Below are 72,089 nucleotides of genomic sequence, written 5' to 3'. Positions count from 1 at the left end.
TAGGAATCAGAACTTCCCTTTGGCCAAGCTTTGGACTTGCTGGGAATGAACGGGAACAGGAAACTGACTGAGCCACCTCAGTGAGTCCTGGAGGTAACTGAAGACCAGACTTCCAGGCGTGAGGACAAAGCTGGAAATCACTGGTAACTATTAGCATTCAAGCGGAAAGAGCCTTGTTGTAATCAAGACCCGAAGACTTATGAAAAACAGAGTCGAGAGACATGAACAGAATCTGGCCATGGAGGAGAAATTTGGGGTATGGAGAGTGAGGACAGTATCTAAGGACAGAAGACAAAAGCTCATCTAAATATCTGTGCAAAAGAGGAATATGAGTGAATGTTCTATTCCTATTTTAAACAGACCTCTGAATGTGAGCAGAAAAAATGGGTAGAGCTTTCCTCCTAAGGGACAGACAGTAGCCGCAGTGGGTATTTCAAACAGAAGGTAAGAGCTCTGAATTCTCACTGTCTTACAGGATTAATTTCCAAACCTGTTTGCTACACCGTATTGGAGGGAGGTCCAGAATGTGTGGTACTGGGCAGAGTCCTCTTTCCTGGCTGCTACTCTTTCCTGCAGCATGAAACCTCTCAAGCACTCCTCTTGCTGGCTTTCCTAGAGATTTCAACCTGACCTGGGAACACATCCATCCCAGTAATGCTCCTCCAGGTGGGCCCAGGGGTTCACACCGAGTCCCACCCACTTTTTTTCCCCAGTCATCTCTTTAGTCTTACAGCTATACTTACAGTAGAAAATACTTATATAAATATATATATATATATAGTGGAAATACTTTTATTTCCTCCTTTCTGAGTGAAAGTACCCACAGTAATTATGAATTGCTCTCCTCCAAAATAATCTTAAATTTACTTTACAACTTCTCTTGGTAAAGGTATATAAGGTATATAAAGTATATACAGGTATGTAAAGTTAAGTACAACAGCAGTATTAACAGAAACAACCTTAGTCTCTAATAGAGCTTCACCGTATGTGAGAATTTAGGTGACTTTTGCCTAGACTTACAATCTCAAATAATAACAGTAACAGACAGTTAGGAGTAGATGCTTTTTAAGAATTTTATATATAATTTCATATTTAATCCCAGAACCTTTCTTAGTACTGTTATTAATTTGCATTTTAAACATAAGGAAATCCAAGTAAGGAGTTTTATGCATCATGTACAAAGTCATGTACCTAAGTAGAGGTAGAGCTGAAATTTGAACCTAGTCCGATGCAGGAGCCCACATTTTTAGCCACTATCTCTGATGGCCATTTATTCCCTAGGTGTCAGCCTCTTAGATCTGATTTTGTGCTCAGTTACTTAGTCGTATCCAGCTCTTTGTGACTGTAGCCCACCAGGTTCTTCTATTCATGGAATTTTTCAGGCAAGAATACTGGGAGCAGGTTGCCATTATGTTAAACCAAATATAATTTGATTTTTCTCTGAGCCTTTGAATACAAAAAACTTCATGTTCATGCAAACTAAATATCTGTCAGAAACATTTTCCAAGAACCATCATATTGCTTTCTTAAGGATATTCTCAAATTCACTCAATGTAATGTCATTATTGGCCCTCACTAAATCTCAATTTGAGTTCCCATTGTAGTAATTACAGTTATATATTTACTCTTCATATGCATATTCTTCAATGGATATCATATCTTGATCATCTTTTTGTTTCAAGTGATTGACACAAACTGAGGTCATAATAGAAAGCAAAAACATTTACAAATAATGGTGATATGAACAGAGGACAAATACAATGGAAAAATTCCAGTGTAGCCTGAGGTCACCAAGGAAAACCCCTTGTTATCAGGGGAGGCGAGAGGTCTGGGGGAAAAGACTTTTGGCTCCTATGCCTGTTTATATTATTTCTAGGGAAAGGCCTTTGTAAATAGCTTGAAGAACCACAGCACTGTCACGGAGTTCATCCTCCTTGGACTGTCTGCCAACCCTCACACCCAGGCTCTGCTCTTTGTGATCTTCCTGGGGATTTACCTTCTGACAATAGTGGGGAACCTGACGATGCTGCTGGTGATCAGGGCTGATTCCCACCTCCACACGCCCATGTACTTCTTCCTGAGCCACCTCTCTTTCGTTGATATCTGCTTCTCTTCAGTCACTGTGCCCAAGATGTTGGAGAACCTCCTGTCTCGAAGGAAAACGGTATCGGTAGAGGGCTGCCTAGCTCAGGTCTTCTTTGTGTTTGTTGCTGCAGGGACCGAAGCCTGTCTGCTCTCAGTGATGGCCTATGACCGCTATGCCGCGATCTGCCACCCTCTGCTCTATGGACAGATCATGAGTAAACAGCTGTACATGCAGCTTGTGTGGGGCTCGTGGGGCCTGGGCTTTCTGGATGCATTCATCAACCTCTTCCTAGCTGTGAACATGATCTTCTGTGAGGCCAAAATCATCCCTCACTACAGCTGTGAAATGCCCTCTCTCCTCTCCCTGTCCTGCTCTGATATCTCCAGAAACCTCATTGCCTTGCTCTGTTCCACGCTGCTGCATGGGCTGGGAACCTTCCTTCTGGTCTCCCTATCCTATGCCCGCATTATCACCGCCATCCTGAACATCAGCTCTACCTCAGGCAGAAGCAAGGCCTTCTCCACCTGATCTTCCCACCTCACTGCAGTGACACTGTACTTTGGCTCAGGTTTGCTCCGCCATCTCATGCCAAATTCAGGATCCCCTGCAGAACTGATCTTCTCTGTGCAATATGCTGTCATCACACCCATGCTGAATCCCCTCGTTTACAGTCTGAAAAACAAGGAGGTGAAGGTGGCTCTGAAAAGAACTTTGGAAAAGTATTTGCAGCATATCAGATGCTGAAATGAAAATATAGGATAGTGAAGAACTGGAATAAATCTGCATAGAAAAGGACATTAGGTGAGTTTGCAGTAGTAAGGAGCACTCTTGAGTACTTACAACGTCAGATGCTACAACCTACATTAGAAATACATGAGAGAATGGCATAAAGTTATAGGAAGGAAAGCTCCCTTTATTTTCTTTTAAAATAATCACCTTAATCTAGAAAATTTTGTTGTGAACAAAATTGATCCATTTTTCTCATTCTGAAACATCTGTTTTAGTAAAATTATTAGTTTCATGAATCTATCATTATTTTTACTAACTCTGGAGAATATGCTAAAAGCCATACGTTTGATAAGAATGTAGGGTCCTGGATCTTTAAGAGAAAAAAGTCATAGGTAAGGGTAGAGGTTGAAAATAAAAGAAGTCCAACTTGGTGGTCATAGAAGAGAGGCATAAAAAGCTAAAAGTTCTGCAGAGAGACAATGAATGCACAGAGATGGAGCTCAGGCCGGATAACATTTCTAAGAACTCACGCATGTGCAGTGAAAAGTGAAAGTCAAAGTCGCTCAGTAGTGTCCGACTCTTTGCAACCCCATGGACTACACAGTTCATGGAATTCTCCAGGCCAGAATACTAGAGTGGGTAGCCTATCCCTTTTCCAGTGGATTTTACTGACCCAGGAATCAAACCAGGGTCTCCTGCATTGCAGGTAGAGTCTTTTCCAACTGAGCTATCAGGAAAGCCCCCATGTATGTGCATTGTGCTGGCCAATCACCAGTGTAAGAGGCTATAAAGAGGCTCTGTGGCTCTAGAAACTTTTTTTCTCACATAGTCATTATTCAGACTTGCATATTCCCCAATTAGCTGATCTCATCAAGATCTTCCCTGTGTAGAGTGTAGGCAATGTGCCTTAGACAAATAATTTGATCTTATCACACGGGAGTCCTGAAACTGTCTTTGTCCCTCACCTCTCAGCTGTCAAACAACTGGTCACTGTGTGGGGGCTGATGGTTTGCTGGTTTTAAGGCACTGCATCAATCTCACATAATTCATTGGTACCTATAAGACATAAGACCTGTAAGACATAAATCAATTCTCATACTGCTTCTGCTTTGTTTAATCTGTATTTTGCAATCATCTAAATAACTGTAAAATGAAAAAGGGCAAAAACTAAGCAAAAGTTTTTTAATTTACTTAATATTAACTTGAACATTTCTCAGGCCTCTTTCATAAACTCAGTTCCAACTGTGTGCTGCTCCAAAGGCTTTTCAAGCTCATCTAGCCATTTATAACTCATAATTGTGGCCTCTTTTCAATTGATTCTCCAGAAAACTCTACATGCATTATCACCTTCCACAGGCAAAATATTCAAGGTCTTATTTGGTTTCTTTAACCTAAGGTGAAGCACCAGCTAAACCTCCAAGGTCCAGCTTCTAGCGGTGAAGGAATTGCACCCTGGGATGAAAGCTAGTTTTATAGTCAGTGTCACAGGATGGCAGTGCTTGAGAGAAAGATACCAACAAACTCAGTCAAATCCTCTGTAGTATAAGTAAAGACAAGAACTTAACTGCAAGAAGACAGCCCTATAAGCCTAGAGGCCCAGCACTGTCCTCTCCTTTGGAGGGGCCATGCCCTTGAACTTCAATGACCATAATGTTACCCTACTGCTTACTAGACTGCCTGATCGGTGAAAGGATTCTGTCTAGGCCGTAAAGAAGCTCTTCTTGACATTCTCTCAGGGTTTTTTTTTACGTCCATCTGGCCTCCAGAAGTTTGAGAAGACTTTGCTCACATATAGTCTTCCCAAGAGGTATAAGCAACTGGTAACAATCCACCATATACCTGAGTGTTTATCATTGAGAGGTTACATTTATGCAGAAATTCTCAGTATTAGTTTACCAGGAACACCATTCCCTTAGTAGGCCTGAAGTTTCTTCCTTCAAAAGGTGACCCAAAAAGGCAATAAATATGCCAGAGAATGAGACTCACAAAGTGACAACTCAAGACAAGTTTTTCAATTTTGCCTTAATTCATTACGTCCTTTGCTTTTTTACTGTTAAAATCTTTGCAATCTATTTTATTCCTTTTATCACTTTATCTTAAAAAAATCAGTCAAAAATATACAAAACACATCTGTACAAGTTAGAATAATTACGAAATGAATGCACATGTACTCACTCCTCAGCTTAAGGAGGTATTCGTTTTACCGTCTCTTCGCCATGCCTCAAAACTGACACTACTCTGAATTTTTAATTATTCCCTTGATTTTCATTATGTAATTTAGTTTTGCCTGTTTCTGAATTTAAATAAATAGAATTAACACACATGTATTTTGGAGACTTGCTTCTTCTCACTCACATGAAGTTATTACCACTCAGAGACTCTGGCTTTGGCACTCACCTGTGATGTGTCTAAAATTACTAACGTAGTCTGCTGCCTGTCTTACTAAAGAGCTCTAAGTTTTGGCAACTTTCTCAGGTTAGGGGCTTAGAGACCAAATGTACCTTCTGATAAGGCCTACACTAGTGTGTAGAAGAACTGAAATGATGACCTGAAAAATTCAGATGGTAAATTCCAACATCCTGGAAATTTTCAGATTCTTTAAAGAATTAATTTAACTCACTATTTCATTTTGATATTATAGTATCAAAATTCAACAGAATTTGAAAAACCCAGAGATTAAAACAGTTCCTTAAAATTGACCAGTTGGTTTTTCTTTGCCTCTGACAATTGGATTTAACACCTGAGGCTAAATGTTGCTATTCTGGTCAGGATGTAGATATTCTGAATGTATGAAGAGATAAGAGGATAGGACGTTGAATGAGTATCTAACAGGAATTTTGTGGGAAAGAGAAGGAAGAACTGAGAAATTCCCTGCAATAGCAGGACTGGAACTTGTTACTGTAGGTTCAAAGATTCAGAGTTTGTGTCATTAGCCAAGGCCAATATTATGAACAAGCCTCAGAGTTCTGGTAGACAGGTCAATACATTGTTGAGAGGCCACCTGCCAGTGAGGTCACAGGGAGGAGCTCAATCTGAGCCACAGAGCAGGGTTAAATCTTGGCACAAAAAAAATGAAATGACTTGGATACTTGGATACTTCCATAGCTGGTGTACTGGTTAAGTGATAGACTCTGAAGTTTTGATTGTAGCTTTCTCTCTTAGAGCTATGTAACCTTGATTTTTAAACCTTTGGTGACCTCATAACATATTTTTACGGGGAATAAATGTGTTAATACTTAGTAAAACATTTAGATGGACTGCAACATTATATAGGTAGTTTTTTACATATTTATTTATTTATGTTTGGCTGTGCTGGGTCTTCACTGTTGCACAGGTTTTCTCTGGTTGTGGTCAGCGGGGGCTACTCTCTAGTTATGGTGTGCAGGTTTCTCGTTGCTGCAGAGCCTTCTCTTCCTGCAGAGCCTGGGCTCTAGAGCACAGGCTCAACAGTTGTGACACAAAGGCTTAGTTGCTCTGGGGCGTGTGGGATCTTCTCCGACCAAGGATTAAATCAGTGTCTCCTGCATTAGGAGGCAGATTCTTTGCCACTGGGCCACCAGGGAAGCCCTGTTTTTTACATTTTTAAATTCCATGTTAGCTCGACAAAGGCATATAGAATTCTCTTACCTGTGTGTGCTTTATATGGTATCTTACACATCAAGAACTCAATAAATAACTTTTGAAATAATCAATACTTAGTGCAATTCATTGCTAAAACAATGACTAGATATCTGGATAAGGGAAGGAGGAAGGAATAAGAGGAGAGATGTATGATAAGTGCCTCAATAGTTTCTTGGTGGTGCTGATAGCTTTTCCAATGCATATAGGTGAAACTCACTAAGTGACATGGAATAAAGTCAGCTAGTGTCAAACCAACAGTGCAAGATTCAGAGAATAAGTCTGGTACATTTCAGATTTAGGAATGACAATGAATTGGGGAAGAAGTGCTTGCAGGGAAGCGGAGAGCCAGCCCAGTAAGATGCATCACCCTGAAGCAGAGGAGCATGGCCAGAGAGAAGGATGAATAAGCAGTCTGCTACCAACTGCTACTTGGGAATGTAGTCAGTAAATTTCTTGTAAAGGAAAATTTAGTGCATCATATAGGTAACAATTCATATAATTTATATATTTCAAGAAGACAGCTGTGGAAAGAATAAGACCTAGTATGAGGAGAAGAAAAAAGGAAGCTGAAGATCAGGGATAAAGATATGAGTGGAAAGGAATGGCTCAATTAAGGTCAAAAGTGTGAAAGGAGGATAAACAGAAAGTACAAAAAAAGGATGTTAGAAATTAATCCAAACAATGGTAATCATAATAGATATAAATGGCTTGATTCTAGATATAAATGGCTTACTTCCACAGTTAAAAAACAAAACTTATAAGCTGTAGAAAAAACATATTGTTCAGAGGAGACACCTCTAAAACATAAAGATAAAGAAAATTCAAAAAAATCAAACAGTGGAAAAAGGCATGAGACAAATATAAACCAAATTATTATATCATAGAAAACAAATATGGCTAAAGAATTATATGAGATAAAATGTGTCACCCGCAATGATAAAAGTTCAAGTGATTGCTTAGAAAATGTAATTTTAAATAGGGTCCAAAATTTTAATCTACAGGGAGAAGGGAATCAAAACTGTAGCTTAAGGTCACTGAGGAAAACCCACTGTTATAGGGCAAGAGGAACAGAAAAAAGTCCTATGTACAGGAAAAGGGCAGGGATATTATTAGTCAGAGGAAAAAAAAGATACCCTATCTATAGAGGACTACTTTCTTACACTATATACAAAAATAAACTCAAAATGGATAAAAGACTTCAAAGCATAAAACTCTTAGAAGAAAACATAGGTTGTAACCTCTTTGACACTGATCTTAGAAGTATTTTTCAGGAACTGTCTCTTTAGGCAAAGAAAACAAAAGTAAAAAATATATGTCAAACTAAAAAGCTTTTTGCACAGTGAAGAAAAAGAGAACAAAGCAAAAAGAGAACCTACTGAATGGGAGAAGAGATTAGAAGATGATATATCCAATAAGGTTTTAATATCTAACATTTATAAAGAACTCATACAATTTAGTATCAAACAACAACAACAGCAAACAATTGAAAAATGGGCAGAAGACCTGAATAGACATTTTTCCAAGGAAGAAATACAAATAAATGGCTTGTCGGCACATGGAAAGATACTCAATGTCACTAACCATCAGGGAAATGCAAATCAAAACCATACAAGCTAATCCCCTCACACCTGTCCGAGTGACTATTATCATAAAGACAAGAAACAAATGTTGGAGAGGATGTGGAGAAAAAGGAATCCTCATGTGCTGTTGGCGGGAATATAAATTGGGACAGTCACTACAAAAAACAGTATGAAGTTTCCTCAAAAACTGAAAAACAAATTCAGCAATTCCACCTCTGAGTATCTATCTGAAGAAAATGAAAACACTAATTCAAAAAGCTATGTATATCCCTGTGTTCACTGCAGTACTGTTTATAATACTTGAAGCAACTTAAGTGTCTGTCAAGAGATGAAAGGATAAAGATAGGTTTTATACACACACACACATATATATACACACAATGGAATAATATCTAGCCATAAAAAAATAAATCTTGTAATCTGTGGCAACATGGTTTGATCTGGAGGATATTATCTAAGTGAAATAAGTCAGTCAGAGAAAAACAAATACCATATGACTTTTTTAATATACGGATGTATGCCGGTGGTAGATTCATGTTGATGTGTGGCAGAACCAATACAATATTGTAAAGTAATTAGTCTCCAATTAAATGAATTTAAATTTTTTAAAAAACAATTGAAGGCAAAAGGAGAAGGGAGCAGCAGAGGATGAGATGGTTAGATAACATCATCAACTCAGTGGACATGAATTAGCTCAAACTCCAGGATATGGTAAAAGACAGGGGAGCCTGGCATGCTGCAGTCCATGGGGTTGCAAAGAGTTGGAGAAGACTTACCGACTGTACCACAATAACAGCATGCTACCATGTTAATGTATGGCAAAAACCACTACAAGATTGTAAAGTAATTAGCCTCCAATTAAAATAAATAAATTAAATTTTTAAATGATCAAAGAAAACAGAAATAGACTAATAAATACAAAGTACCAACTGGTAGTTTCCAGAGTTGGGGGACAGATGGAATAGGTGAGGGGATTAAGAGGTAGAAACTTCCAACTATATGATAATGTGTGTGTGTGTGTGTGTGTGTGTGTGTGTGTATCCAACTCTTTGTGACCCCACAGGCTGTAGACTGCCAGGTTCCTCTGTCTATGGAATTTTCCAGGCAAGAATAATGGAGTAGGTTACCATTTCCTCCTTCAGGGGATCTTCCCCACCAAGGGATTTTTTTTTTTTTACTTTACAATATTGTATTGGTTTTGCCATACATTGACATGAATCTACCACTGGTGTACATGTGTTCCCCATCCTGAACCCCCCTCCCACCTCCCTCCCCATCCCATCCCTCTGGGTCATCCCAGTGCACCAGCCCCGAGCACCCTGTATCATGCATCAAACCTGGACTGGCGATCCGTTTCACATATGATAATTAACATGTTTCAATGCCATTCTCCCAAATCATCCCACCCTTGCCCTCTCCCACAGAGTCCAAAAGACTGTTCTATACATCTGTGTCTCTTTTGCTGTCTCGCACACAGGGTTATCATTACCATCTTTCTAAATTCCATATATATGTGTTAGTATACTGTATTGGTGTTTTCTTTTTCTTTTTTTTCTGGCTTACTTCACTCTTTATAATAGGTTCCAGATTCACCCACCTCATTAGAACTGATTCAAATGTATTCATTTTAATGGCTGAGTAATACTCCATTGTGTATATGTGCCACAGCTTTCTTATCCATTCATCTGCTGATGGACATCTAGGTTGCTTTCATGTCCTGGCTATTATAACTGGGGAACATGTGTCTCTTTCAATTCTGGTTTCCTCGGTGTGTATGCCCAGCAGTGGGATTGCTGGGTCATATTAGTTCAGTCGCTCAGTCATGTCTGACTCTTTGCGACCCCATGAATCGCAGAACGCCAGGCCTCCCTGTCCATCACCATCTCCTGGAGTTCACTCAGACTCACACCCATCAAGTCCATGATGCCATCCAGCCATCTCATCCTCAGACATCCCCTTCTCCTCCTGCCCCCAATCCCTCCCAGCATCACAGTCTTTTCCAATGAGTCAGCTCTTCGCATGAGGTGGCCAAAGTACTGGAGCTTCAGCTTTAGCATCATTCCTTCCAAAGAAATCCCAGGGTTGATCTTCAGAATGGACTGGTTGGATCTCCTTGCAATCCAAGGGACCCTCAAGAGTCTTCTCCAACACCACAGTTCAAAAGCATCAATTCTTCGGTGCTCAGCCTTCTTCACAGTCCAACTCTCACATCCATACATGACCACAGGAAAAACCATAGCTTTGACTAGACGGACCTTAGTCAGCAAAGTAATGTCTCTGCTTTTGAATATACTATCTAGGTTGGTCATAACTTTTCTTCCAAGGAGTAAGCGTCTTTTAATTTCATGGCTGCAGTCACCATCTGCAGTAATTTTGGAGCCCCCCAAAATAAAGTCTGATACTGTTTCCACTGTTTCCCCATCTATTTCCCATGAACTGATGGGGCCAGATGCCATGATCTTTGTTTTTTGAATGTTGAGCTTGAAGCCAACTTTTTCACTCTCCTCTTTCACTTTCTTCAAGAGGCTTTTGAGTTCCTCTTCACTTTCTGCCATAAGGGTGGTGTCATCTGCATATCTGAGGGTATTGATATTTCTCCCAGCAGTCTTGATTCCAGCTTGTGCTTCTTCCAGTCCAGCGTTTCTCATGATGTACTCTGCATATAAGTTACATAAGCAGGGTGACAGTATACAGCCTTGACGTACTCCTTTTCCGATTTGGAACCAGTCTGTTGTTCCATGTCCAGTTCGCACTGTTGCTTCCTGACCTGCATACAGATTTCTCAAGAGGCAGGTCAGGTGGTCTGGTATTCCCATCTCTTTCAGAACTTTCCACAGTTTATTGTGATCCATACAGTCAAAGGCTTTGGCATAGTCAATAAAGCAGAAAGAGATGTTTTTCTGGAACTCTCTTGCCTTTTCCATGATCCAGCGGATGTTGGCAATTTGATCTCTGGTTCCTCTGCCTTTTCTAAAACCAGCCTGAACATCAGGGAGTTCACAGTTCATGTATTGCTGAAGTCTGGGTTGGAGAATTTTGAACATTACTTTACTAGCATGTGAGATGATTGCAATCATGCGGTAGTTTGAGCATTCTTTGGCATTGTCTTTCTTTGGAATTGGAATGAAAACTGACCTTTTCCAGTCCTGTGGCCACTGCTGAGTTTTCCAAACTTGCTGGCATATTGAGTGCAGCACTTTCACATCATCTTTCAGAATTTGAAACAGCTCAACTGGAATTCCATCACCTCCACTAGCTTTGTCTGTAGTGATGCTTTCTAAGGCCCACTTGACTTCACATTCCAGGATGTCTGGCTCTAGATTAGTGATCACATGATCATGATTATCTGGGTCGTGAAGATCTTTTTTGTACAGTTCTTCCGTGTATTCTTGCCACCTCTTCTTAATATCTTCTGCTTCTGTTAGGTCCAGACCACTTCTGTCCTTTATCGAGCCCATCTTTGCATGAAATGTTCCCTTGGTATCTCTAATTTTCTTGAAGAGATCTCTAGTCTTTCCCATTCTGTTGTTTGCCTCGATTTCTTTGCATTGATCGCTGAACAAGGCTTTCTTATGTCTTCTTGCTATTCTTTGGAACTCTGCATTCAGATGCGTATATCTTTCTTTTTCTCCTTTGCTTTTTGCCTCTCTTCTTTTCACAGCTATTTGTAAGGCCTCCCCAGACAGCCATTTTGCTTTTTTGCCTTTCTTTTACATGGGGATGGTCTTGATCCCTGTGTCCTCTATAGCAGTTCTATTTCCAGTTTTTTAAGGAATCTCCACACTGTTCCCCATAGTGGCTGACCCAGGGATTGAAGTTGGGTGTCTTGCATCTCCTGCATTGGCAGGCAGATTCTTTACTGCTAGCACCACCTGGAACAATGTGATATACATACAGGGAATGTAGTCAGTAATATTGTAACAACTTTGTATGGTGACGATTGGTAATTGGCCTTATCCTGGCGATTATTCTTGTCTGGAGAATCCCAGGGATCGGGGAGCCTGGTGGGCTGCCATCTATGGGGTCGCATAGAGTCGGACACGACTGAAGCGACTTAGCAGCAGGAGCAGTGGTGATTATTTCATAATGTATAGAAATATCAAATCACTATGCTGTACACTGAAACAGATATATTATATTGTTAATTATAACAATAAAATAATAAAATAGTATGTGAAATGAGCACAACTGTATGTTAGTTGAGAAATGAAAATCAAAACTACAGTGAGGCAGCACATCATACTAGTCAGAATGGCCATCATTAAGAAGTCCCCAGATAATAAATGCTGGAGAGTGTGGAGAAAAAGAGACCTTCCTACACTGTTGGTGGGAATGTAACTTGGTGCAGCTCCAGTAGCTGGTATGGAGCTTCATCAAAAAACTAAAGATAGAGTTGCCATATCTAGCAATCTTGCTCCTGGGCATATACCCAGACAAAACTATAATTCCAAAAGATACATGCACCCCTATACTCATGGCAGCACTACTCACAGTAGCCAAGACATGGAAACAACCTAAATATCCATTAACCAATGAGTGGATAAAGAAGATGTGGTGCATATTTACAATGGAATACTACTCAGTCAGAAAAAATGATGCAATAATACCATGTTGCTTTCAGCAACATGGATGGACATAGGTATTATCATACTAAGCAAAGTAAGTTAGAAAGAGAAAGATGAATACCATATCATACCACTTATATGTGGAACCTAAAAGGTGACACAAATGAATTTATCTACAAAACAGACTCACAGACATAAAGAAGAGACTGGTGGTTGTAGTCAGGGAGAAAAGGTTGGACTGGAAGTTTGAGACTAGCAGATACAAACTATTAAACAGGCTATGGATAAACAACAGGGTCCTATTTTATAGCACAGAGAACTATATTCAATGCCTTATAATAAACCAAAATGGAAAAGAATATGAAAAAGAATACATATAGATAAAACTGACTCATTTTGCTGTACACCTGAAACTAACACAATATTGTAAATCAATTATACACCAATAAAATGTTTAAAATATAAAACTATATACATAAATAAAGAGTATCATAAAATCTTAATCATTTTATTATGAATGATAAAGGGCAAAATGTAACACGTATCAAATAACATGTTTAAACCACAATACATCTTTACATTAATATTAATTCAGGTATCAAAATATATTTGGTTCTATCAGTAGTAAGGAATGGCATAATCCCAATTGCAAATAAAGGCAAAAACATACATATAAAAACAAATACATACAAAAAATAACCCCCAAATAACAATTGAACTGTTTATTACAGTGTAAAAGCAGGAGAATAATAAATGACGTGAAATGTGTCCTGTCTGCTTGCCCAGTCACCCTCCAGAGCAGGGGCAAAGTCTTCTATCAGAGCTTAGACTTTGCTTTATCACTCACCCCTCCCTTTCTTTTATATGTCCAGCTCCTCTTCAGCCTACAACATTCCTGTGACAGACCTTCAGTTCAACTCCTCCATTTGAGGCCAGTTAATGAAAGGACAAAAACCAGATTTTGAAGCCTGTCGTTTGAATTTTAATCCTAACTCCTCCATTTAATAGCTGTGTGAACTTGGCCTAGATAATTTCACATTCCTCTGCCTCCATTTCCTCACCTGTAAAGGGGACAGTGCAATACTCTAACTCATAGAGTTGTTGTGCAGAAATAGTTAACATGTCAAAAAGAAATAAAACAATATCTGGCTTTTGGATAGTAATTATAAATATGGGTTATTATTTTGTTACTGCCCTGGTCTTATTATCTTCCAAAAATGAAAACATACTAGTTTTTCCTGCATTAATGCATAATCTAATTCATCTTCAATCTGACTAATACTCCCACTCTTCCTTCTTGATAATAAGGCCAACTCCAAAATCCAACTAATATTTTTCAGTTCTGTTCCTTCAAGATGAAAATGCATTTGTCACTGTTTATGTATCATTCAGTCCTTAACACCATCTACTCCACTGGCTTTCTTGGTCCACATTCAAATGTTTTCCTGAAAATCTCTCTGATCATTAACAGAAATGGTCACTAAAATATCCATCTGAGAGATGTTTATGAATTCAGATCATATGCACAAAGAAAAATAACCTGATGGTCAGTTAAAGATCAACACACAGCTTCCTCGGGCATTCGCAAATGTGATATACTGAGAGTAAGTGCGTGAAAGATGTTGTGACCCACCTTGTCTCTTTACAAATCCCGCTAGACAACCAAGAGTTTTCATCAAAGTCAAAGCTTCAACACAGAATTTCCAAAAGTCCACATTAAATAAAACACCCAGAGGCTTTTAGAAATTTCCTTTTGTTTTGTTCATAAGTCTAAAGTTGGGCTTCCAGCTGTGATTCCAGACAATAAATGATACTGACTACTCTGTCTCCTGTGCTTCCAGGCTCAGCAGCCAATTACTGCTGCCTAATTCCAATCCCAAAGAAAGGCAATGCCAAAGAATGCTCAAAATACCACACAATTGCACTCATCTCACACGCTAGTAAAGTAATGCTCAAAATTCTCCAAGCCAGGCTTCAGCAATACGTGAACTGTGAACTTCCTGATGTTCAAGCTGGTTTTAGAAAAGGCAGAGGAACCAGAGATCAAATTGCCAACATCCGCTGGATCATGGAAAAAGCAAGAGAGTTCCAGAAAACATCTATTTCTGCTTTATTGACTATGCCAAAGCCTTTGACTGTATGGATCACAATAAACTGTGGAAAATTCTGAAAGAGATGGGAATACCAGACCACCTGACCTGACTCTTGAGAAATCTGTATGCAGGTCAGGAAGCCACAGTTAGAACTGGACATGGAACAACAGACTGGTTCCAAATAGGAAAAGGAGTACGTCAAGGCTGTATACTGTCACCCTGCTTATGTAACTTATATGCAGAGTACATCATGAGAAACGCTGGACTGGAAGAAGCACAAGCTGGAATCAAGACTGCCGGGAGAAATATCAATACCCTCAGATATGCAGATGACACCACCCTTATGGCAGAAAGTGAAGAGGAACTAAAAAGCCTCTTGATGAAAGTGAAAGAGGAGAGTGAAAAAGTTGGCTTCAAGCTCAACATTCAAAAAACAAAGATCATGGCATCTGGCCCCATCACTTCATGGGAAATAGATGGGGAAACAGTGGAAACAGTATCAGACTTTATTTTGGGGGGCTCCAAAATCACTGCAGATGGTGACTGCAGCCATGAAATTAAAAGACACTTACTCCTTGGAAGAAAAGCTATGACCAACCTAGATAGTATATTCAAAAGCAGAGACATTACTTTGCTGACTAAGGTCCGTCTAGTCAAAGCTATGGTTTTTCCAGTAGTCATGTAAGGATGTGAGAGTTGGACTGTGAAGAAGGCTGAGCACTGAAGAATTGATGCTTTTGAACTGTGGTGTTGGAGAAGACTCTTGAGAGTCCCTTGGACTGCAAGGAGATCCAACCAGTCCATTCTGAAGGAGATCAGCCCTGGGATTTCTTTGGAAGGAATGATGCTAAAGCTGAAGCTCCAGTACTTTGGCCACCTCATGCGAAGAGTTGACTCATTGGAAAAGACTGTGATGCTGGGAGGGATTGGGGGCAGGAGGAGAAGGGGAAGACCAAGGATGAGATGGCTGGATGGCATCACTGACTCGATGGACATGAGTCTGAGTGAACTCCGGGAGTTGGTGATGGACAGGGAGGCCTGGCATGCTGCGATTCATGGGGTCGCAAAGAGTCGGACACGACTGAGTGACTGAACTGAACTGAACTGAATCTATACCTGTCCTTCTAAAGGCTTATATCTGGGAATCACTCACATCATGCATTCTCTAGCACAGAATTTAGAATCAGAGAGGAAACTAAATAGATGTCCAAGTGGCTGGGCTTAAGATCATCAGAGAGAAACTCCTCATAACTTTTGTTAAGGGTTCGAGAGTCCTAGAGGCTAGAAGAAAAGATGCAGGACCAAGGCAGAGCTCACAGGATGCATGTCCTGAAGTTTTAGGAGTAAACATTTGTGAGCTAGCAACAAAAGCAAATGCTCTCAAGTTCCTGCAATTGGATTACAAAAATATTGGTCCCTATGAATACAGAGACCTCTCAGCCTCAGGAAAGATCATCAAAGCAGGGTGTCTTCTGAGTCATAAAAAGCCCAAAGCTTGGTAATGTTTTCCATGATTCTCTGAAGTTTTCCCTCTCTCTCCTGACAATTTCTTTCACTCTCTTCATATGACCTCCTTCTGGTTCTCTGAGATCATTGGGTCTTCTTTCCACCCTAGGTTTTTCTCATAGACTTTGTATCTGTGGAAACCAATCCCCTAAATTTAGACAGACTTTCATCACTTCCTTGCAGTGAGGTATTTGTTTACCTCTCTGAGCAGTTACTTGAGAAACACTCACTGTTCTTGGTGACTTTTGTTGGGGAATGGGATTTCATGCACTTTGGGTTCAATCCTTGCATTAGCCCAGGCTTTAGAATTTGGTAACCCACTAACCACCACCGCTGGGATTATAATGAAAGCTGGGAACAGCAGTGAAGCTAACAGGGGAGAAATGGGGAGAGTATACAGGGATAGATAGTAGGGTTTTAGTCCTTCCTAGGGCCCAATCATATGTACCTAGATGGTTCACATTTCTGCTGTTACTAACATTATCTTCAAAACTGATCACACTAATATAGATATTGAAGCATATGAGAGAGAGGCAGAAGCCAAGAAAAATTTAAGAAACAAATTTAAATTCAGTGATGTTAAAAAAATAAAAAATAAAAAAATAAATTCCGTGATGTTATTGTTCCGTACTTGCCTACTTTTATCCCACTTTCTAGTCCTAGGGCCTCCCAGATACTCATGGAATTTTCCTACTTCTGACTCTCCAAACTGTCCCACTTGGAGTCATGTAGTGCATGCTTTCATGCTCAGTGAATGGAGGAAACACTGAACCTCTCTGTGCCCCTTCTTATTAACCCATCAATCCCCACGCTTGTGACGCTAACCCTTTTGTATTAAATATGTATGTGGCTAGAAAACTGTTAAGAATGTTTTGTTATATGTTCCATTCTCAAGGAATATTTCCCATCTACCTGTCTCCTTGATAAGGATGCAGTAAGGCACATTCCAGGCTACTGAGCTCAAACTCCAACTCCGCCATTTGAAACCTTTGTGATTTTGGCAAATTGCCTAATCACCTTCTGCTTCAGTTCTTCAACTGCTTTTTTAAGTAAAAGGATGAAGGATAAAAACAGCCATGATCGCATATGATTTATGTGAGAAATAAGTAGGTTAATATATGTAAAGTGCTTGGAGCAGTGTTTGACATCTTCATCTCATCAGCACTATCACCATTTTTCATTGAATCTAGAGGTATTAATATTGAGTCTGGTTGGAAATGCCATCCCACATTTAAATACATAATCATTCTAGTGGAATAAATGATAAAACAGAATGACTATTAAAATAGCCCCCAAAATACAACATCTTGTTGATCGGTAAAGTGATACTGGGCAAAAGTGTTCTCATATCACCATTTCTACAAACTGATAAACCCACTTCCCATTAAGAGCAGCATTCTAACTAACTCTCTTTTCTCCCTGTAAAGATAAAGTTCATCTCTTCTATTAATACTACTCTGGATCTGGTCTCACTCACTGAAACTTCAGTGTGAACTGGAAGCACTGTGATCTCTCTGGAAGGGTAAGTGAGCACAAGGAAGCTGAAAGACTGCTGTGGAATAACTGAAGCAATTATCTGCCTAACTCGCACAGAAAATTTCAAACACAGAAATGTTCAGATTCTTGCTGATAGTGGCCTCAATTTCTTTTATTGCTTTGTTTCAGTTATACTAGTATTACTACTAGAGAAACTGTTTCCTTCCAAGAGAATTTGACATGTACAGAGATAAAGGGATTCAAAATTTATCTTGTTCCAGCATGCTGTTTCCTTTCAGTGTTGAATTTTAATAGATATGAACTATATATACCACATAGTGGCATAGTGGGAATACCTGAAATGTAAACTGAACCTAATAAGGTCCCATCATCTAGGAAAACGTATGAGTGTTCAACATTAACAGTGGAGAAATGACCAGAAACAACAAAGACTGAGAAGGTGACTACTCTATAAGATATAACTTGTTGTGAACCCTTTGGGCAAAACCAAGGTCAGAATGTGGTATCAGGGCAAAGTTTGGTAACATAGGGCAGATTTATACCCCAAAAGGACTGGTCAGAAGACTGTATGGTGTAACTAAGCAAGACAAGAGTTTTCATGAATAGGCACAACCTAAATCAATTCAGTTCAGTCGCTCAGTCGTGCCCGACTCTTTGCAACCCCATGGACTGCAGCACTCCAGGCTTCCCTGTCTATCACCAACTCCTGGAGCTTACTCAAACTCATGTCCATCAAGTCAGTGATGCCATCCAACCACCTCATCTTCTGTCATCCCCTTCTCCTTCCACCTTCAATCTTTCCCAGCATCAGGGTCTTTTTCAGTGAGTCAGTTCTTCACATCAGGTGGCCAAAGTATTGAAGTTTCAGCTTTAGCATCAGCCTTTCCAATGAATATTCAGGACTGATTTCTTTAGGATGGAATGGCTGGAGCTCCTTGCTGTCCAAGGGACTCTCAAGAGTCTTCTCCAACATCACAGTTTCAAAAGCATCAATTCTTTGGCCCATAGCTTTCTTTATAGTCCAACTCTCACATCCATACATGACTACTGAAAAACCATAGGTTTGACTAGATGGACCTTTGTTGGCAAAGTAATGTCTCTGCTTTTTAATTCACTGTCTAGGTTGATCATAACTTTTCTTCCAAGGAACAAGTATCTTTTAATTTCATAGTTGCAGTCACCATCTGCAGTGATTTTTGAGCCCTCAAAATAAAGTCAGCCACTGTTTCCATTGTTTCCCCACATATTTGCCATGAAGTGATGGGACCAGATGCCATGATCTTAGTTTCCTAAATGTTGAGTTTTAAGCCAACTTTTTCACTCTCCTCTTTCACTTTCATCAAGAGGCTCTTTAGTTCTTCTTCACTTTCTGCCTTAAGGATGGTGTCATCTGCATATCGGAGGTTGTTGATATTTCTCCCAGCAATCTTGATTCCTGCTTGGGCTTCATCCAGTCCAGCATTTCTCATGATGTCTTCTGCATATAAGTTAAATAAGCAGGGTGACAATATACAGCCTTGATGTACCCCTTTCCCTTATTTACAAAAAGGGATTTACAAAAAGCAAGCTTCTAAAATCTACTAGAAAATATAACAAAGAAATACCAAGACTATTTCATAAAATAGACAACGTAGCAGAAAGGCATTTTGCTATTGAACAAGATGTTAAGATACAAGAGGATAAGGCATGGTTTGAGGAGGTAAAGGGCAGATTTCAGTTAACAACTGAGTCAAAGTGGAGAAAAACAGAATTAAAAATCCAAACCAGCTGGACAATGCAAACCACTAATTAAGTTTTAGGTATATCTGATTTGGTCAAAAAAACAATGACTGCTTGGTGCTGCAGTGACAGATGAAAGTTCTCCCTAAAATTCTGCTGTAAGGCACAAGACTGAGCCTCTAGGATGAAACAGATTTAGGCAAAGAGGCTCCAAAGTACGGGACACAGGTTGATGCCCAGCTTACGTGTATAACAAACCAGTTGTCTTTCCCTTCTCTCTCTTTGCTCTTCCCTCTTAAAAAAAAATTACATATTTATTTTCAGCTGTGCTGGGTCTTTGTTGCTGAGCGCAGGCTTTCTCTAGTTGGGAAAGCGGGGGCTGCTCTTCAATCATTGTGCAGGCTTCTCATTTCAGTGGCTTCTCTTGTTGCAGAGCACAGGTTCTAGGCACTCAGGCTTCAGTAGTTGTGGCGTGTAGGCTTAGATGCCCCACAACACGTGGGATCTTCCCAGACCAGGGATGAAACCCATGCCCCCTGCATTGGCAGGCAGATTTCCAACCACTGGACCAATAGGGAAGTCCCTTTCCCTTTTCTTGATGCTCTTTTTCCCACCCAGTTACCCAGTGCTCTCAAACTCCTCTTCAGAATTCCTCTTCCATAATCTCCTTGAATTTAATAATCAGAACAAATGAGCTAAGCACAAATGAACAGGAGGAAATACCCTCAGATCAGCCAAGACAGAGGAGAAGAAAGATCCTGAATTCACCTCCTATCATGGGCACATCAAAATCACAGCTATCTGCAAACCAACCAACCAACCATGAAAAAGATCAGAACCATCCAGAACAGATCTTCTACAAGTAAAGACTCAAAGAAGGAACCACAGTGAGATGGGTAGAAGGGGTGGACTCACAATATCATCAAATTCCATACCCCTGGGTGGGAGACTCACAAACAAGAGAATAATTACATCTCAGGGATTCTCCCAAAGGGGTGAGAAGTCTAAGTCCCATCTTGGACTCACATACTAGGGGTCCTGCAACAAGAAGACACACCCCCAGAACATTTAGTTTTGAAAGCCAGTGGGGCTTACTTTTGAGAGTCCCAGAGGGCTTGGGAGAAATAGAAACTTCCCACTTAAAGGGCACACCAAAATTTTATATGCTGTGGGACAGAGGCAGTAATTTGATAGGAGCCTGGGTCAAACCTGCCTGCTGATCTGGGACCCCCAGAGACAACTGCAGCTCATCCTGGGAACACAGACACTGACAGCAGCCATTCTTGGAAGCTCCTTCTACCACAGGAAACAAATGCTGCAAATGCCATTCTGGAATCTTCCCTCTAATTTATTAGCTTATAAGCCCCAGGACCCAGCCCTGCCGGGACCCAACTGCCTGTAGGTGCCAATGCTGGTATGCCTCAGGGTAAACAATTAACTGGGCAAGGACACAGCCCCAGCCATCAGCAGACAGGTTGCCTTAAGACCTCCCTGAGCCCACAGCCACCTCTGGACATGCCCTCCCCTTCCCCCCACCAGAGAGCCCAGGACCAGCTCCATCCACAAGTGGGCAGACCAACCTCAGAATCCCCTGGAGCTTGGCCCTGCACTCCAGGAAGCCTGCTTCAGCCTCTGGTCCAGCTTCAGCCACCAGGGGGCAGACACCAGGTGCAAGAAAATCCTAAAACAGCTGGCTCACCAGCACCCCAGACTCTGCCCTGGCACCAGTTGGGCCCTGATTCTACCCACTAACAGGTCAACACAAGCTTCAAGACCCCCCAGACCTGGTATTCAACTGTCTCAGAAACTGGCATCCCTTCCCTGCAACCAGACTCTAGGACCCCACTCCACCCACCAGTAGGCTGGCACTAATCCCAGGGCCTAGCCTCACCCACAAGTGGGCAGGCAACAGCACCAGAATCTTCTGGACTATGATTCCACCCACCATGAGCTAGCACTACTGCAAGGCCCCTGGGGTTCTGCAGGAGGCCACCTCTCGACCCAGTCCCACCAACCAACCAGTAACCAATGGCCTCCATATGATGTAGAGCCTGGCAACAAATTGGACTGGCACCAACCAAACTTACCAAACTGCCCACACAGTCAGCCTGCCACAACAGACGGACCCACATAATTCTCATAGAGGGAATTTCTAAAGGGGAGTGCACTGCTGGGATGCATAGGATATATCCTACAAAAAGCCACTTCTCCAAAGTCGGGAAACATAACTAACCTACCAGATATCTAAAAATACAAACAGCAACTCTAGCAAAACCAGGTGACAGAGGAACGTGATCCAGATGAAGGACCAAGATGAAACCACAGAAGAAGTACTTTGTGAAGTGGAGATGGGCAATCTACCTAGGAAAGAGCTCAGGACAGTGATCATAGAGATGATCAAAAGACTTGGGAGAATAATGATGTACATGGCAAGAAGTTAGAAATTTCTAACAAAAAGATAGAAAACATAAAGGACAACCAAACAGAAGTGAAGAATACAATGTGTGTGCTTAGTCGCTCAGTCGTGTCTGACTCTTTTTGGCCCTATGGACTGAGCCCATCAGGCTCTTCTGTCCATAGGGGTTCTCCAGACAAGAATACCAAAGTGGGTTGCCATTTCCTACTCCAGGTGGACATCATGCTAAGTGACAAAGTGACATAAGTGAGACAGATAAAGTCAAAAATTGTATGATCTCATTTTTATGTGCAAAATTTAAAAGTCAAACCTATACAACCAGAGTACAACTGTGGCTGTTAGGGGATGGAGGATGGGGAAATGAGGAGATTTTGCTCATAGGGTACAAACTTTCACTTTTAAGATGAACAAGTTCTTCAAGGGATCTTATATAAATTACTGTGACTATATTTAAGAATATTGCATTTTATACATAAAATTTTCCTTGAGAGTATATCTGAAAAGAGTTTCCACTTAAAAAAAGATTTTTTTAAAAAAAGAATAGCTATGTGAGGTGATGGATATATTAGTGAATCTGATGGTGGTATTTGATTCACAATACATGTGTACATTAAATCATCACCTTGAACACTTTAAAAAATTCAACTTGTACAACCTAAATATATACAATTTTCATTTATGAATCATATCTCAGTAAAGCTGGGTGGGGGACAATTTACCCACAAAATAAAATATCTTCTTTCTTTTTTTATTTCTTTTTGTTTGTTTTTGTTTGTTTTCTGTTTTTTAACATAAATTTATTTATTTTAATTAGAGGCTAATTACTTTACAATATTGTATTGGTTTTGCCATACATCAGCATGAATCCGTCATGGGTATACATGCATTCCCCATGCTGAACCCCCCTCCCACCTCCCTCCCTATACCGTCTCTCTGGGTCATCCCAATGCACCAGCCCCAAGCATCTGTATCCTACATCGAACCTGGACTGGCAATTTGTTTCTTATATATTACACATGCTTCAATGCCATTCTCCCAAATCATCCCACCCTCACCCTCTCCCACAGAATCCAAAAGACTGTTCTATACATCTGTGTCTCTTTTGCTGTCTTGCATACAGGGTTATCATTACCATCTTTCTAAATTCCATATATATGCATTAGTATACTGTATTGGTGTTTTTCTTTCTGGCTTACTTCACTCTATAATAGGCTCCAGTTTCATTCATCTCATTAGAACTGATTCTAATGTATTCTTTTTAATGGCTGAATAATATTCCATCGTGTATATGTACCACAGCTTTCTTATCCATTCGTCTGCTGATGGACATCTAGGTTGCTTCCATGTCCTGGCTATTATAAACAGTGCTGCAATGAACATTGGGGTACACGTGTCTCTTTCAATTCTGATTTCCTCAGTGTGTATGCCCAGCAGTGGGATTGCTGGGTCATAAGGCAGTTCTATTTCCAATTTTTTAAGGAATCTCCACACTGTTCTCCATAGTGGCTGTACTAGTTTGCATTCCCACCAACAGTGTAAGAGGGTTCCCTTTTCTCCACACCCTCTCCAGCATTTATTGCTTGTAGACTTTTGGATCGCAGCCATTCTTGACTGGCATGAAATGGTACTTCATTGTGGTTTTGATTTGTATTTCTCTGATAATGAGTGATGTTGAGCATCTTTTCAGTTTGTTAGCCATCTGTATGTCTTCTTTAGAGAAATGTCTGTTTAGTTCTTTGGCCCATTTTTTGATTGGGTCGTTTATTTTTCTGGAATTGAGCCAGAAAATATATTAATCTACATATATATAAATATATTAAGACTTCACACAACTCAGTAGCAAAAATAATCTGATTTTTTTTTAAACGGCAGAGAATCTGAAAAGGTATTTTTTTTCCCAAAAAGACTTACGGATATGCTAGCAGGTATTGACTGATACACGAAAAGATTCTAAAATCACTAGTCATTCAGGAAATGCAAATCTAAACTACAATGAGAAATCACCTCACACCTGTTAAAATGGCTATCAAAAAGTCAAGAAATAACAAGTGTTGGTGAGGATATGGAGAAAAGGAAAACCTCCTGCATTGTTGGGGGGAAAGTAAATCACTGCATCAAGTATCAAAAATATTGGATTGGCCAAAAAGTTCATTCAAGTATTCTTTTTTCTGTAAGATATGAAAACCTCAAACAAACTTTTTGGCCAACCCAATAGTATGGAAGTTTCCCCAAAAAACTCAAAAATAGAACTATCATATGATACAGCAACTCTACTTCTGGGTAAAAACAACAAAAGTGTCCATCAAGGAATAAACAGTTAAAGAAGATGTGATACATGTATACAGTTGACCCTTGAACAAGGCAGGATTGTTCAAGTATAACTTAAACCAACACCACAGTGAAAAATTCAAGTATAACTTTACAGTCTGCCTTCTCTATCCTCAGATTCACCCAGCTGCAGATTGTGTTGTACTGTAGTAAGCATTTAGTGAAAAAGAATCCATATTAAGTGAACCCATGCAGTTCAAACCCATGTCGTTCAAGGGTAAACTGTGTGTCTTGATATTAATAGATACAGATGGATGTAGATATAGACAGATACTGTGGCCAACTTGGATCCACTTGCCCAACGTGCGGCAAAGCCAATCCACTGGGTTGTGGTGAAGGAAAGTACAGTGTTTATTTCAGGGCTGAGCAATAAAAATAAGTGCCTAATGCTCAAAAGACTCAAACTCAATGGCTTTCATGGAAGGGTTTTTAATGGCAACATTAGAGGTAAAAGTTGTGCAGTACATGATCAGCTTATGGACATCCTTCTGATTAGTTGACGATGAGGTAACAGGATAATATTTTGGGAATCTCAATCACCAACCTTATGATTCCAACAGGTCTGGGTCTATGTGCTGGGGATCAGCATACAATTAACTTCTTCCAACTGGTGGAGGTTTTAGCATCTGATAAACTCAAGGACATGACTCAGAATATTATCTATAGCACTTGAGGAACAATTAAGGGTCCATGACATTGTTCCATGGCTAAAACTTTTATTCTTTTGCCTTGCTTGTTTTCCTTTGCTTCTGCATTTTCTTACTTCTCTGAATAAATTTGCTCTTTGGAACTCAGGGATGGCTTAGGAGGCTAAAGCTATTCTACAAATAAGAGGCAGGGAACATGGAGGGGTGTCTCTCCCGGAGAAGGCCCCACACGGATTCATGCTGATGTATGGCAAAACCAATACAGTATTGTACATTTTCAAGAAAAACAAATATTACATGGTATCATTTATATGTGGAATTTAAAAGTCAAACTCATAAAAATAGAGAGTAGAATGGTAGTTAACAGAAGCTGAGGAATAGTGGGGAATAGCGGAATATGTGAGATATTGTCTAACAGTACAAACTTGTAACTAGTAGATAAATAAGCTCAGGAAATCTAATGTACTTTATAGAGATTATAAACAACAGTACTATATTATAAATATTAAGCTTGCAAAGGGACTAGATCTTAATTGTTCACACACACAAAAAAAAATACTTACCTGACTTGACAGATGTGTTAGCTAATGCTACAGTGGCAATCATATTGATACATATATACTTGTATCAAATCAACAGAGTGTATAGCTTAAACTTACACAATGTTACATATCAATTATATCTCGATTTCATTTTTTAAATAAAAATAAAGCAAAAATTTCACATAAACTGAGTTGATTTTCATTACACTCCAACAACTCATTCCCAGAGATAAGGATGCCTTCCACAAGGTGATTGTGCTGATTTGTATACAGCTTTTCACAGCACTGTTATATAAAATAACCTTTTGTAGATGCATTCACAGAGAAGGCAATGGCACCCCACTCCAGTACTCTTGCCTGGAAAATCCCATGGATGGAGGGGCCTGGTAGGCTGCAGTCCATGAGGTCGCTAAGAATCGGACACAACTGAGCGACTTCACTTTTCACTTTCATCCATTGGAGTAGGAAATGGCAACCCACTCCAGCATTCTTGCCTGGGGAATCCCAGGGACGGGGGAGCCTGGTGGGCTGCCGTCTATGGGGTCGCACAGAGTTGGACACGACTGAAGAAACTTAGCAGCAGCAGCAGCAAATGCATTCAATTCAATTTGGGTAGTGTTATTGCTGTTAGTGATTTTTTTTACATGGATTTAGTAGCCAAATTGTTCATCCCAGGTGTGTTTAAGCCAGTCCAGTTTCGATGCATAAGACAGGGTGCTCAGGGCCAGTGCACTGGGACAACCCTGAGGGCTGGGATGGGGAGGGAGGTGGGAGGGGGTTCAGGATGGGGGACACATGTACACCCATGGCTGATTCATCTGAATGTATGGCAAAGCCCACTAAGTATTGTAAAGTAATTAGCCTCCAATTAGAATAAATAAATTCATATACACAAAAAAACTACAGTTCCTTGTGAATATGGGAAAGTGAGCTGTCAGGTGAATTACATCTTGCTAAACACCTTCCTTGATAATTTCCTAATAAAGTGTCGCTCCAGTAAGTGGCCAATAGGCGAAGACTTCTCAGCTTGCCTACTTCTCTTTTGTTAGCCACACCTCAAGACATGCGGGATCTTAGTTCCCCTGAACCCAAACCCTCTGCAGGGGAAGCACAGAGTCTTAACTGCTGGACTGCTAGGTAAGCTCCTCAGCTTGCCTGCTTTGAAAACCCACACTATTCCAGGGTTTACAGTAAGAACTTCAATCCTAAAGTTCTATAGCTTATATTTGTGAGATTCCCCTAGGAGCCCGACAGCCTTCACTCTTCTAAGTTCAAATTTTGGCTTCAGATTTGACCTCAGGGACTACAGCTCTCTTGCACTGCTAAGTTTCATCGGCTCCACCAGCTTCTCTGGCTTCCCTTCAGCTAGATTACATCTGAAAATCACTTGCTTCGCTGATATTCTTTGCCTGGTATATAGACTCACGAAGAGTGTTAAATGAAGAATAGCTTCTGTGAATTGGCTTGGGATGACATGAGAGAAATTTCTCCTGTGCTCCTGTCAGAATTTGAAAGTGGCAGGACCAAGGTAGCTTTCAGCTTCATCTGAGTTAGTCAGTTTTCTCTCCCTTGTGATATTTGTAAATAGAAAACCTTAACATGTACACTTCATGGAATTCACCTATAGAATTATTGATTTCCCTGTGAGTAGTGGTCACCTGACCAAAGATGACTTCTTATATCACAGTGAGACTAGAGTCAAAAGATGAGCTTTATGCCACAAAAACCCAGACCTCTACGATTTCTCTAAAATTTTCCTTCATTCCCACCTGGGACTTCCAGGTTCTGTTTTCTTTTCCTTCTCCAGCCTTCTGCACCTGGCTTTCTCAAGCACTTTATCTTAAGTTCTCTCATCATCTTTTCCTTGTGCTGCAGTCTGAGTTTCATACACTAAGAAGTTTATGGGTGTCTCTCTCCTTTGAAGCTCTTAGCATCTACTAAATAAATCCTATCTATGCTTTTTAGAGTTAAGCACAAACTGGTTGTGTGATCTGCATTAATCTGAGGAGCTTAAAGCAAGAGCCTGAACATCCCCATTCTGGGGAGGAATAGGGAAAAGCGTAATATAGTTGATAAACTTTAGTAACCTGACATCCTCCTCCTTCTTACAGACTCTAAATACATGTGCTAAAAATAGTTCACCTTTCTGCTATTATTAAGCACCTTGCTGCTGCTGCTGCTGCTAAGTCACTTCAGTCGTATTCGACTCTGTGCGACCCCATAGACGACAGCCCACCAGGCTCCCCCGTCCCTGGGATTCTCCAGGCAAGAACACTGGAGTGCATTGCCATTGCCTTCTCCGATTAAGCACCTTAGTCATCAACAATATTCTGGTCATCAACAAAATTCATGGTTAAAGGAGACCAGGAAGAGCAGGATCCGGTGAAGATTATAAGGAGAATATTAAGGTACGCAAAGTCTGTCTTCCATGAATACAAACCACATGTCCTGCATCCCTTCTCTCATTTTCCCCTTCTGTCCTTTACAAGGTGTGCTTGGGATACCCATATTCTGTATACTCTTCTGAGTTTCTTATATTTCCAATAATTGTTACCCAGACCATTTCTGCCTTCCAACACTATACTTGTCTCTATTGTCATTCTATTTTCATTAACCTGTCCATCGAGTCATTAATGTAATTAGTGGATATTTTGTGTGTGATTACACTTAGTAGCCTGGAGAAGGAAGTGACAGCCCACTCCAGTGTTCTTGCCTGGAGAATTGCATGGACAGAGGAGCTTGGTGGGCTGCAGTCCATGGGGTCACAAAGAGTCAAACACAACTGAGCAACTTTCACATATACTTAGTAGATAAATCTGGAGACTGTTTTCTTAGAATATCTTTTTGGGAATGATGTAAAATAATTGGATATAAATGAATTAATAATTTATAATGGCATTTATGTTCTTTTGCTTTCGGAATTTGTTGAATTTTAAATTCAGGCAAATGTTAATTTAAGTAAAATGAATTCACAGTAGTGTAAACACAAGTAAAAAATAATAGGGTAGAAAGTGATAATTATTTTTTATTATTCTTCAGTGATCCAGAAATGCAATACCTTGCTCTTCTTCTCTTGAAGATAATATCTGACATGAACATTTATAAGATATTAAGAGCTGACCTATTTTAAGAAGTGCGCACACACAGTTACCCAGCAACTTGGTAAATAGTACATTACTATTAAGAGGATCACCTTGAGCTTTATGTTCTTATCTTCCCCTCTTCTCGATGTAAGCATCAAAACTTCTCTCTACCTTTTTCTGAATTTCAAAATAAGCATTCAACTTTAATGTGAATTGAAGCCACTGTGTTCCTTTTCAAGGTAAGTGATAAGAATTTGAAATTAGTATATAACCTTCACTGCAAGGTTGAAATGAAGTTTTGTCTTTGCTTGCTCACAGTCAGAGGATCTATGCTGGGAGTCAGAGGGAGAAAAATCATAGAATCCAACAACTTGGGCTTCCACCTACCTTGCTGATGGGCTTTGTGAGATGTTAACAGAGGACAGAGGTTTTCAAATATCGGATCTCTCACTGTTTCTCCAAAGTCCTTTGGGTATCCTAGAGTTTTCTCAGGCTGAGTGCTGGAAACAAAACTTGGATAGTAACTAGGTCTACACTGAGAGTAAATATGGGAAAACTGGAGAATAAATATGGAGCAAATGTGGCCAAACTGTGTCTGACCAAAATTAGACAGTAAATTACAAATTTTGAGAAATTTTCCAGTTAAAGTGACTGGACTGGATTGACTACTTTGCTACTGAAGAACACAAAGAATTGTTTATTTCTGTAAGATTTTACAAACTCAAAGACAGGAAAAATTGACTTTTCCATTTGGTTATCATTCCATTATTCATCTTTACTGAAGAGTAAATATTAATTTAGCTCACCATGTTGGACTACAACTTACCCACCAGATAGAATCAAGAGGTAATTTCAATATGGGTTCTGATAAGGGGTGAAAGTATAAGAACTTGTCTAAACAGAAATAGGAAAATAAAGGAAAGTTAGGGAAAGCAGGGCATTGGCTAGCCCAGCAAGAATTGAATCTATTCTGGTAAATTCTTTGGGCAAGAACAACTGAAACATTGGTGAGATTATTCCCCAGGTGAAAGCTTGGGGAATTCATAGTTGATTCCCAGTTCTAGTTGACAGATCAAGATTTCAGCAAGGAGTTATCATACCAGGAAAGAGCACTCATGAAAGAATAGAGTCTGAGATTTCACGTTGGCTACAAAAAAATGCAAGAACTCAACCCTGGGTTCTGGAAAAATGTAACTGGAAAAACAGGACAAGTAAGTGTATTTACACAATTCAGCAAAGGTTAAGCAAGGTCTTTTTGCCCAATCTATTGTAAGTAAGGCTGAAGTGAAGTCACTCAGTCATGCCCGACTCTTTGCGACCCCATGGACAGTGGCCTGCACCAAGCTCCTCCATCCATGGGATTTTCCAGGCAAGAGTACTGGAGTGGGTTGCCATTTACAAAAAAAGTCTGTAATACTTTGAAGAATTAGATAAATGACAGAATTGATGAAGTAATACATAACTGAATGAAACAGATGAATACATTGCTGAATTGACAGGTTGGAAAATGGAGTGGACAAATGAAATATTAAGTGACTAAACGAATTAGTAACTGATCAATAAATTATCTGATGGATAGATGAATAATTGTCATGTTTTTAAGCAACCTTCTGAATGTGGCCCAAAATGAGCTAGTAGGTACTCCTCGGAGGGAATGAATCTTTAGGTGCCAGTTAGTACAATAGAAAGTAAGTCCTCTGCAATCACAAAACCCCATAGAGCCTTCCTTTTCTTTACAACTTCCCAGTCATTCTCAAGTTGTTTATTTCTGAAACCAGAGATCAAACAGGTATTTGGTAGGGCAGGGAGGAGGCGGTATTCCTCAAACAAACCACACACAATATGTTCTAAACTAGTTTCATTATTCCTATATTCAACAAATATTGAGGACCCATCATATGCCTCTCATTCTGCTATAGTTCAAGATTTAAGATAATAAAGATGATTGAATACCAAATCTGTTCTCGATAAGCAAGCAATATGCTTGGAGAAAAAGGAAATAGTATTCACACATTCTGCTGAAAACCAGAGCAATAGATATCCAAATGAAAGTTGAAAGAGTTTACAGAATAAGGAGTAAAAGAGAACAGAGAGTGGAGATAAGTAAACAGGTTTAAGAAAATGGATATCAGCTGGTCAGAACATAAAAATCAAAGATAATGATAGCTTCATAGACCTGGGATGAATGTAAATCTTACCCACTCACTTACTCGCTCGATAGCAGCAAGTTACTGCAACAGTTTCAGATTGAATGTCCTCCTTCTAAAATTTGAGATAATTCAGCACTTATAGTTTTGTTGTGATCTTCCAGTAGAGGGAAAGCTAAATGTTTGATAATACCTAGACATAACTGACAGCAAAAAAAAAAAAGGCAGGTATCATTCTTTTCTATAATCTGTGCAGTAAGAGAAGGAAGACATATATAATGGAGGAGGTAGAAATTATAGTGAATATTCAAGAGCAGTGGGATTTGGGTCGAAATTTGAAGAGAAAAAATTTCAACAGAGTATCAGTTGAAGGCAGAGAATAGAAGAGTAATGAGGTCACCAGAACAAATAGGATCTGACAATTGGTGCCCTGATTCTGCAACTGGAGGCACACCAGAACCACGTGAGTTTACTGGATTTGACCAGTAGTGTTACAGAATAGGGCTTCCCTGGTAGCTCAGATGTTAAAGCGTCTGCCTGCAATGCAGGAGACCAGGGCTCGATCCCTGAGTTGGGAAGATCCCCTGGAGAAGGAAATGGCAACCCACTCCAGTACTGTTGCCTGGAAAATCCCATGGATGGAGGAGCCTAGTAGGCTACAGTACATGGGGTCACAAAGAGTCGGACATGACTGAGCAACTTCACTTCACTTGAGGTTACAGAATAAAAGCAAGGGATGGTAGGGAATTTCCTAGTGGTCCAGTGGTTAGGACTCTGCGTTTTCACTGCAGAGGGTGTGGGTTCAATCCCTGGTCAAGGAACTAAGATCCTGCAAGCCATGCAGTACAGCTGGAAAACAACAACAACAAAAAAATCACAAGGGATAGTTCAAGATGAAACCAGTTAGTCATAGACTAGACTGAAAAATTAAATAAAGTTCTCCAGAGCTATTTTGGGAGAGGAGCCACAAAGGGAAAGAGCATAGACAGATGGGACTGGCTCATGGTTCCAGGAGTTAAACAGCTGGCAATTGAGTCAAAGAAGAATTTGGGGAAAGGAGAAAGACTTTTTTTTAACTCCTTGTAAAAGATGAGCAGGCTGAAGAGAGACATATGTGTGCATGGAATGAAATAAGAACACTAAGATGGCATGAAGAGGAGGTGAATACTTCACACTTCTTTCTGCTTTCATTCCAGTGGAACACCTTCTCTCATGGCTCTAGGAAACCATAGCACCATTACAGAATTCATCCTCCTTGGACTATCTGCCGACCCCTGCATCCAAGTTATGTTCTTTGTACTTTTCCTGTGGATTTACCTCCTAACCCTGATAGGGAATCTGATGATGATGACTGTCATCAGGATGGAATCTCACCTCCATTCACCATGTACTTCTTCCTCAGTCACCTCTCTTTCCTGGATCTTTGTTTAACTTCATTCACTGTGCCCAAGATGCTGGAGAATCTCCCGTCTCACAGAAATCAGTATCAGTAGAAGGTTGCCTTGCCCAGGCTTTTTCTGTGTTTTCCATTGCAGGGATGGAAGCCTTCACACTCTCTGCCATGGCTTATGACCACCACACTGCCATCTGTCACCCTTTGCTCTATGGCCAGCTGATGAGTAAACAGCTCTGTGGGGGTCTAGTATGGCTCTCCTGGGGACTGGGCTTTCTGGATGCTCTCATTAACACCCTCATGACTTTGAGCTTGGACTTCTGAGGGGCACATGTCATGCCTCACTTCAGCTGTGAGCTGCCATCTCTGTTCTTTCTCTCTTGCTCTGATATCTCCATCAACTTTTCAGTCCTGGGCTTCTCCACCATTGTGCATGCTCCTGGAACTTTACTCCTGGTCTTCTTCCCAAAAGCCCGCATTGTCTCCACCATCCTGAATATCAGCTCCACTGCAGGCAGAAGTAAGGCCTTCTCTGCCTGTCCTTCCCACCTCACCGCAGTGAGCTTCTTCTATGGATCTGCTTTTCTTCGCTATCTCATGCCAACCTTAAGTTCCCTGCTGGAGTTGATTTTTTCCCTGCAGTACAGTGTGGTCACTCCCCTAGTGAATCCCCTTGTCTATAGCCTGAAGAACAAGGAAGTAAAAGAAGCTCTGAAAAGAATGTGGCAAAAAGGTTTACAGCATTTCAGACAGCAGAGAACAGGTAGGAATGACTGGGAAATGCAAAAGCATCCATCAGATGTTTGAATAACAAGTTGAGGATAACTTTCGTTAGTTCATAACAGAGGTGACAAAATATCTTACAAGAACCTGTTTCATTTGAGATTATTGAGAAAATCCAATAGCTACTTGCTGTTTTTGTTCAGTCAATTTGCTCAGGGACAAAGCAATGCATCAGTTAGTTATATCAATCCAGGAGATTGAGATAATTTGGTACAGATTCTTTTTTTATTTATGAAACATTCCCATTGATATTAGCACTGAGAAAATTGTCTAGAACCTGAATTCTTATCTGAATCTGACATTTATAGGGGGAGTTTTGCTAGAAGTAAAAGAGGCAAGGTCACTGATAATAAAGAGTCATAAATTTCAGACGGGGCTGGGATTGAGCTTAAATTGGAGAGGGATTTGGAGAAAATATAGCAGCCAGGAGTTACTGAGAGAGGGAGTATGCTATTAAAGCAAAGCAGACGTTACCCATTCTCTGTACCTTTCCTGGCACCTTTGACTGGTGGCAAAAGGGAGGGAATCCACTCCGAGGGTGGCTCAGCCCTGCTGTTTCACTGGGGGCACCACTGTTGGGTGCTGAGGAAGTCCTGAGGCCAGGTGGCAGGCCATGAGCATGGAAAAGTGCCGCCGATGCTGGGAGCACTGAAGGGACACCGCCTTTCCTCCATCAGAACCATATTAGCTGTCTCTTTTAGTTTCCACCCATACTTCTCACTGCCTGAGGCTAATCAGAAGCCAGCAGTAATAGAAATGTCCTTGGGAAATGTCCTCTGTAGTGGTCTAGTCCTGGTAATATAAAACCAAGTATACAAGACAAGCGTGGGATTGAGAGCCAACAGAAAGCTACCTAGTGTACCAAATAATCATGTAAATATGATCCCTTTCAGGCGAGAGAGAGAGAGAGAACATGCGCAAAAGAGAATGAGAGGGAAGACAGGTTGACCAGATGAGAGAACATGAGCCAGAAAGGAGAATGGCAATAATAAGGGGAAATTAAAGAAAGAGAAGTCCTCAGTAAGGGTCAGAGGAATGAGGAAGAGGGACACTCATGAGAGACAGGGATTGGAAACCCAGGTCTGCACACGCACTGGCACGCTTATGTGGCCTGAGGGATTTACTGCACGAATAAACAAAGAGGACATTCCTCCTCTGTGCTCAAGCAAAATATGGTCTGAAGGGGTCAGTGGTTCTTTCTTCCAACTCTGGAATCCCAAGAAACTTTCAAGGAACCTTGAAGAACTGGCTTGTTTTGGTGGCCTCCTCCTTTCTTTTTTGTTGCCCTACCATCCCATGATATCTCTGTTTCCACCTAGCCTCTCAAAAGATCTCACCAAGATTTGGGAAATGACCCAAATTCACATAAATCCTTTTTTCTAAAGAAGATGTAGATCGAAAATTTTTGTTTCTAATCTAGAAAGACAGTCATTGGGAAAAAGAAAACTCTGCATTTATAAAATTTCAAAGTTTCACATATGTTTCAGACTTTTCCTACAGTTATGCCATATTGCATGTGTAGTTTTCCTCTGTTATCTTTCATGATGATTTCAGGGATTTTAAGTTTTCCTTCTCAATTTACCTTTTAAAGGAATTATTTTAGGAAAGATTTATTACATGTTACATAGTTATACATTATTCACCAAAGTTTTATATTTTAAAGATTCTTATTTTTACTATTTCTCTTTTTCATACAATTTTATATAAGAAGAATTTATGAAACAAGTTAGCATCTGCTAGTTTTTGTTCCCATTTCTCATCATAAGAATGAAAACATGAAATAGATGCTGTGAAATAGTTTCTATTTTATTCATCATTAAATATTTCCAAAAATATCTGAAGCCAGAGTTTTTTTCTTTCCTTCCTTCTATCATCTACCTTTCTTTTCTTCCTTATTTCGTGTTTTTCTTTTTTTCCCTTTCTTTAAAACCCCAGTAGCTAGACTTATCATGGTGATCATTTTGAAATGTACAGAAATATCAGCTTACTGTGTTGTATACCAGGAAAGAATATAGTGTTGTAGGTCAATTATACTTCAAAAACAAACATACAAATGAACTCATAGAAAAAGAAATCAGATGTGTGGTTACCAGAAGTGGGGATAAGGAAAGGGGGAACTGGATGAAGGTGGTCAAAAGTACAAACTTCCAGTTAACAGATATGTGAGTAATAGAGATGTAATGTACACCATGGTTAATATAATTAACACTGTGGCACATTATGTATGAAAGTTGTTAGAGTAAATTCTAAGAGTTCTCATCACAAGGAAAATTTTTTGTCCATTTTTATTGTTGTATCTATATGAGATGATGGATGTTCACTAAACTTATTGTGGTAATCATTTCATGACATATGTAAGTCAAATCATAATGCCGTACTCAAACTTATACAGTGCTGCAGGTCAATTATATCTCAATAAAACTGTAATTTTAAAAAAGAAACAAAGGAAGGAGAAAGAAAGAAGAGACAAAACCAAAAAAGAAGAAATAAGAGCAAAAGCAAAGGACCTTGCCTCACAGAATTTAAGAAATAATAACCCTTTTTGGATGGTATGTAATGATTGGTTGACACATGTACATCTTTTACTTTATTTTGTTTATTTTACTATTAGTTTTCTTTTTATTAAAATGGTATTATAAACCCTCCATGATCCCACAATTTATACAACTAACTAAAATATTGTGAATAACATGCATTTATCAATGACTTCTCCCCATCTCATTGACATATTTCACATGTCTTGTTTTAACATCACAAAATAAAGACCAATTTTATTATATTAGTGTAATTATGGTTTTCCTATTTTTAACTATTTACATATTAACCATTTCTTCTTGAAACTCAAATATCTTTGGGGGATTGTTTGCCTTCTCCCTCAAGTACACTCTACATTAAGCAGATACCAGTAAAGCAATTATCCTTCAATTAAAAATAAATAAATAAAATATATATATATATGCTATAATAAGGAAACAAAACAAAAAGCAGACACCAGACACTCACTCAAAAAGCAGATACTCATCTCAAAATATGTGAGACTGACAACAGACTTCTTCACAGAGATTCTCCATATTCCCCTCCAGTCTCAGTACATTACATACAATCTCCTGGAGTCACAAAGAAACTTTCTTCAAAAGTATAGGATGCACACAAGGGTCAGACCTCCACTTCCTGTGGTGTCTTCTAAAGCTATGTTCATATTCTTACCTCAAGAAATCTAAAAGCCTACCCCATGTTTCAATACCCATTCACCTCCCCAACTCAATAAGTAGCCACCATTCTTTTCTGTTGTTGGATGACTCATCTTGATAAATCAGAGATAACCTAAAACAGGGAATCTCCCCCACATACATCTACCTCCCAGATAAGTGAAGGGTAAGAAAAGAGGATGAGAATGTAAAGAGAGGTAAAGTCACTAGAAACATGTAGTTGCTTTCTCTGCTTGGGCATCAATCATGTAAATAGATGATAGGTTTTTAAATCCATAACTTTTCTCATTCATATATTATTTTTGTCTTGTTTTTAGCAAAAGAAGTAAGCAAATTAATATCTACTGAGCTGTTACTAAGAGTCAGGTATGATACATGAAATTTTATATACTTCATACCTACATGATAATCACTCCTCTACAATTTTGATAATTTCATTTTCTTGCAACTTATCAGTTTTATAAAAGTATTTAATATTATTGTTTCTCTGATTATACAACAATGCACTTTATTTCTGAAAAATATAAAAACATTTTAAAAGGATAAAAAATCAAAGTTACCCATAATCCTATAGTGTTTTCTGTGGCTCCAAGAAGGCACAAAATAAAAATACTCTCCTCCTTGGCTACATATAGAAATATTTGCAGATATGTATGCAAACACCATTTACTACACAAATGATTTTTTTTATTGCTGTTCTGTCAACTCAAAGGGCCTGAAAGTAACAATACATTACATAGTTAGCAAGGAGCATAACTCAGTGCCCAGTGCTTGTTTCTAATACCTTTCCACACTGGCAGCCCACTCCAGTGTTCTTGCCTGGAGAATTCCATGGACCGAGGAGCCTGGCAGGCTACGGTCTATGGGGTCACAAGAGTCGGACACGACTGAGTGACTACGCACACAGCACCCTACAATAAAAGGAAACAGAGCTACATGAGAACTGACTGATTCCAAGCCAGGGGCAGAGAAATTACAATATGAACCTGAAGCATCTTGTGTGACAGAAAGCAAGAAAGTACTTTTTTCAAAGCTGATAATAATGGAGTTACATAAGAGAGACACGGAAGCCAAAATTATTTATAATTGCCAAGATATGAAAGCAACATAAACATCCAACAACAGATGAATGGATAAAGAAGATGTAGTATATATATATATATATATATATATATATATGCAATGGAATACTACTCTACCATAAAAAAGAATGGAATTTTGCCATTTGCAGCAACACAGATGGACTTGGAGGGCATTATGCTAAGCTAAATAGATCAGACAGACATTTACATATGGAATCTAAAAAATACTAGTGAATACAACAAAAAAGAAGCAGACTCACCGATATAGAGAACAAACCTGCAGTTACCAATTCAGGGGAGGGGAGAGGCAGTGAGGAGTTGGGGTGGGAGAACACAAACCACTGAGTGTAAGATAGGCTCAAGGATGTACGGTACAACACAAGGAATATAGCTTATATTTTGTAATAACTATAAATGGAAAGTAAACTTTAACACTGTATAAAATTTAGAAAAAAAATTTAAAGAAAATCTATTGTCTTTCCCACACTAAAAATGAACTATCACAAAGAGAGATTAAAAAACAATTCCATCAAAAGATTATAATACTTACAGTAAATCTCACTGAGAGGTAAAAGACTTATACTCTCAAAACTATACAATATTGATGAAATAAATTGAAGATGACACAAATGAAAAGTTGCATCCATGCACTGTAAGAATTAATATTGTTAAGATGAGTATAATAATCAAGCAATGTACAGATTCAGCGCAATCCCTATCAAATACCAATGGCACTTTTCTGGAACTAGAACAAATAATTCTAAAATTTGTATGGAGATACAGAATACCCCAAAATCAAAGCAATATGAGAGAGAAAAACAAAGCTGGATGTATTACACTTCCTGATTTCAGCCTGTACTATAAAGCTACATTAATCAAAACAGAACAGTATTGGCATAAAAATAGATACATGTATCAACAGAACAGAATTGCTGTTGTTCAGTCACTAAGTCATGTCTGGCTCTTTGTGAACCCATGCACTGCATCATGCCAAGCTTCCCTGAACAGAATAGATAACCTAGAAATGGTGCTTTCATGGTCAGATAAATGGAAACCCACTCCAGTATTCTTGCCTGGGAAATTTCATGGACAAAGGAGCCTGACAGGCTACAGTTCATGGGGTCACAAGAGTTGCACACGATTTAGCAACTAAACCAACTAAGCAAAGCTACCAAAAGGAGGCAAAAACATACATGAGGGAAGGAAACCTCTTCAATAAATAGTGTTGAGAAAACTGGACAGTTCAGTTCAGTCGCTCAGTCGTGTCTGACTCTTTGCAACCCCATGAACTGCAGCACGCCGGGCCTTGCTGTCCATCACCAACTCCCAGAGTCCACCCAAACCCATATACATTGAGTCAGTGATACCATCCAGCCATCTCATCCTCTATCGTCCCCTTCTCCTCCTGCCCTCAGTCTTTCACAGCATTAGGGTCTTTTCAAATGAGTCAGCTCTTCACATCAGGCGGCCAAAGTGTTAGAGTTTCAGCTTCAGCATCATTCCTTCCAATGAACAAACACCCAGGACTGATATCCTTTAAGATGGACTCGTTGGATCTCCTTGTAGTCCAAGGGACTCTTAAGAGTCTTCTCCAACACCACAGTTCAAAAGTATCAACTCTTTGGCACTCAGCTTTCTTTATAGTCCAACTCTCACATTCATACATGACCACTGGAAAAACCATAGCCTTGACTAGATGGACCTTTGTTGACAAAGTAATGTCTCTGCTTTTTAATATGCTGTCTGGGTTGGTCATAACTTTCCTTCCAAGAAGTAAGCATCTTTTAATTTCATGGCTGCAATCACCATCTGCGGTGATTTTGGAGCCCCAAAAAGTAAAGTCAGCAACTGTTTCCACTGTTTCCCCATCTATTTTCCATGAAGTGATGGAACCAGATGCCATGATCTAAGTTTTCTGAATGTTGAGCTTTAAGCCACCTTTTTCACTCTCTTCTTTCACTTGTATGCAAAAGAGTCAAACTCGAATACTTCTTCATATAATACACAAAACAAACTCAAAATGAGTTAAAAACTAAAATGTAAGACCAAAAACCATAAACTCCCAGAAAAAAAAATAGACAGCTAGGCAGTAGATACTTTGATATCAGTCTAAACAATATTTTTTTTGATCCATATCCTCAGGCAAGGTTTAAAAGCAAAAATAAACACATGAGACTATATCAAACTAAAAAAAGCTTTTGAACAGCAAGCGATATCATCAACAAAATGAAAAATCAGCCTACTGAATTAGAGAAAAGTGAAAGGAAAAGTCACTCAGTCGTGTCCAACTCTTTGCAACTCCATGGACTGTATTCTCTGAGCCAGAATACTGGAGTGGATAGCCTTTCCCTTCTCCAGGGGTCTTCCCAACCCAGGGGTCAAACCCAGGTCTCCCACACTGCAGGCAGATTCTTTACCAGCTGAGCCACAAGAGAATGTGAGAGAAGATATTTGCAAATGATAGCTCTGATAAGGAGTTGATATCTAAAATATACAAAGGACTCATACAAGTCAACTTCAGAAAATAAAACACTCTCATTATAAAATGGGCTGAGGACGTGAATGGAAATTTTTCCAAAGAACACATACAGATGGCCAAGAGATAAATGAGAACATGTTCAACATCACTAATCACCAGGGAAATGCAAACCAAAACCACAATGAGATATCACTTCACACCTGTCAAAATAGCTATTATCAAAAAGCAACAAATATTAGGCACTAGCAATAACATGGAGATAAAGGGAACTCTCATGCACTGTTAGTGGGAATATAAATTGGTATAGCCACTGTGGAAAACAGTATAAAGATTCCTCCAAAGTTAAAAATAAGAATACCATATAATTCAGCAATTCCACTTCTGGGTATTTTTCTGAAGAAATCAAAAACCCTAATTCAAAAGGATATATGCACCCTTATGTTCATTGCAGCACTATTTATAACAGCCAAGATATGGAAGCAACCTAAGTGTCTATGTATAGATAAATGGATAAAGAAGATAAATAGATTCCACTTAAATTGGAATATTGTGTGTGTGTAATTAAAGGTACTCATGAAAGAATTTGAGGAAGATGCAAATAAATGATCAGACATCCCATGTTCATGGATTAGAAAAAACTAATATAGTTAAATGTCCATACTACCCAAAGACATCTACACTTTTGGTCTCTATCCAAATTCCAAAGGCATCTTTCAAAAGAATAGACTTCTTATGGTAAAATTAATATGGAACTATAAAAGATCCTAAGTAGTCAAAGCAATCATGAGAAAGAAAAATAGTTGACAGCATCACATTTCCTGATTTCAAGCTATAGTACACAGTTATAGTAATCAAAAGAGTATCATATTGGCATAAACATAGACACATAGACCAATGGAACAGAATGAAGAGTCAAGAAATAAATTTACACATACAGAGCCAGTTAATCTTTTACAAGGGTCCCAAGAAAACACAATAGGGAAAGGACAGTCTCTTTAATAAATGGTGCTGGAAAAACTAGATATCAAAATCTCTGGACCCTTGTCTTACACCACTCACAAAAACTAACTCAAAAGTGGATTATGGACTTCAGTTCTTTTATTTGGTCTTGGCAATGATTTTTGAGTATGACATCTAAACCACAAACAATATAAGCAAAAATAAACAAATGTGACTACATCAAACTTCAAAGGTTTTGCATGTCAAAGAAAACAATCAACAAAAAAGAAAAGGAAACCCTCAGAATTGAAGAATATATCTGAAAAACATATGGCTGATATTTAAAATATGTAAGTCACTTATCCAGCTCAATAACAAAATATATAATAATAATAATCCAATTCTTAAAATGGACAAAGTACCTGAGCAGACATCTTTCCAAAGAAGACATCCAAATAGCCAACCAGGACATGAAAAGATATTCAACATCACTAATCATCAGGAAAATGCAAATCAAAATCATGAGAGATACAAGCCTTCACCTATATGATTAATTAGCTCTGGGGATCTGATACACAGCATGGTAACTATAGTTAGTACTTGAAAATGCTGAGAGTAGACCTTAAGCATTTTCACCACACATATACAAAAATGCAAAAAAGGATAACTATGTGAAGTAATGGATGTGCAATTAACCTGATTGTGGTAACCATTTCATAAAGCATTCATATGTCAAATCACATTATATACTTTAAATATATAAAACGTTTAAAATTATCATTCAATAAAGCTGAAAAGGAAGGGAGGGGGGAGGGAAGGATGGAGAAAGGGAGGAAAAGAAAAACCACCAAACACACAAGGGTTCTCACCCAAGAATTTCCAAAAAAATTCAAAGTCAAGACAAAAGGCCAATATCTGAGGGAATCTCCTGTGGTTCTTACAAAGTGTAACTTCGCTAATTAATTCACATAATTTGGGCCTCAGGCTCTAACTCTAGGGAATAAAGGGCATTAGTCCAACTTTCTCTTCGTTCTCCAGCTCAGTCCACCAATAAACTAACTGCTTGAGCTGTACCTGCTTTTCTGAGAGGTTAAAGCTGAGATTCACTCTCTTGCCTGTTAGGTAGGTCAACAATATTTATAATCACAGAGGAAACTAAATGAAATACCCTGTAGCTGGGCCTGAGACCATCTGAGAGTGATCTCTCACCAAATTCTACTTACTGAGGACTCGAGAATCTTTTCACTGTGGCCAATGGAGAAGCTGAGGACAAAGACTTCAGGACCGTCCAGATCTAGAATATTCTGTCTTCCTGTCCTCACTGTGACTCTCAACTGGAAAAATAAGAGTTGTTGTTTTCCTAGAGTTATTTTTACGAAAGTATTGGTTCTTACAACCCCGGTTAAGTTCTACTACCAGGAAATGGCAATGTTACAAAACATCTTCTGTGCCAGGACAATACAGGAGTGGGGTAATATTTTCTATGAGTTTTCTGAAAGTGTTCCCCAAATGTGTTCCAGGCACTTTACAGTTTTATTAACATCTCTTTGACAGACCTTCTCTGTCTGTCCTTTACACATTCTCACTTTACTTTCCACATAATAGAGAGTAAACCTTTGCATTTCAAAACTCCCTAAACTGTATATTTCTTCTTATGTTCTGGTGGGCTTTTGTTCTCAAGTTCTCTGACTAGATGATGAGGAGGTCTATATTTACTCAGTGAATAACATTAATCATTGGGAAAGAGGACTCCTTGAATTTTGACAGAAAATACTTGTACCCTAAAGTATGCCTCCTTTTCCCATGTCCTTAATTCTATAATGTGCACAGAATTCATTTTCCTGTTATTATTACCCAGTCCCAATCTAATCTCTCATCCCTGCTAAACTAACTGAAGTACAGCACGAGACGTATTTATAAGAATTCATGCTGGTCCCCAGGTTCCTCCTGTAAGAACTAAACCATTTCAGCTTCCTCTCCTCACTTAACTGTCCATTAATTCATTTAGTATCTCAGCATTTTCTGAATAAGTATACCAAGACAACTATCAGACATCTATTGAACTGTCTCATAGTCTGATTATTGAGCCTTAACTACTTGTCACATTGGAAAGCACTGATGGTCTCATTAGACCTAAAGTTTTGATACTTGACAACTGTCTCAATGTGCTAGCCTTTCCAAAATTGCTTGATTTTACTTTAGACACATATGTACTCCATTAAAAGCAATCTCTGATGTTGAAACTTCATAGAAAGGAAGATGGTGCTTTTTTGATGATGATACTTGAATTCAGGTTTATTATTTCACTTTATACAGTCTTGTAGCTCAGCTGGTAAAGAATCCGCCTGCAATACAGGAGACCCCAGTTCCATTCCTTGGTCAGGAAGATTCCCTGGAGAAGAGATAGGCTACCCACTCCAGTATTCTTGGGCTTCTCTAGTGGCTCAACTGGTAGAGAATCTGCCCACAATGCCAGAGACTTGGGTTCAATCCCTGAGTTGGGAAGATCCCTTGGAGAAGGGAACAGCTACCCACTCCAGTATTCTGGACTGGAGAACTTCATGGACTCTATATCCATGGGGTTGCAAAGAGTCGGACACGACTGAGAGACTTTCACTTTCATTTCACTTTCCTTAAGATGGTTTCTGGGGGAAAAGAAAAGTATGGGATGATGTATTTCTGCTTTCATTTTGAGTGTTCAAGGAAAATTGGTAAGATAAACAGTTTGGGGGGATCCCTTGGGCTTCTCTTTTCTAGCTTTGCCTTCTCAGAATTATCTTATGACCTCCCTACTCTCACACCCATTTTTAGATCTGGAACTACTCACTCAAACTTTGGGCTGAATTGAATTCACTGTGTTTCTTCTTGGAGGTAAGTGAGAAGATCTTGATATTAATAATTTGCCATTTCTTTAAAAATTAACATGTAGATGTTGTCCTTCCTTAAAAGAAGATTAGTAAAGAGTTTTGTGCTTGGGGCTTGGAGTGAGATAAGTCATGAATTTACATAGTGTAGCTGTCTCACTGATAAACTGTGGTACTTCCATTTTAGGATAGAAGTTCTCAGGTTTGGGATCCATAATCAAAACTTCTCTAAAATTCTCTGAAGATTCTAGAGTGTTCTCAAGCTAGGACTTGGTCCTTATGGTCAGATCTATATTACAGAGTAAATAGGGAAGAACTGGACCAGCTTCTATGATGAATTTTTATACTTAATCCCAAATTCTTAAATTTTCACATTCTTGAAAAGGATGACTTTTGTTCACTGTATTATTTCATTTGTACAAAATCCAGAGAAGTTCTTTACTTTCAAAAGTATTTTTATAGACTCAGATAAAACTGACTTTTACAGGTTCTTCATTAATGAATTGTCATTATTTTGAGTCAACTCCTTGGACAACAGATCACAGACTGGACAAAACTCATAGGTGATTCAGATATACATATTCTAAATAAGGGTCCAGAGTTTGGGAGTTATATGAGTCCTTGATAGGCACAGGGATAGGGTAGTATGCAATAGCAAGTTCAAGGACTGGGAAATTTACCTTCTGAGCAGGGTCATACCTTTTATTGCAAGTCACAAAAGATACCAAAATTAGATTTGTCTGGTAGACAACCAAAGCTAGAGATCCCAGGAATGATTCAGAGTTCAAGAGGTAGATTAGAGTTACTCTAATAGACAGCAAAGCAGGCATGAGAGACCCAGTAAAGACTGAATCTGAACATACAACTACATATCAGGGTTCTATCTGATGATGAGAAAAAAGGCTAGAAGGATTGATCACCTTGAATAATGGAGAATAGTCTCTCAGGTAGGTGCATTCATACAGCAATTTAACAAGATTTACAAAAAAAAAAAAAAAAAAAAAACCACCAACAACAAAGAAAATGGTAATAGGATGGTATATATTGGCTATTACCTTAAATGTAAATAGATTAAATGCACCAAGAAAAAGACACAGACTGACTGGGTGAATACAAAGACAAACATACATGCAGACTTGTCTTCAACTGCATGTATAACACAGTACCTTAGAGTGAACAGACTCAAAACTACTTATTAAATAACTGATGAATGCAGGGCTTCCCTGATAGTTCAGTTAATAAAGAATCCATCTTCAATGCAGGACACCCTGGTTTAATTCCTGGGTTGGGAAGATCCACTGGAGAAGGGAACAGCTACCCACTTCAGTTCTGGCCTGGAGAATTCCATGGACTATATAGTCTATGGGGTTGCAAAGAGTCGGACCCGACTGAGCGACTTTCACTTTTGATGGATGGATGGATAGATAAATGGATGTTGCATGTTAAGCACAGTGTAACGTGATCCCTCTGAAGCAGGGATCTGTAGGTGTTGATTTCAGAAAGAGCTAAGCTCTCTGTCAGTCTACTATAGCAAAAGGAGATAAGCAATCTACCTCCTCCCTTTCTCCCCTAATTTCAGGCTCCCTTTACTCCCTTAACTCATTTCACAGGTGAGAAAATTTAAGCCCCAATATTATCTAACTTGCCTAGATCCCCACACTGATTAGTTCTTTGAACTACAACTTGAACATCTGGGCTTGGAAATAATCACCAAGAGTTTTTGCTACATAATCTGTCCAGTTTTCTTAATTTTTGTCTTTATTTAACAATAATTGATTGCAGGTACATTACATTTTGATCTGTCTGTGTGTGACTATAGGCATAGAAACTAACAGCCCAATTCCTGCCCTGTCATTGTAGAAACTGCACTCTGATTGTAGAGACAAAAATGACACACATATCACTAAGTGATTAAGATTTTAATACAGATGATGAAAAAACTTACAGTGTGTTGATGAATTGTTACATATCAAAGGGAAACAGACAAGGTTTTAAGTCCCTGGACTAGAAAGAGGTAAATTAGAATCTTGAATTTGCTTATTTATCTTTATTTTCCTCATTTGAAAAACTGGGGTTAATAATTATTTCCACAGAGGTTTAAATGAGAAATGAGCAGGAACTGATCAAAGAAGAACTCATGGAACAAGTGCACCACAAAATATATCAGCTTGAACCAAGTCAGAGAAAAAAAGCAAGGTTCACAGGGTGATCAGAAACAAGCAAAGCTATCTGACCTCAGCAGTGGGGCATCAAGAGAATCCATAGGTCATTAATACTTTGAAACGCAACTAAAGAGTTTGGCCTGTTCTCTAAGTAAGTGGTATAGAAGAAAAGCCTTTGCTTAACAACCAAATGAAGCAGATTTAAATCCTTGCTGTTGAAAGAACTAATAAGTGTAGGGATCTAGACAAGTTAGATAATATTGGGGCTTAAATTTTCTCACCTGTGAGATGAGTTCAATCTCTTCTCTCACCATCCATCATATACACACAAACATAATACATACACACAAACACACATCCCACAGTAGAAAAAATAGGAAAGTCATTTGTATAAGATAAACTGCTACCCAAACACAACATGCTATTAATACCATTAATCAGTTAATAAGTCAGTTTTAAATGGACAGTAAAGACCAGGTAATAAAGGTGACTGGAGATCTGCACCTCTCCTGGATGTTTGTTGGAATCCCTAAAAGATGATGAGGAAAGCTGTGGAATACAAGGGCTCAGATGAAGAAGATGGTATAATATAGTCATAAACGCAGTTCTCTGGTAGGCCTGTAGAGTGGATGATATCCTCACATTTCATCCTATTGGGAAAAATCTCGTGGGGCAGGTTCAGAGCTCACAGATAGCCCAGCAGAAAGCCAGGGAAAACAACTCCATGGAACCACTGAAGGCAGATATGAGGGCTATGAAAATGAAGATCAGACAGAGAGGAAGGAACATACAGTTGCCTCTTGAACATCACAGGAGTTAGGGGCAGCAACCACCCTCACACCTTCCCACAAGCTGAAAATCTGAGTACTGTGATCTCTGCCTCAAAAATCAATGACATTGAGCTAGGTCAAAGATATCTCTTGGTAAATGTCACATTGCACTTGAAAATAAGTGCATTATTTTTAAATATCTTTTGATACTGATCTCTAACCTAATTCTATGGTGATAAGAGAATAGACTCTATGATTTCAATACCTTTAGATCATCAAATGTTTGCACCTAAAGTTTTGTCCCTGGATATGTTCCAGTGTCTCCTAGTTTGTAGTCTATGAGAACTTGAATAGAATTTGTATCCTACTGTTGTGTGAAAATTATGGGCTTCACTGGTGGCTCAGACAGTAAAGAATCTGCCTACAATTCAGAAGACCTGGGTTTGATCCCCTGGTTGGGGAAAATCGTATAAATCTTAATTATGTTGAATTGGTTCACAGTGCTTTTCAGGTCTACTATATCCTTCTTCTTCTCTGTATATTCATTGTATTGAGTTTTGAGTTTGATATTGAAACTCCAACTAAAAATCTTATCTATTTTTTTAATTGTAATATATAGTGAAACTATATGTAGCTTTGTTCAGTATTTTCCAAGTCTCCTGTAATTGTGTTATCATGTTTTCATAATTTAAAAAATGACATTGATAAATGGCATACAATGACAGGAAGCTAAAACAGTTAAATTAGAACCAAGACTAGCTCTTTTGATTCCACATATTGTGATCTCTAATCTAACATAAATCTTTTCTTCATTCTTAAAGATCTGTAAAATGAAAACATAAGTACTATATTTATTTAAAAATATAAGTGGACTGCCATGATTCATACCCATGTTGTTCAAGGATTGACTCTGTAAGGAAAGAGAACAGAACAATGCCTTCTGGAAATTGCTGTAGAAAGAAGAAATTTCAGTCCTCTTCCTAATTTTTCTCTAAAGAACAGTGACCATAAATGGCAACAGGGAATCACAGCAGCATCAAGGAGTTCATCCTCCTCAGGCTGTCTGCCGACACCCACATCCAGGCTCTGCTCTTTGTCCTGTTCCTGATGATTTACCTTCTGACTCTTCTGGGGAACCTGCTGATAATACTTGTGTCCCATACAGATTCTACACTCCATACACCCATGTACTTCTTCTTGAGCCATCTCTCCTTCCAAGACCTCTTCTATTCTTCAGTCACTGTACCCAAGATGCTTGAGAACCTCCTGTCTCAGAGGAAAGTCATCTCAGTAGAGGGATGCATGGCTCAGATCTTCTTTGTGTTTGCCACCACTGGGATTGAGGCTTGCCTGCTCTCAGTGATGGCCTACGACCGCTATGCTGCCATCTGCCACCCTCTGCTCTATAGACAGGTGATGAGGAAACAGCTGTGTGTGAGGTTGGTGTGGGGCTCCTGGGTCGTGGCCTTTCTGGATGCACTCATCAACATTCTCCTGGCTTTGGATTTGGACTTCTGTGAGGTTCAAACCATCCGCCACTACGCCTGTGAGTTGCCTTCCCTCTTTTCCCTCTCCTGCTCTGATGTCTCCACCAATGCTGCAATGCTGCTCTCCTCTGTCCTCCTGCATGCCATTGGGACCTGCCTCCTGATCTTCTTCTCTTACACCCGCATTTTCTCCACCATCCTGAGCATCAGCTCCACCACAGGCAGAAGCAAGGCCTTCTCCACCTGCTCCTCCCACCTCACTGCAGTGAGCCTGTTCTATGGCTCAGCCATTCTTCGTTATCTCATGCCAACCTCAGGTTCGCCTCTGGAGTTGATCCTCTCCATACAGTACAGTGTAATCACCCCCCTGGTGAATCCTCTCATCTACAGCTTGAGGAACAAAGAGGTGAAAGCAGCTCTGAGAAGAACGATTCTAAAATATTTACAATGTCTCAGACAGCATGGAAGAGACAGACCGTGAAAGGAATGCAGAAGAGAACTGCAAGAAATCTAAAGATTGACATTAAGAAGTTCCCAATTTCCTATTGTCACACGTAGCACTGTGCATTGCTGATTCTCCCTTCTTACAATTATCAAGGTAAAGTGTAGGAGTTATTTTCCTTGCCATGGCTCAGAATCAATCCTACTCAAAGACAGAACATATGACTGAGGAAAACCTCAGTTTCCTAGATTTAGTTAATGACATGTCACATTATGAGTCACATTTTTGAAAATCACTCATATTAGGATAAACTCTGAAATATTTTTTGTTCTTAATTTTGTGTTTGAATTGATGTGTCTGGTTGGGGGAGAGTTTTTTTTCTAGGAATAAAAAATCCTGAAACTCTGAAAAAGGAAAAACAAAGACTTGGGCTTTATGGGGTAGAGCACAAGCCCGTTATGGGGCAGTGCCTCCAAAGACAGGCATAGGTAAATAAATATGATCAACAGACAGGAGTTGCAGTTTGCCAGGTGTATGCTCGGTGCATGCTCATTCAGTCACGTCCCATTCTCTGCAACCCTATGAACTATAGCCCACGAGGTTCCTTTGTCCATGGGATTTTCCAGGCAAGAATACTGGAGTGGGTTGCCATTTCCTCCTCCAAAGCATCTTCCAGACCTAAGGATCAAACCCCAGTCTCCTGTGTCACCTGAACTGCAGGCAGATTCTTTACCGCTGAGCCACCAGGGAAGGTATACTTGTTCTCTGTTGCAGCCATAATAAATTATCACAAATTTATCAAATTAAAATAACACCCATTAATACTGTACAGTTCTCTAGGTCAAAAACATCAGTGGATTCCACTGGGTTCTCTGTTTAGCATCTTACAAGGCTGAAATTAAGGTGTTGGCTGGGCTGGGCTTTTACCTAGAAGCTCCAGGGAAGAATCTGCTTCCAAGTTCATTCAGGTACTTGGCAGAATTCAGTTCCTTGAAACTGTAGGTTTGGTTTGAGGTCGCCAAATCCTCGCTGCCTGTGGGATGAGAATTGCTTTCAATTTCAGAAGTCTCTTCAATTTTTAAGTGGCAATCTCCATTTTCGAAACAGCCAGCATATATGGAGTACTTCTCATGTGATGAACCACTCTCCTTTCCTCTCTTCTACACCTGGAGATAATACTCTGCTTCAAAGGGGCTCCTGGGATGAGATTAGGACCACCTGTATAATCTTGTATTTTAGTTTTCTCATATTTTAAGATCAACTAATCTGGGACTTTAATTACATCTACAAAATCTCTTTGAAGCAGTTTCTAAATTAGTGTTTGATAACCAGAGAATGAGAACTTTGAGGGGCTATCTTTAGAATTCTTCCTTTCACACTAGTACATTTATAAATATGATAATTCTACTACAAAAATACAGCACAAAAGGGATTAAAGTTGTAGTGATGTGGAGAGAAGGAATGATGAGAGATGTGGAAAGGGAAAGGGTTCAGTAAGAACAAATAGTGTTAAAAAACATCAGAGAAGGAATCAGTCTAGAGAGGGAGATGATTAAACAACTGTCAAAAGCAGAACTTCTGTCTGTCCCAGAATAAGTATGGATCTAAGAAATTCATTGCATCAATGCTTGGGACTGATAATGAAGAAAAACTTTTGTTCTGGACTTTACAATGAAGCAAAATACAGAAACACGCTCCTACACAAAGCCTGTGGTAACTTCTTTCAAATTAGGGTGGGAGGGCTTAAGAGCATCAGAAATCCTTTTAGTCTTTCTCTTTCTCCATGTCTCCCACTTTGTGTCTCTGTACCCACCCAGGACCCTCAATTTACCTTTGTAACACAGAAGAAAGTTTGTATTCCATTACAAGTTAATCATTAAAGGGATGTTGCCTATAAGCTTAATTATACATAATAATCCATCTCTAGGAACCCTACCTCCCAGGTAATGAAGAGCATTAAGCTAAAATACCTTGTTTAAAACTATACAAGCAACTTATGCAGCTCAGTTCCAGAAAAATAAACGACCCAATCAAAAAATGGGCCAAAGAACTAAATAGACATTTCTCCAAAGAAGACATACAGATGGCTAACAAACACATGAAAAGATGCTCAACATCACTCATTATCAGAAAAACGCAAATCAAGACCACAATGAGGTACCATTTCACACCAGTCAGAATGGCTGCTATCCAAAAGTCTACAAGCAATAAATGCTGGAGAGGGTGTGGAGAAAAGGGAACCCTCTTACACTGTTGGTGGGAATGCAAACTAGTACAGCCACTATGGAGAACAGTGTAGAGATTCCTTAAAAAACTGGAAATAGAACTGCCTTATGACCCAGCAATCCCACTGCTGGGCATACACACTGAGGAAACCAGAATTGAAAGAGACACATGTACCCCAATGTTCATCGCAGCACTGTTTATAATAGCCAGGACATGGAAGCAACCTAGATGTCCATTAGCAGATGAATGGATAAGAAAGCTGTGGTACATATACACAATGGAGTATTACTCAGCCATTAAAAAGAATACGTTTGAATCAGTTCTAATGAGGTGGATGAAACTGGAGCCAATTATACAGAGTGAAGTAAGCCAGAAAGAAAAACACCAATACAGTATACTAACACATATATATGGAATTTAGAAAGATGGTAATGATAACCCTGTATGCAAGACAGCAAAAGAGACACAGATGTAAAGAACAGAATTTTTGACTCTGTGGGAGAGGGCGAGGGTGGGATGATTTGGGAGAATGGCATTGAAACATGTATACTATCATGTAAGAAATGAATCGCTAGTCTAGGTTTGATACAGGATACAGGATGCTTGGGGCTGGTGCACTGGGATGACCCAGAGAGATGATATGGGGAGGGTGGTGGGAGGGGGGTTCAGGGTTGGGAACTCATGTACACCTGTGGTGGATTCATGTCAATGTATGGCAAAACCAATACAGAATTGTAAAGTAAAAAAAATAATAAAATAAAATAAAATACCTTTGTTTAGCTCACAGGAAATATCCTGACCAGACCCATCTGTCAATGACTGCAGGGAAGAAGAAATTAACACATCCACTCAGGAAGCTGACTGGAACAAGGAAATATTTGACTTGACTCCCTCTCCTTGTGGTATAAATGAAGCCTGAATTCTTTTAATAACTCAGGGAAGATGGTTCTTTGGGACACAAGCCCACCATCTTCTTGGTCTGCTGGCTTTTCAAATAAAGTTGTTATTCCTTGTCTCAGCAATTCATCTCTCAATTTATTGGCCTGTCATGTGGCAAGGAGTGTGAGCTCAGACTCAGTAACAAATTCTGCAGAAGTCCTTCAACTTTTCACCTAAAAGATATTTGCCTAAAAGCCATTTTGCCAATTATCAACTCTTCTTGCAAAACACTTTTTATACAATTACCAAACTTTAGTTTTTCACACAAAGTAAATATGTTTCAGCCCACTTTAACATTTTGTTTCACTTTCAATCTATGTCCCTGTTTTGCTTCTTTGGGGGACTTTGGCTAATTCATCTTACTTGTATTGGCATATTTTAACAAGTTTCATCAAACATGTAATATTCATTGTGATTCACTAAATGTTTTTGAAGACCCTTATGTTTTGCTATTTTTAACATTTTACTTTATATGAAACAAAATGCCTACTCAATTTTTGTTGCTATGTCTTCACTAAATTTTTCCCATTAATTTAGAGTAAGAATAAAAATATGTCATGGATGTTTTAAAACATTTAAAATTTGATACACTTTATCTTTTACTCAAATTATAAATGATTAATGAATTATATTTTATTAATTAACACTAGCTGGGAGGGATTGGGGGCAGGAGGAGAAGGGGACGACCGAGGATGAGATGGCTGGCTGGCATCACTGACTAGATGGACATGAGTCTGAGTGAACTCCAGGAGTTGGTGATGGACAGGGAGGCCTGGTGTGCTGTGATTCATGGGGTCACAAAGAGTCAGACATGACTGAGCGACTGAACTGAACTGAAATGAATTAACACTAATTGACATTTTCTGTGTAAATATTTAAATAATAAAATATTAAAATAGATCACCTACCTAACTAAAACTGTAACACAGAAATAATATATTTCTATCCTTCTAAATGTGTTCTACAGAAAAACGTTTTTGTAGGCATTCTTTGATACATTTATTATTAACTCTATCATTTTACCAAGAATGATATCATAAACACTTTCCATTGCTTTCAATCTTCAAAAACCTAATTTTCAATTATTATCCAGTGTCATTAAGTATGGACTTTCCAGATGGTGCAGTGGTAAAGAATCCGCCTGCCAATGCAGGAGACACGGGTTTGATCCCTGAGTCAGGAAGATCTCCTGGAGTAGGAAATGGCAACCCACTCCAGTATTCTTGCCTGGAAAATCCCATGGACAGGGGAGCCTGATAGGCTACAGTCCATAGGGTTGCAAACCAGTCAGACACAACTGAGCATCCACACGTGCATCATTAAGTATACCCCCAACTCTAATGTAAAAACTCCACTATATTAGACATGTTTTCAGCCTTTTACCACAGTACCAGCTTCTCTATTTCTTATGTTGCTGCAAATTGTATCGAGGGCAGAGTTTTGCTGTGGTAAACAATACTGCATTAACCAATTTCGAGCATGAACTTTTCTCTCATGCTTATTTCTCTCTCTTATTTCTCAGAGTCCAAATAATTGGGTCCAAGGTTATTAACACGTTTAGAGTTCTTGATACTGCTCAATTTAAATAAGACAAGACTAAAACCCTCTGAGTAGTAAATCCAGCATATTCATGAATTTTGTTCTCAACTACAGCAAGTGACAGAAGAAAGGGATTCCAATTATCCTATTCTGCCTTAAGGAATGAATATCAAAGCCTCTTAACTTTCAGAAGCAGAATGTCACTCTAAATTTTATTTCCAAGGCAACATACCATGAAATAAGACAGTCTATTGAAATTATTGCCTTTTGGAGATTAAAGGTTACATTCATGCATCAAAGCAGCAGTGTCTCAAGTTCTGCAGCCTTACAATGACACATTTCACATAGAATAGTATTTGCTTTTCTGTAACTAAAAGGTAAGAACCATGATCTGCTTTTCATTTTACTGAGATTTCTCTGACAAGCATCTAGAGGGCCTGGAGTTTTTAAAGGCAAGTGTTGAAATCACTTTACTTAAAGGTAAAAATGGGATTACTTACAGAATGAATATGAGTCACACAATATTACAGTAGTGTCACTTGAAGGTAATACCTCTTATATTTGAATCTGCATATATTTCCTATATCTTGCACACATAATTTCCTTTTTCATTATGCACTAGCATTTAAAATCTGGGTTAGAGAGTTTGTAATTCACCTTTGTAGGTTACAAATTATACAACATTTAAAAACCAGTATTGCTAAATATGAAATGAATTTCTAAAATTACTTCAGTTCAGTTCAGTCGCTTAGTCATGTCCGACTCTTTGTGACCCCATGGACTCCAGCACGCCAGGCCACCCTGTCCATCACCAACTCCCAGAGTTCACTCAAACTCATGTCCATTGAGTTGGTGATGCCATTCAACCATCACATCCTCTGTCATCCCCTTCACCTCCCACCTTCAATCTTTCCCAGCATAGGGGTCTTTTCAAATGAGTCAGTTCTTCACATCAGGTGGCCAAAGTATTGGAGTTTCAGCTTCAGCATCAGTCCTTCCAATGAATATTTAGGACTGATTTCCTCTAGGATGGACTGGCTGGATCTCCTTGCAGTGCAATGGACTCTCAAGAGTCTTCTCCAACACCACAGTTCAAAAGCATCAATTCTTTGGCGCTCAGCTTTCTTCATAGTTCAACTCTCACATCCATACATGACTACTGGAAAACCCATAGCTTTGACTAGATGGGCCTTCACTGGCAAAGTAATGCCTCTGCTTTTTAATATGCTGTCTAGGTTGGTCATAACTTTTCTTCCAAGCACCAAGCATCTTTTCATTTCATGGCTGCAATCACCATCTGCAGTGATTTTGGAGCCCCCCAAAATAAAGTCTCTCATTGTTTCCACTGTTTCCCCATCTATTTGCCATGAAATGATGGGACCAGATACCATGATCTTAGTTTTCTGAATGCTGAGTTTTAAGCCAGCCTTTTCTCTCTCCTCTTTCACTTTCATCAAGAGGCTCTTTAGTTCTTTTTCGCTTTCTTCCATAAGAGTGGTGTCATCTGCATATTATTGATACAGGAGGTTATTGATATTTCTCCCAGCAATCTTGATTCCAGCTTGTGCTTCATCCAGCCCAGCTATTCTCATGATGTACTCTGCATAGAAGTTAAATAAGCAGGGTGACAATATACAGCCTTGATGTACTCCTTTCCTAATTTGGAACCAGTTTGTTGTTCCATGTCCAGTTCTAACTGTGGCTTCCTGACCTGCATACAGATTTCTCAGGAGGCAGGTCAGGTAGTCTGGGATTCCCATCTCTTTAAGAATTTTCTACAGTTTGTTGTGATCCACACAGTCAAAGGCTTTGCCATAGTCAATAAAGCAGAAGTAGATGTTTTTCTGGAACTCTCTTGCTTTTTCGATGAAACAAAGGGCGTTGGCAATTTGATCTCTGGTTCCTCTGCCTTTTCTAAATCCAGCTTGAACATCTGGAAGGTCACGGTTCACATACTGTTGAAACCTGGCTTGGAGAATTTTGAGCATTACTTTACTAGCATGTGAGATGAGTGCAGTTGTGCGGTAGTTTGAGCATTCTTTGACATTGCCTTTCTTTGGGATTGGAATGAAAACTGACGTGGCCACTGCTGAGTTTTCCAAATTTGCTGGCATATTGAGTGCAGCACTTTCACAGCATCATCTTTTAAAATTTGAAAGAGCTCAACTTAATGTATGCCAAAACCAATACAGAATTGTAAAGTAAAAATAAATAAATTAATTAATTAATTTTAAAAAAAAGAAAAAAAATGAAAGAGCTCAACTGGAATTCCATCACCTCCACTAGCTTTGTTTGTAGTGATGCTTTCTAAGGCCCACTTGACTTCACATTCCGGGATGTCTGGCTCTAAGTGAGTGATCATACCACCGTGATTATCTGGGTCATGAAGATCTTTTTTGTATAGTTCTTCTGAGTATTCTTGCCACCTCTTCTTAATATCTTCTGCTTCTGTTAGGTGCATACCATTTCTGTCCTTTATTGTGCCCATCTTTACATGAAATGTTCCCTTAATATCTCTAATTTTCTTGAGGAGATCTCTAGTGTGCTCTATTTTTTCAGTATACTACCACTGGTCAACTTCTTTTTGGATGTGCTTTATCATGGAGGACAAGTGATTTGTCAGGAAAATAGATTGAGTACCCTTGTTGCTTATATCCCTACTCCTCCTTGGTTAGCCAATGTAAAATCTAGAGCCATGTGAATCAATAGGACTATATTTCTAATGACCAATCAGCACTAACAGATTATAAAGAATTAAGGCAACTACTGATTTGTTCTAAAGAGTTAACCAAGTCTTTCAGCTAATAGGACTGCAACTTCATTTCATGGAAATTTTACCCAAATCATGGTGCTTCATTCATGCCAGGGATAGTGGAACCTATCCTTCTGTGAAGGTTAGTAAATCATGGTTTACAGTCTCCCATACCACAAAAGCCACACCAACCGTGTGATGACTTTAGGTATGCATTGGTTCCACAAGTGAAAAAGGTGCCTCCATAATTTATCATACCTTCTTCCTCAAAGATGCAAGTTTCACCTAGATATACAGTGGTAGAAAATCATACCTGATTCTATGGTTTAGGTGGCTGAAAAAGGTGACTGACTCTCCTCTTTATTTGCATGTTCCAGGCTATGGGTTACACAAGCAAGATAGGGATGAAGATCTACAGCCTTTTAAGCAGCCATGGAGGTAAGACCAAAGATAGTCTGAGTGGAAAAGGGCCCTTCACATTCTGCAAAGTTTCTGAAATAGGGCTTGATTTTGGAGAACATTGACAGGTGTAAGGGCAAATACAACTTAAAAATAAGAGGCTTCTTTTTCCCTGTGAAAATATAGGAGACTTCTCCTCCCACCCTCTTCTTAGAGCATTTACTATGGAAATTTTTAAGTTCCTTCTCTGACTCTCATGTCAATGTATGGCAAAACCAATACAGAATTGTAAAGTAAAATTTAAAAAAAAGAAAAAAAATAAAATAAAATGTACACAAATCTTTTTAAAAGTTAAATAAGCTTCTTACCAGCTTTATGATGGAGGAATGTGTTTCTCAAGGACCGGAAAGCCATCTCTCTGAACTACAGTCATCAAGGAAGCAAGTGAATGCAATATGTGCCTCCCTACAAAACTGCCTTATAGATGTGAGTTTATTTTTCTTTTAGATAAAGCCAATTAGCAAACAGAGATGGCCACCTCAATTACCACATGAATCTGAGATGAACTATGAGTAGCAAATGATGCTTTAAATTCTCTTACTTGGTGACTAGTTATCATTTATCTCAAGAACAAGAATGTAACAAATCATATCTGCTCAGCTATATAAATAAATGAGACTTTCTATATGATCTCCTAGCAGATTTTCTTTGATGCACGTTACAATCTGGATTAGTAATTATTCAACAATAAAAGTATTTTCTCTCTCTTCTACTTTTGTGGAGAAGTTTTCTGGACTGGGAGATTTTGTTTTTAATTACATTTCTCCAATATAGGCAAATGAGTTGCCACAGTAAATGGTCAGTTGACCAACACGTAAATGTGCTCAAGTATTAGAAATAGTCTTGCCTGAATTACTGTCCAAAATAACAGTATTTTATAAGAGCCTCAACAGAAGGTCACATAGGAACATTAGGTGTTCATGACTATTTCTTATCTTGCAGTTCACAAAACCACAATGAAAGTCAATATGTTATCAGAACTTTGAGGATACACACTCAGATAAAGCAGATCACTACCTCAAGCATAAAATGCAAAGGAGAGTGTTTCTTTACCTTTTCTGAAAATAATCTTCACATCCAAAATCATTTTCTCTATAGTCCATATTCCTCTAGGACATCAAATCTGTATTCAGTAAAATCTGTGTATGTGTGTATATAGAATATATATTTTAGTGAGCTCTAAATCTGTTTTCAATGTTATAACTGTTCAAAATAATAACTGTGCCAAATAATATATTTTAATGACAATTATATTTGTTTTAAAGCTTAGCCTTTTAAAAGAATTTTGTCTAGTACACTGTAAGACAATATTTATAACATGTTGATTTATAACTAGGTGAGAATGTAGCAATTATAACAAAGGGATTGTGTTGTGACTCAGTTCTTTATTGTCTCTGTCTCTTTTGAATTCTGGTCTTTAGAATTTCTGAAGATTAAAAGAAGAAAGATTACTAGATAATTCCCTAAATACTGTATGACTCCATGCATTCTGAAGTCAATTAGTATATTTACACTTATTAGGAGACAAACTACCTTTTTTCTTTACCCTTTTAATTTCATTACTAGGACTGCTGTAACAAGAGGCAGATTAACAAGAGACAAGCATACAGATTTATTTAATTTTTACGTGACATGGGAGCCTCATAAGGAAATGAAGACATGAAGAAACAGATAAACCTAAGTGATTTTTTCAGCTATTTTAAAATATAATTGACATACAACACTGTGCAGATATAAAGTGTAAAGTGTATTGATTTGATACACATATATTGTTCTATGATTACTGCCATAGTGTTAGCTAACACCTCCAGTAATGGAGAGATTTGATTAAGGGTACAGACCTGATTGTATATATGGAAAGACTGAAAAGTCCTGGAAAGATGTCATAGGACAAAGGTGAGCTAAGTGTAGTAAACTGAAGTGGAAGAATGTGATTAGTAAGGCCAGTTCATTCAGGTTCCTCTGTGTCTCTTCATCTTTGGAGGTAAGGATGACCTGTTCCTCCAGGTTGGGTAGGGCACCTCTCATATGAGGGCTTTATGATCTGCTTCAGAGAAAATCAGAAAGTCTCTCCTGCACAAGCCATTTCTCAAATTCTTTTAGCATGAATATTCAGTATGGCAGGTGCTGTTTTGGGACAAAGTTCTCATCCTAGGCCGTAACTTCAACACAGAAGCTCCAAAAGGCCATACTTAATAGAATCACCTGAGGCCCTTACAAATTTCAACTTGTCTAGTTAATGAGTTTCAAATTGGGCAGGCTATGACTTCAGGGAATAACAGGCATTAGCCTAAGTTCTACACCTGAAACTAAGTCAATTATACTTATATTTTTTAAAAAATAAAAGATATTGGTTCCTCCATCTGGGATTCCAGGCTTAGCCAGCCAACTACTGATTGCCTAATCTGTATGTACCCTTCTGAAGGATTATATGTACCCTTCTGAAGGATTATATGTGAGTCACTCATATCACAAATTCTCGTATGATTGCATTTAGACTCAGAGAGGAAACTAAATAAAGAGAAGTCTAAATGGTTGAACCTGAGTCCCCTGGAGAGACGCTCTTTACACATCTTCTGTTGAGGATTTGATAGTCTTCACATGTAATTTGTAGGAGAGAAAGCCAGGACAAATTCAGAGCTCAGAAGATAACGTGAAGCCTCTGCCTTTAAGAAGATACTCTGCGGTACTAGTTTTCTGCTGTCAGTATGATTTCTAACCAGAAAGAAAAAAGGATGTCTTGCTTTTTCTACAAGTAGGCTACAGAAACACTGATTCCCATAGGCATAGAGACCATCACAGTGCAGATGAGAGCCCACCATGAAAAGACCAGAGCGGCAGGAAATCTGAGTCAAAAAAGCCCGGAACTCAGTAATGTCCGCTACGGTTGCTCTCAAGGTTTTCTTCTCTTTCCTAGTCCCTGTCTTCCCCTCAGCTAATCCACCCTTCTCTTCCTCTCTTCTCATCAACTTTCTATCTGCTGGAGATTAAGCTCCCTGACCTAGGACCACATTTTCCATACACTGAGGCCTTTGTGCTTGGTTACTCTGAGCAGACACTTGGGAAGAATCTCTAACCTCAGTTAGTTATGCTGACTTTGGGATCAGGCACATCTTACATCTTGGGTTCAAGCTCCACACTGGCCTGGGCTTCAGCAGTGCAATGAAACCTGGGACCAGCAGGTGGAAGTGTAATGGTCAAGGTCGATGGGGAAAGTATACCCACCCAGAGTAGATAGCTGATGGTCGAGAGTACACCAGAGCAGATCAGAGTACACCAAAGAACATACTAAACAGCTGCTGCTGCTAAGTCACTTCAGTTGTGTCCGACTCTGTGCGACCCCAGAGACGGCAGCCCACCAGGCTCCCCCATCCCAGGGATTCTCCAGGCAAGAACACTGGAGTGGGTCGCCGTGTCCTTCTCCAATGCATGAAAGTGAAAAGTGAAAGTGAAGTCGCTCACTCGTGTCCGACTGTTCGCGACCCCATGGACTGCAGCCTACCAGGCTCCCCCGTCCATGGGATTTTCCAGGCAAGAGTACTGGAGTGGGGTGCCATTGCCTTCTCCTACTAAACAGCAGATAATGGTAACTCAGATGAAACCCTCTTCTTCTAGGATGTCACACCACACATACTACAAAAAGGTCAGTTTGTTCCTATTAATAATTCCCCTTGACCCCAACAAATACTGATGGTGTGAAGCACACAGATAGAGAGGGGTAGAAGTCTAAACAGGTTTGAGGGAAAATATCTGAATTCAAAAAGTTCCAAGTTTCCTCCAACTTTCACCATTCCCCTGTCCAGGAGACTGTCTAGACACCAATGGTCTTTGTGACACTTTTTACTGAGTATTCAATTCCTACTCCACCCCATCTGCATTTGGTCATGAAGAATACTCCCACATTCAGTGAAGAGAGGAAATATTGAGCCTCTCTCCATATCATTTTCAATATTCAATCAATCCCAGTATTTATGCAATTAACCAACATTTAAAAAACTTAAATACATGTAAGGGCAATAAGAGTTTAGGTATCCCATGTTATATGTTACAGACCTCCTTCTCCAAGGAATGACATAGACACCTATTTCCTTACAAAGAATATGACAAAGCTGGACACATGTCAAGTTCCTGAGCCCAAATTGCAACCCTATGTCTTACAACTCTATGACCTTAAGAATGTTTTGTAAGTTTTCTGTGTCTCATCCATAAAAAGGTCTGTGTCAGGACTGTTTCATAAACAGATAGAATCACATCACCCAGCTGACCTCCTGCCCTACTGCTACGTCACACAGACCCACCTTCCAGGACCCAAGTTTTTCAGATCTGGACCCTCAGATAATCTTCTGCAGAATCTGGCATGTTCTTTGGTGTAGAGTTAGAAACACAAATGAACACTGTGGTCAGGTGTACTTTAAAAAGTCAGTCTAGAATGATACAAGCAATTATCCACTTAATTCATCCAAAAAATTCCAAACACTTGGAGACATTTTCAAATTCTAGAAGATAATGATAGAAATTATTGCCATTTGTTGTGATTGTTATTTTGCTAGTGAAGACAGTAGAGGACGTACTCACTTTGACAGGATTTAAACTCAGATGAGAGAGTCTCCTTAAAATAGATTTTTTTGGCAAGTTGCTCTCATTGTTCACTGAATCAGTTAATTCAGGTCATTCTGAACTGCAAATTCAGCTACTGGACAGACAGATACAATCTGGATCTAAGTTCTGCTATGACTCATAGTCATAAGGATTTAAGAAAGAATGAATAAATAAACTGAATAAATTAATGTTCAGAAAAAAATGAATGACCAAGTGAATGTTATAGGCTTTAACAGCCTTTCCAGTATGGTCTGAAATGGGCCAGTAGGCATCAGATATGTTAAGTACACTACTGGTTACACAAAACTGAGACAATCTGTACACACACATGCAAACGAATACATACACATATATCATTCTTGGGTTCCCAATTTGTTGTCTTCTTAGTACTGAATCCTTGTCAAGCTTATGATTCTGCAATCTTTCCCAAAGAAATTAGCTAAACAGTCTATCCAATTCACTTCATTTTTTTATTCAACATATTTGCTATGGAAGACCAACCATATGTGCTTTTCACTGGACCAAGAGTTATGGCATGGAGATACAAAGTAATATACAGCATAATCACTCTCTTCAAGGCACTGTAGTATTATTGTTTGAGAAGGAAAAAGAAAAGAAAGAAATGTGCCGTATACATTTTAACAATTCACTGCCAAAATAAGACAGTGATTCAGCAAAGGCATAAAATAAAGGGAGTTGCTTACAGCGGGTGAGCTAATGAATTAGCACACAATGGAAGTATATCTGTTGAGGTCCTCCCAGAACAGATACTTTGGTAGTAGTAGTATTACATGAGAGTAGGGGAGAGGGAGAGGCGCCTGTGAAAGACAAAGAGGAAGAAAATAGAATTGGGCTGGAAAAGCCTTCAGACCAGATATGACACTGCTAACAGGAAAGAGGGAAGGAGAGCAGAATCATCTAAGGAGAGTTTCAGACAAGGACAGACCTGACAAGGATTATCCAACCCTTGGATGGATTGGGAGCTCTGGGGCAATGACTGACCCTCAGACAAGGCAAAAATGGTCAAAATGTGGTATCTAAGGTATGCTCGGTCATTGACTGCCTGGGAAGTTTGGCCTCCGCTAAAGCTGCAGTTGTTTTTCAAAGCATCAACTGGATGCTGTCAGCAAGCTCATCATTTCCAGCTGAATGTTGAGTTCTTTCTCCCAACTGGAGCACTTCAATGGCTGCCTCATGAGGAGAATCAGCATATTTAAGAAAAACATAAGAAAATGGAAGGCAGAAGTGCCAGATGAGAATAATAATGAAGACATAGGTTAAATCCTGGTGTAGTCACTTATTCACTCTGGTAAGACAAGATATTCACATACTTCTCATTCTACATTAGAAAAATTCGGTTATAATAATCTACCCAGAATGTTTTATGAAATTAAATGAGAAAATTACAATTTGAAGTGAAATACAACACATAACCTTTTGTTATATTCAAGTATACAACATAATGATTTGATACTTGTATATATTGCAAAATGATCACCAAATGAAAGCCAAGCCTTAAGTGAAAGTTGCTGCATGGTAGAAAGACCTGAGGTCTCCAGACATAGGGAACAGACTTGTGGACACAGTCGGGGAAGGAGAGGGTAGGACAAATTGAGAGAGTAGCATTAACACATATACACAACCATGTATAAAATAGACAGCTAGTGGGAAGCTGCTGTATAACACAGGGAGCTCAGCTCAGGGTTCTGTGATGATGGAGTGAGAGAGGGAGGCTCGAGAGGGAGGGGAAATATATAGTTATGACTGTTCTGCAATGTTGTATGGCAGAAAACAACACAATATTGTAAAACAGTTATCCGCTAATTAAAAATTTTACAATATAAATGTGAAGAATAAAAGAAATATGGATTTTCTATCCCATAAATTAGCAAATAAAAATAGATAAATCATGACCATACCAAAAAAAAAGACCCAGTGTCTTGAGGTTTTATAGAATTGAGGTATACAGATTGGGGACTTGGATGAGTTATATAATTTATGATAGTCAAATTTCTAATTCACAGAAGGTACTCAGCAATATCCTCCTTATCCTTTCTTCACATATCCAAAATTCAGACACACTCACACACACACTCACACACATGCACACAGAGTCACACTCTGTCATCTTTTAATCTTGTCCCAGAGAGTCAAATTGACAATAGGTGTTAATGCATAGTGTCAATAAAAAAAAGCTAAAGAAAGATAAAATGATATTATTAGGAAGTTATGGATTCTAAAAGGGTTTTGGAGTGGAAGATTGGAAAATGGGAGAGAAGACAAAGGCTGAAACAGCTTCCCAGCAACTCTGCCATGATTTACAAAACATGCACAGAGTACCGCTGATAAAGCAGTGCCAGCTGAAGGAGACAGAACAAATTCAGAGTCTGCACAAATTAGCAAATTTCTTCAGTGTCTTTAAAACAGAATGTCACCTATGGAAAAATAATTGTTTGAAACAACACTAGAAGGGGAAGCAAACATTATAGACATTTGATAAGGACATACGTGAAATCTAAATAATCAGGTGTAAGTACATAAAAGTGGATCCCTTTCTCCATAGTTGGGTGTAGTAAAGAGAAGTTTCAGGTACATTGCTATATTTTTTCCTAGGAAAAACTCTTTCTAAATGGCCTTGAGGAACCACAGCACCATCACTGAGTTCATCCTCCTTGGGCTGTGTGCTGATCCCAAAGTCCAGATACTGCTCTTTGTGCTTTTCATGGGGATTTACCTCCTAACCATGATGGGGAACCTGATACTGCTGCTGGTGACCAGAGCTGATTCCCATCTCCACACACCTATGTACTTCTTTCTGCATCACCTCTCTTTCCTGGATCTTTGCTTCTCTTCAGTCACAGTTCCCAAGCTCCTGGAGAACCTCCTGTCTAAAAAGAAAAGTATTTCAAAGGAGGGCTGCCTGACTCAAGCCTTCTTTGTGTTTGACATTGGAGGGACAGAAATCTTCTTGCTCTCAGTGATGGCCTATGATCGCTATGCTGCCATCTGCTACCCTCTGCTCTACAGTCAGGTGATGAGCGGCCAGCTCTGTGTGAGGCTGGTATGGGCTTCATGGGGCCTGGGTTTTCTGGATGCAGTTTTCAACATCCCCCTGGCTATGAACTTGAACTTCTGTGAGAACCATATCATCCCCCACTATACCTGTGAACTGCCTTCTCTCTTCCCTTTGTCCTGCTCTGATATTTCCACCAATGTCACTGTCCTGGCAGGCTCCACACTGCTACATGGCTTTGGTACCTTCTTCCTGATCTTCTTCTCCTACACACGCATTGTCTCCACCATCCTGAGCATCAGCTCCACCACAGGCAGGAGCAAAGCCTTCTGCACCTGCTCCTCCCACCTCACTGCAGTGAGCTTCTTCTATGTCTCAGCTTTCCTCCGTTATCTCATGCCAACCTCAGGGTCACCTCTGGAGCTAACCTTCTCCATACAGTATGGTATAGTTACTCCACTAGCAAATCCCCTCATCTATAGCCTCAAAAACAAAGAAGTAAAGACAGCTCTGAAAAGAACGCTGGGGAAATGTTTGTAATGGTAGAGGTAGCAAGCTGTAAGGAAAAGAGAAATCAGGGTCATTTGTAGAGATGTGGATGGACCTAGAGACTGTCATACAGAGTGAAATAAGTTAAAAAGAGAAAAACAAATACCAAACTACTGTTGTTCAGTCACCCAGTCATGTCCAACTCTTCGTGACCCCATGGACTGTAGTACACCAGGCCTCCCTGTCCTTCACCATCCCCTGGAGTTTGCCCAAGTTCATGTTCATTGCATCAGTGCTGCTTTCCAGCCATCTCATCCTCTGACACCTGCTTCTCCTTCTGCCCTCAGTCTTTCCCAGCATCAGGGACTTTTCCAATGAGTTCTCTGGTCACACCAGATAACCAAAATACTGGAGCTTCAACTTCAGCATCAGTCCTTCCAGTGAATATTCAGGGTTGATTTCCCTTAAGATTGACTGATTTGATCTCCTTGCTGTCCAACAGACTTTCAGGAGTCTTCTCCAGCACCAGAGTTTGAAGGCATCAATTCTTTGGCATTCTGCCTTCTTTACCGTCCAGTCTCACAACCATATGGGACCACTGCGAAGACCGTAGCTTTGACGATATGGACCTTATTGGCAGAGTATGCCTCTGCTTTTCAGCACATTGTCTAGGTTTGTCATCACTTTTCTGTCAAGAAGCACTCACCTTCTGATTTCATGGCTGGAGTCATGGATGGAGTCGTCACCATCCACAGTGATTTTGGAACCCAAGAGGAGGAAATCTGTCACAACTTCCACCTTTTCCTCTTCCATTTGCCATGCAACAATGATCTTGGGTTTTTTAATACTTAGTCTTAAGCCGGCTCTTTTTACTCTCCTCTTCCACAATATCATATATTAATGAATATGTGGAATTGAGACACAGACGTAGAGCACAAACAAATGCATACCAAGGGGGAAACTGGGGGTTGTGATGCATTGGGAAATTGGGATTGACCCATATACACTATTGATCAGTTCAGTTCAGCCGCTCAGTCATGTCTGACTCTTTCCGACCCCATGGACTGCAGCATGCCAGGCCTCCCAGTCCATCAACTCAAACTCATACCCATTGAATTGGTGATGCCACCCAACCATCTCATCCTCTATTATCCTCTTCTTCTACTGCCCTCAATCTTTATCAGCATCAGAGTCTTTTCAAATGAGTCAGTTCTTCACATCAGGTGGCCAAAGTATTGGAGTTTCAGCTTCAGCATCAGTCCTTCCAATGAATATTCAGGACTGATTTCCTTTAGGATGGACTGGTTGGATCTCCTTGCAGTCCAAGGGACTCTCAAGAGTCTTCTCCAACACCACAGTTCAAAAGCATCAGTTCTTTGGCCCTCAGCTTTCTTTATAGTCCAACTCTCACATCCATACATGACTACTGGAAAACCATAGCCTTGACTAGACGAACCTTTGTTGGCAAAGTAATGTCTCTGCTTTTAAATATGCTATCTAGATTAATCATAGCTTTTCTTCCAAGGAGTAAGTGTCTTTTAATTTCATGGCTGCAGTCACCATCTGCAGTGATTTTGAAGCCCCAAAATATAAAGTCTGTCACTGTTTCCATTGTTTCCCCAACTATTTGCCATGAAATGATGGAACCAGATGCGATGATCTTAGCTTTCTGAATGTTGAGCTTTAAGCCAGCCTTTTCACTCTCCTCTTTCACTTTCATCAAGAGGCTCTTTAATTCTTCTTCACTTTCTGCCATAAGGGTGCTATCATCTGCCTATCTGAGGTTATTGATATTTCTCCTAGCAATCTTGATTCCAGCTTGTGCTTCATCCAGCCTACATTTTCTCCTGATGTACTCTACATATAAGTTAAACAAGCAGGGTGACAATATACAGCCTTGATGTACTCCTTTCCCGATTTGGAACCAGTCTGTTGTTCCATGTCCAGTTCTAACTGTTGCTTCCTGACCTGCATACAGATTTCTCAGGAGGCAGGTTAGGTGGTCTGGTATTCCCATCTCTCTCAGAATTTTCCACAGTTTGTTATGATCCATACAGTCAAAGGCTTTGGCATAGTCAATAAAGCAGATGTTTTTCTGGAACTCTCTTGCTTTTTCAATGATCCAACTCTGTGTTGGCAATTTGATCTCTGGTTCCTCTGCCTTTTCTAAATCCAGCTTGAACATCTGGAAGTTCATGGTTCACATACTGTTGAAGCCTGACTTGGAGAATTTTGAGCATTATTTTACTAGTGTGTGAGATGAGTGCAATGGTGAGGTAGTTTGAGCATTCTTTGGCATTGCCTTTCTTTGAGACTGGAATGAAAACTGACCTTTTCCAGTCCTGTGGCCACTGCTGAATTTTCCAGATTTGCTGACATATTGAGTGCAGCCCTTTCACAGCATCATCTTTTAGAATTTGAAATAGCTCAACTGGAATTCCATCACCTCCACTAACTTGGTTCGTAGTGATGCCTCCTAAGGCACACTTGACTTCACATTCCAGGATGTCTGATTCTAGGTGAGTGATCACACCATTGTGATTATCTGGGTTGTGAAGATCTTTTTTGTATAGTTCTTCTGTGTATTCTTGCCACCTCTTCTTAATATCTTCTGTTTCTGTTAGGTCCATACCATTTCTGTCCTTTGTTGAGCCCATCTTTGCATGAAATGTTCCCTTAGTATCTCTAATTATCTTGAAGAGATCTCTAGTCTTTCCCATTCTATTGTTTGCATCTATTTCTTTGCAATGATCACTGAGAAAGGCTTTTTTATCTCTCCTCACTATTCTTCAGAACTCTGCATTCAAACGGGTATATCTTTCTTTTTCTCCTTTTCTCTTCTTTTCACAGCTATTTGTAAGGCTTCCTCAGACAATCATTTTGCCTTTTTGCACTTCTTTTTTGGGAGATGGTCTTGATCTCTGGCTCCCATACAATGTCACGAACCTGCTATGTATAAAATAGGTAATGAGAACACACTGTATAGCACAGGAAACTACTCAATGTTCTATGATGACCTAATGGGAAGGAAATCCAAAAAAGGAAGGATATATGTATATGTATATGTATACGTATAGCTGATTCACTTTGGAATACAGTAGAAACTAACACAACATTGTAAAGCAACTGTACTTCAATAAAGCAATTTTTAAGTAAAAAATAAGAAATAAATAAAAATTTTTAATGGTAGGTGATAGATTAGTAGAAAGAACTATAGGCTTCAGGATATCTGGTAAGTTAACACTAAAAGCTTCATAGCGATCCTGTTTTACACGCTGAAAGATGCCACAGAAAAGCAGAAGAAAGATGCATGAAGATACTTTGAGGGTGGGGTCAGGATGGGAGAAGACAGTTCAGAGTCAATCCTGCTCAAAGGCATATTGCCGGGGTCCAGCCCCGGTGGATCCAGGGAATTCAAAGCGGGGACGGCGTTGGCAATGGAAAAAACTTATTTATTTATTAATATAAGATTAGATTAGGAAGAAATAGTGTAGTAGGAAAATTAAGTGGAGAAAAGATGCTGAATAACTTGGCTTACGTGGAAAGCCAATAAAGTTCCAGACAAGGAGCTCGCACCATCTACATTAGGCCACCGGCATCCGTTGAATATCAGAGAGTGCCCCGCCTTGGGCTCTCTTACGTATCTTAGAAGCCGGGACAAGTAAGTAGACATGGCGAGCCTCCATGTCCCAGATGGGAATTCAGCCAGAAATTAGAGTAAAGAGAAGACACAGGAGAAACCAGTCCAGCGACTGGCCCAGCCCCTATTGTCCAGGAAGGCCTTTTATACCTTTTTTTGTACATAGACATCAATGGATAATATAAAATTATGCTGCCTCAGCAGCCCTGACTCTTATCAAAACCAGGCTTTCTTTCTGCATACCTAGTTGTATACACAAGTCTTAGGTGATTTACATCATCTTCTGGCCAGAGGGCCAATTACCATTTTACAGCCCTTTTCTGATAAGGGTTTGTCAACCATAAGACTTATTTGTGTTGTTCTTCCCAAAGTCTGGTGCCACTCTCAGAAAGCACTAAATAAAGTTACATTCTTACATAGCAAGGACACAAGAGGAGTGCAGTGATATATAACAAAGAAAAGTAATTAACTCAAAAGTCTAGTGTTGCTAACATCAAAACTACTACATTCCTATTTCTATATCTCTATTACATTGATTAATATCCTTTAGGTGTCTAAAAGATAAAGAATATGGAGGCCTGGCAGCAGTCATTGAGACAACAGTGAAAACCCATCACCAATATGATTTTTAGCTCTTAGAATAGGCTCTGTATCTTAAGATGCTTTAAACTTTGTGCCTCTTGTGGTTGGGGGGCTGTAAACAATCCACAAATTGTAAGTCTCTAACTGTCAGGCAAGTTAGAGAGCCATCAGAGAGGTTTGAGCTGAGACACTCCTTTTGCAGGAGACTGTTAACTGAAGCCCTGAGTTAACTCTTTCCAGAGAGTGTCAGAAGAGTGGAAAAGCAGAGTACAAAGGCCAGCAGATTTTTGGTTTTGGGGGTACATGCTCAGGAAATACCAGGGGAACACCCTGAGATCTAACTCACCTTGCCCATCAGAACTCTGCCACATGAACTTGTCACGGGTGGGATTCCTCACGCTGGCTCCCGGCAGCATATCAATGGAAATATAGTTATCTTGGCCAAATTTGTACTTAATCATGATTTATTTCTCTATCGTTTCATTGATACTGAGTAAAGTTGTATGTGTACTGAATTATTTTTTGGAATTAAATGAATAGAAAGGCAATGAAAAACATGAGATTTCACTGAAAGTGTTGAATTTCAGGGAAAGAAAACTTATCAACTTAGGGCTTATGGAGGGGTTGGAGCTTTGAATGGAAGCCTTGCAGATAAAAAAGTGCTATGTTCTGCCCAGAGTGACTGTCAAGTGAGTGACGTGGGTGATGCCAAGAACTCTGCTTTTCTATTACATGAGAGTTGGAATTTGAGGGGGAATGTGGCTCATTCAAGGTAACACAAGAAAATTTAGCCTCTCCAACATCTCACCTTCTTTAAAGCACTGGTTTTCTCTAGTTCGTCTACTTGGAGAATGCAAGGGTTTTTAGTCTTCCTTCTCATTATTTTAGCAAGAATTTATGAAATATAAAATACGTGTTATATGACACAGCAACTTTGTATTTCCTGAGCATTTTTACATGCTACTCATGATTTTACTCAAAATACATTGCATTTTAAAGTGGCCAAAACCAATACAGAATTGTAAAGTAAAAATTAAAAATAAATAAATTAATTTAAAAAAATTAAAAAAAAAAATAAAGTCATGATAACTTGCAATCATCCAATGCTATTTTCTGTATAGGAATAATGAGAATTATTATAGTCATGGATATGGTTAATAGATTAAAACACTTTAAAGTTCCATTTAACTTTATTTTTCCACAATGAAACATGTATACTGAATCATGTACTAAGTAACAACACGTCTGTTATTTCTAATTTTTTGAAGTTATAATAAGAAAACATCACAGTCATCCAAGTCTATGCCCCAGCCAGTAATGCTGAAGAAGCTGAAGTTGAATGGTTCTGTGAAGACTTACAAGACCTTCTAGAACTAACAAAAAAAAAGATGTCCTTTACATCATAAGGGATTGGGATGCAAAAATAGGAATTCAAGAGACACCTGGAGTAATAGTCAAGTCTGGCTTTAGAATACAAAATGCAGCAGGGAAAAAGCTAAGAGAGTTTTATGAAGAGAACACATTGGTCATAGCAAACACCCTATTCCAATAACACAAGAGACAGCTCTACACATGGACGTCACCAGATGGTTAACACTGAAATTAACTGATTATATTCTTTGCAGCCGAAGATGGAGAAGTTCTATTCAGTGAGCAAAAACAACACCAGGAGCTGACTATGGCTCAGATCATGAACCCCTTATTGCAAAATTCAGGCTTAAACTGAAGAAAGTAGGGAAAACCCCTAGGCCATTCAGGTATGATCTAAATCAAATCCCTTATGATTATACAGCAGAGGTGACAAATAGATTCAAGGAATTAGATCTGGTAAACAGACAGCCTGAAGAACTATAGAGAGAGGTTTGTAACACTGTACAGGAGGCAGTGACCAATATCATCTCAAAGAAAAAGAAATGCAAAAAGGCAAAATGAGGAGGCCTTACAATATCCAAGAAAAGAATAGAAGTGAAAGGCAAATGAGAAAGGGAAAGATAAACCCATTTGAATGCAGAGTTCCAAAGAATAGCAAGGAGAGATAATAAAGCCTTCTTACGTGAACAATGCAAAGACATAGAGGAAAACAATAGAATGGTAGAATGGGGAAGACTAGATCTCTTCAGGAAAATTAGAGATACCAAGGGAACATTTCATGCAAGGAAGGGTACAATAAAAGACAGAAATAGCAAGGACCTAACAGAAGCAGTGTCAGACTTTATTTTGGGGGGCTCCAAAATCACTGCAGATGGTGACTGCAGCGATGAAGTTAAAAGACGATTACTCCTTGGAAGGAAAGTTATGACCAACCTAGATTGCATATTGAAAAGCAGATACATTACTTTGCCGACTAAGGTCCATCTAGTCAAGGCTATGGTTTCTCCAGTAGTCATGTATGGATGTGAGAATTGGACTGTGAAGAAGGCTGGGCGCCGAAGAATTGATGCTTTTGAACTGTGGTGTTGGAGAAGACTCTTGAGAGTCCCTTGGACTGCAAGGAGATCCAACCAGTCCATTCTGAAGGAGATCGGCCCTGGGATTTCTTTGGAAGGAATGATGCTAAAGCTGAAACTCCAGTACTTTGGCCACCTCCTGCGAAGAGTTGACTCATTGGAAAAGACTGTGATGCTGGGAGGGGTTGGGGGCAGGAGCAGAAGGGGACGACGAGGATGAGATGGCTGGATGGCATCACTGACTTGATGGACATGAGTCTGAGTGAACTCCGGGAGTTGGTGATGGACAGGGAGGCCTGGCGTGCTGCCATTCATGGGGTCATGGAGAGTCGGACACGACTGAGAAACTGAACTGAACTGAATCGAGGCAGAAGAGATTAAGAAGAGGTGGCAAGAATACACAAAAGAACTATACAAAAAAAAGGTCTTAATGACAGGGATAAGTATGATGGTGAGATCACTCACTTAGAGCCAGACACCCTGGAGTATGAAGTTAAGTGGGCCTTAGGAAGCATTACTACAAACAAAGCTAGTAAAGGTGATGGAATTCCAGCTGAGCTATTTCAAATCCTAAATGATGATCCTGTGACACTGCTGTACTCAATATGCCAGTAAATTTAGAAAACTCAGGAGTGGCCACAGGACTGGAAAAGGTTAATTTTCATTCCAATCCCAAAGAAGGGCAATGCCAAAGAATGTTCAAACTACCACACAATTGCACTCATTTCACATTCTACCAAGGTAATACTCAAAATCCTTCAAGCTAGGCTTCAACAGTACATGAACCAAGCAAACTGAGAACTTCCAGATGTACAAGCTGGATTTAGAAAAGACAGAGGAACCAGAGATCAGTTTTCCAACATCCATCAGATCATAGAAAAAGCAAGAGAATTCCAGAGGAACATCTACTTCTTCTTCACTGACTACGCCAAAGCCTTTGTGTGGATCACAACAAACTGTGGAAAATTCTTCAAAAGATTGGAATACCAGACCACCTAACCTGCCTCCTGAGAGGCAGAAATCTCCTGCCTCCAGAAATCTGTATGCAGGTTAGGGAGCAACAGTTATAACTTGACATGGAACAATGAACTGGTTCTGACTTGGGAAAGGAGTACACCAAGGTTGTATATTGTCACCCTGCTTATTTAACTTATAAGCAGAGTACATGATGTGACATGCCAGGCTGGATGAAGCACAAGGTGGAATCAAGATTGCTGGGAGAAATATCAATAACC

At 39.4% G+C, this 72,089-nt stretch overlaps 3 protein-coding genes and 1 pseudogene across 3 annotated transcripts; all 4 read left to right on the top strand.

Moving 5' to 3' along the window:
* Positions 1–2,065: 2,065 nt before the first annotated feature.
* LOC120861302 (olfactory receptor 8S1-like) lies at positions 2,066–2,614 on the top strand. Its single transcript, XM_040236935.1, has one exon. It carries the CDS (start codon positions 2,066–2,068, stop codon positions 2,612–2,614), a length of 549 nt encoding a protein of 182 aa, XP_040092869.1.
* Positions 2,615–31,771: 29,157 nt separating this feature from the next.
* LOC120861238 lies at positions 31,772–32,759 on the top strand (annotated as a pseudogene).
* Positions 32,760–47,251: 14,492 nt separating this feature from the next.
* Positions 47,252–48,208, top strand: LOC120861301 (olfactory receptor 8S1-like). Its single transcript, XM_040236934.1, has one exon. It carries the CDS (start codon positions 47,252–47,254, stop codon positions 48,206–48,208), a length of 957 nt encoding a protein of 318 aa, XP_040092868.1.
* Positions 48,209–63,312: 15,104 nt separating this feature from the next.
* On the top strand, positions 63,313–64,236 carry LOC120861299 (olfactory receptor 8S1-like). The gene has a single exon (XM_040236933.1). It carries the CDS (start codon positions 63,313–63,315, stop codon positions 64,234–64,236), a length of 924 nt encoding a protein of 307 aa, XP_040092867.1.
* The last annotated feature ends 7,853 nt before the right edge of the window (positions 64,237–72,089 follow it).

The sequence above is a fragment of the Oryx dammah genome, unplaced genomic scaffold (genome assembly GCF_014754425.2).
Source record: "Oryx dammah isolate SB20612 unplaced genomic scaffold, SCBI_Odam_1.1 HiC_scaffold_11232, whole genome shotgun sequence".
NCBI lineage: Eukaryota > Metazoa > Chordata > Mammalia > Artiodactyla > Bovidae > Oryx > Oryx dammah.
This window is presented reverse-complemented; position numbering and strand designations above follow the sequence as displayed.

Excerpts from the sequence above, each read along its gene's own strand:
- LOC120861302 (XM_040236935.1), top strand. The coding sequence starts at position 2,066 with ATGTACTTCTTCCTGAGCCACCTCTCTTTCGTTGATATCTGCTTCTCT.
- LOC120861301 (XM_040236934.1), top strand. The coding sequence starts at position 47,252 with ATGGCAACAGGGAATCACAGCAGCATCAAGGAGTTCATCCTCCTCAGG.
- LOC120861299 (XM_040236933.1), top strand. The coding sequence starts at position 63,313 with ATGGCCTTGAGGAACCACAGCACCATCACTGAGTTCATCCTCCTTGGG.